Source organism: Helianthus annuus, chromosome 12, assembly GCF_002127325.2.
Source record: "Helianthus annuus cultivar XRQ/B chromosome 12, HanXRQr2.0-SUNRISE, whole genome shotgun sequence".
Lineage (NCBI taxonomy): Eukaryota > Viridiplantae > Streptophyta > Magnoliopsida > Asterales > Asteraceae > Helianthus > Helianthus annuus.
Genome location: NC_035444.2, coordinates 45,715,182 through 45,787,270, shown reverse-complemented (window position 1 = coordinate 45,787,270; position 72,089 = coordinate 45,715,182).

The window sequence follows — 72,089 nt, the reverse complement described above, 5'->3', positions numbered from 1 at the left end:
CTTCTTAGTCAAAAGTTGAGCTGCCACCTACACCAATTTCGATTACACACACAAAACATCATCTCACATTTATTATTCAAGCTAATGCTTACTGACAACTTATGAAAATAATTATATTGCTTGATTTCACCTCACATGGCCGCCATTCTAATTTCAAAATTAACAACTCAATCACTATTAGATCTCATATGGCCATGTGCCTTCAATTATATTGGACCGAATAATCCCACTGATATATTGAATTCCTAGCATATCACATAATTAATCTAACTCAAGTTCCTTATTTTCTTTAATCACAACAAGCATAGCAAATAACACGCACACAAATTAAACAATAATGAATACTAACTAGGAAGCTTGTTCGAATGCGACGATGTTGCCTCGAATGGGGGGGTCTCTACTGAAATCGTACGATCAAAGGGGAAAGGTTGTAGGGTTTGTTTTAGTTTTTAAGCTAATCTAATTATAAGGACGTATATTACGTATATTAGTTAGCTAAGGAAATATGATAGCTAAGTTTAGGGCGGTGGATACCTTAACCGGTCTGGGCCAGGCCCACAAACAACAAGTATTGCTAGGCTTAGCTTCAGACGCAATTCAAGGAGAGGGTGTAGGGTTAGTTGGACTATAATACCAATTACTAAATCAAGTGGGTTGGTTGCATGATAATATCATTTATTAGAACACTAGAGAAGGATAGCGAGAAATAAAGATTGTAAAATACAGCGTTACGAACCTTGAAAGTTTGGGTTATCACATCATCCCCAACTTGAAAGAAATTTCATCCCGAAATTTGCCAAGCAAGCACAAAGAAGTGAAGTGATAAATCAAGGTTGTTGCGAATTTTGCTCAGGTGTCACATCATCCCCAACTTGAAGAGGAATTTCGTCCCGAAATTCGCCAGCTGCACTAGACTCAGGTTCACTAGGCTTAGACTTGTTCTTTGGGAATAAATGTGGATACTTGAGCTTCATCTGATCCTCGCGCTCCCACGTGAACTCCGGTCCACGCCTTGAGTTCCAACGAACTTTCACGATTGGAATGCGACTATGCTTACGCACCTTGACCTCCTGGTCCAGGATCTCTATAGGCTCTTCGACAAACTGCAACTTTTCGTCAATCTTTAGCTCTTGAAACGGCACAAGCAGTGTTTCATCAGACAAACACTTCTTCAACTGTGAGACGTGGAAGACATCGTGGACATTACCCAACTCAGCAGGTAACTCGAGCTTGTAAGAAACTTTACCGATCCGCTCCAGAATTCTAAAAGGCCCAACGTAACGCGGATTAAGCTTGCCACGCTTCCCAAAACGGACCACACCCTTCCAGGGTAAGACCTTCAACATGACACGATCATTAACTTCGAACTCCAACGGTTTTCTACGCTTGTCTGCAGAGCTTTTCTGTCGATCACGCGCTGCTGCCATACGATTCCTGATTTGAACAATCATTTCGGAAGTTTCAAGTATCAGCTCAGGACCTGTGATCTGGCTATCACCCACCTCGGCCCAACAGAGAGGAGAACGACATTTCCACCCGTATAATGCCTCGAACGGAGCTGCCTGAATACTAGCGTGGTAATTGTTGTTGTAGGATAACTCTATCAACGGAAGGTGTTTCTCCCAACTCTTGCCAAAGTCAATAACACATGCCCGCAACATGTCTTCAAGTGTCTGAATGGTGCGCTCGCTCTAACCATCCGTCTGTGGGTGATAAGCAGTACTCATATCGAGTTTGGAACCGAACGATTTATGCATTGACGGCCACAATTCAGAAGTGAAACGCGGATCTCGATCTGAAATGATAGAAGTTGGTACCCCGTGCCTTGAAACTACTTCCTTAAGATAAACTGCTGCAAGCTGCGAGAACTTATTTGCTTCCTTGATTGCCAGAAAATGCGCTGACTTCGTGAGACGGTCAACAATCACCCATATAGTATCGTTTCCAGCCTGAGTCCTTGGTAACCCTGTAACGAAATCCATGGCGATCTGCTCCCACTTCCACGTGGGTATCTTTGGTTGCTGAAGTAGACCCGCGGGCTTCTGATGCTCTGTTTTGACTTTAGCACAAGTTAAACATTTGCTAACGTAAGTTGCTATGTGAGCTTTCATGCTAGGCCACCAATACATAGTCTTCAGGTCGTGGTACATCTTATCCGAACCAGGATGTACTGAGTAGCGAGACTTATGTGCTTCCTCCATTACAAGTTCTCGTAAATTGCCATAGAATGGGACCCAGATGCGTCCGGTTACGTAGTAGGCGCCGTCTCCCTTTTGTTCTAACCGTTGCCTTGAGCCGCGTAGAGCTTCAGCCCTGACGTTTTCTGGTTTCATCGCTTCTACCTGAGCATCTCGTATCTAGGAAGGAAGACTAGATTGAATGGTGAGTTGTAATGCTCGCACACGCTTAGGTGCAGTATCCTTTCAACTGAGGGCGTCAGCCACAACATTTGCTTTGCCCGAATGGTACTTGATGGCACACTCATAATCGTTCAAAAGCTCTATCCAACGCCGTTGCCGCATATTCAATTCTTTCTAGTCGAAGATATGCTGAAGGCTTCTGTGATCGGTGTAGATGGTGCATTTGGTACCGTACAGATAATGCCTCCAGATCTTCAACGCGAAAACCACAACTCCTAACTCCATGTCATGAGTCGTATAATTTTTCTCGTGCACCTTCAACTGTCGAGAAGCATATGGTATCACTTTGTTGTGCTGCATCAACACGCAACCGAGACCCTGAATAAAAGCATCACAATAAACCACAAAATCCTCGGTACCCTTTGGTAGAGATAAAATCGGCGCACTGCATAATTTCTGTTTAAAAAGCTGGAAAGCGTCTATCACACCCCCAAATTCCACCTGCGGAGTATCATCCGCTTGAGGGCGTGACTGACCAGGATCCAGCCACCAATTATACTGAATAATTAAAGTAATAACCATAGTAATACTTACTAACCTTACGATTAGCAAATATCATGTTCAGAGCTTAAAGTTTTAGGTTCAAATAGTAATAAGTAGCGGAAGCATAAGTAAAGCAGTTTTAAACAAGGTTCATAGTTCATGTTTATTTAACACCCAACACAGGGGTAGACGAACACTACACATCCCCAAGCAGCAAGCTCCTCAGTCACTGGTTACCTGCAAAGCATGCAGTAAGGTGTCAACAGAAATGTTGAGCGAGTTCACTAGTTGTCCAGTTTTAATTACCAAAAACTTGTTTCACCAGTTAATTTATCTGTTTATACATGCCATGGGGAGCTACCCCAAAAGTTAGCGACTAAACTGTTTTTCCAATACCGAACACTAGGTAACCGTTGCGTTTCCGCAGGATGCCCCGATGTCAATGTTCTATCATCATTGACGGATGCCTGAGTACATTAGTTCACGACCGATCCCAAACACGGGCACGGTGTGAGGCTGGTAAAACCTAAATAGCGCTATCAACTAATAACCCGTTCGCCTGGCCCCGGCGACTAATCGGTATTATGTAGTAGGGACTTGAGTGATAGAGTTTCGTTTAGTGCTGTTTGTTGCAATCCGTATAAACAGTAATTAACTAAAGGTTCCCAATAACAAGGGAAGAAAAGTAAGTTGTATCCCCCATAAGGGGATAGTGTTGTTTTTAGTTCCGTTTCCCAAACCACCGGGAACGCATGCTTTAAGTTGTGAACTCACCTTGGGTTGCTCGGTAGATTAATTACCCGGTCAATCACGTTGGTCACCACGTCCTAGCATGGTTACCAAATATAGGTCAAGTTGGGGTACAAGTATACACGTAATAAATACATAGCATGCATACAAACATACATTGGGTTATTGGGCCGGCCCTAATATTTGCATAGTTAGCAACACATAGTCCAGTCAAACAGGTAGCCCAATTAAACACATTGTGGCCCAATAACCAAAACAGGCAGCCCAGTCGAGACAAGGCGGTCTCGACTCGAGAACAATAACCATAATAAGCTGCCTAGTCGAGACAAAGCGGTCTCGACTCACGTTTTTCATATACAAATACAAACACATATATACTACATATATATATATATATATATATGTATATAACGTACATACATACAACACATAATAACAGAAAATCCACAGTTTTTCATTTAATAATATACATACACGCAAATGTTAAATCAAGAAGGTTGCTCGGGAAACCCGAAGTGTCACATTATCCCCAAGTTTTAAGAACTTTCGTCCCGAAAGTTAAGGCAGTCACTGTCAAGCTAGTATAAGTGAGAACGTTTCAACGGGGTGTCACATCATCCCCCCGTTAGTTTGGAATTTCGTCCCGAAATTCGGTTGTAGCTTCAGTGCCGGGGTTTTCGTTTGGGAACAACTGGGGATACTTGTGCTTCATCTGGTCTTCCCGCTCCCAGGTAAACTCTGGGCCACGTCGCGAGTTCCAACGGACTCGCACGAGAGGTATCTGGCTACGTTTGAGGATTTTGATCTCTCGATCCGTGATCTCAATCGGTTCCTCAGTAAAGTGTAGCTGTTCATCAATAGTCAGTTCCTTGAAAGGAATTACAAGCGTTTCATCTGACAGACACTTCTTCAGATTTGATATGTGAAATACGTTGTGTACCGCACTCAGTTCTTCAGGCAGGTTCAATCTATAAGCAACCTTACCGATTCTCTCGGTAATTTCGAATGGTCCGATATATCGCGGATTAAGCTTGCCCCTTTTACCAAAGCGTACCACACCCTTCCAGGGCGAGACTTTAAGTAGAACCCGGTCACCGACCTGGAATTCTAGTGGTTTCCTGCGCTTATCAGCGTAGTCTTTCTGACGGTCACGAGCTGCCGCCATGCGTTGTCTGATCTGGGCAATCTGTTCCGTTGTATCTACCACCATCTCCGGGCCCGTGATTTGACTATCACCGACTTCCGCCCAGCAAAGAGGTGACCGGCATTTACGACCGTACAATGCCTCGAAAGGTGTTGCCTGAATGCTAGTGTGGTAGCTGTTATTATACGAGAACTCTACTAGCGATAGGTGCTTTTCCCAATTCTTGCCAAAGTCGATCACACATGCTCTAAGCATGTCTTCCAGGGTTTGGATGGTCCGTTCCGACTGTCCATCCGTTTGTGGGTGATAAGCGGTGCTCATGTCCAAACGCGAGCCAAAGGATTTGTGCATAGCTTGCCACAACTCTGAAGTAAAACGAGCGTCTCGGTCGGAAATAATGGAGGTTGGCACTCCGTGCCTTGAAACCACTTCCTTTAGGTACACGTCTGCCAAGGTGGAAAACTTATCTGTTTCCTTAATAGCCAAAAAGTGTGCGGACTTGGTCAATCGATCTACTATTACCCAAATAGTATCATTTCCGCGTTGAGACCTAGGTAGCCCTGTTACAAAATCCATGGAAATTTGTTCCCATTTCCATTTCGGGATTTCTGGTTGTTGGAGTAGGCCTGCTGGTTTCTGATACTCTGTCTTAACCCTTGCGCAAGTTAAACACTTACTGACATATGTTGCTATGTGGGCCTTCATGCCAGGCCACCAGTATGTAGTCCTCAAGTCGTGGTACATCTTATCCGAGCCAGGATGTACTGAGTAACGGGACTTATGGGCTTCGTCCATCACGAGTTCACGCAAATCTCCATAGAGTGGAACCCAAATGCGTCCTGTTACATAGTAAGAGCCGTCTTCTTTTTGTTCTAGTCGCTGTCTCGATCCTCGCAGGGATTCAGCCCTGATGTTTTCCGGTTTCAGTTCTTCAACTTGAGCATTTCGAATCTGAGTAGGGAGGTTAGACTGGATAGTAAGTTGCAATGCTCGCACGCGCTTTGGGGTGGTGTCCTTTCGGCTGAGGGCGTCTGCCACGACATTGGCCTTGCCCGGATGGTACTTGATGGCGCATTCGTAATCATTCAAGAGTTCGACCCATCGACGTTGTCGCATGTTTAATTCCTTTTGCCTAAAGATATGCTCGAGACTCTTGTGATCGGTGTAAATAGTGCACTTGGTACCGTACAGGTAATGTCTCCATATCTTAAGAGCAAAGATCACTGCTCCCAGTTCCAAGTCGTGCGTAGTGTAGTTTCTTTCGTGCGTCTTAAGTTGTCGAGAAGCGTAAGCAATGACTTTCTCGCGTTGCATCAACACGCAACCAAGCCCATGAATAGACGCATCGCAGTAAACCACGAAGTCGTCAGTACCTTCAGGTAACGAGAGTATAGGAGCACTACAAAGGTTATCCTTTAGTCTTTGAAAAGCCGATTCCTGGGCTTCCTTCCAGTTGTAAGCAATACCCTTCTGAGTGAGAGTCGTGAGGGGTTGAGCAATCTTTGAGAATCCCTTGATGAATCTGCGATAGTATCCTGCTAATCCCAAGAATTGGCGAACTTCGGTTGGAGTCTTGGGCGTAGGCCAATTCTTTATCGAGTCGATCTTAGCGGGATCGACGTGAATCCCGTCCTTATTGACCACGTGTCCAAGGAAATGGACCTCTCGAAGCCAGAAGTCACACTTCGGGAATTTGGCGTACAATTGCTCATTGCGTAAGAGTTCGAGGAAAAGGCGTAGGTGTCGTTGATGCTCTTCTTGACTTTTCGAGTAGATCAGGATGTCGTCGATAAACACAATCATGAATTTGTTGAGGTAAGGCTTGCACACTCGGTTCATGAGATCCATAAAAAACGCAGGTGCGTTAGTCATTCCAAAAGGCATGACGAGGAACTCGTAATGACCATAACGAGTCCTGAACGCAGTCTTGGAGATGTCTTCATTACGGACTCTCAATTGATGATAGCCTGATCGCAGGTCAATCTTAGAATAGTAGCTCGATCCTTGCAACTGATCGAACAGGTCGTCGATGCGCGGGAGAGGGTAACGATTCTTGATGGTAACTTTGTTCAGCTCACGATAGTCGATGCACATTCGGAATGTGCCATCCTTCTTCTTAACAAAGAGTACTGGTGCTCCCCAGGGTGATGAACTAGGACGGATAAACCCTTTATCCAATAGTTCTTGTAATTACGTAGAGAGTTCCTTCAGTTCTGCAGGGGCTAGTCGATAAGGCGCACGAGCTATAGGCGCTGCTCCGGGAGCTAGCTCGATTTGGAATTCGACCTGACGGTGGGGAGGGAGTCCAGGTAGTTCCTCAAGAAATACCTCGAGGTAGTCACGTACTACTGGAAAATCTCCAATCCTCTTTTCCTTTTCGTGGGTGTCGGTGACAAGTGCTAAGATAGCGGTGTGCCCTTTTTGTAAACATTTCTGGGCTTTTAGAAGCGAGATAATGCCTGTGACTTCTCCGCCTTTGTTACCTTGAATGATGAGGGGTTTGCCAGAGCGGCGAGGAATACGAACCGCTTTCTCTTGACAGAGGATCTCAGCGCGATGTTTGGATAACCAATCCATGCCGATGACGACGTCGAAGCTTCCAAGTTTGACAGGGAAAAGGTCGATACTAAACGTTTGACCAGACAATTCTAGCTTGCAGTCGTGGATCACGTGCGAGGCCTCGATGTTCCTACCATTGGCTATCTCGACGATGTGCTTAGAACTTAATAATGCAGGTGGGTGCTTAAGCTTCTTACTAATACGTAGGGATACATAACTAGCATCGGCTCCAGAATCAAATAACACAGAAACATAACGATCATCAAGTAGGAACTTACCCGCCACGATGTTGGGGTCATTCCTTGCTTCTCCAGCTCCAATCACAAAAGCTCTTCCTCTTGCACCATTCCCCGCATTGTTGTTTTGTTCATGGTTCCCAGCTCCCTGGTTGTTGTTGCGATTCTGATTCAGTTCAGGGCAATCCTTTCGCATGTGCCCTATTGCTCCACATTTAAAACATCCGCGGTTATTTCCCTACGGCGGTTGCTGTTGGGGTTGTTGCTGATTCTGCCTTGCCGGGAACTGACTTCTACAATCCTTGGCTTCATGCCCCATTTTGTTGCATCGCTGGCACTGACCTTTGTTACATGCCCCATTGTGGTGCCTGTTACACTTGTTGCACTTAGGGTAGCTTCCCCGGTAGCCACCCTGTTGCTGAGGGCCTTTGTTGTTTTCAGTTTTCCTTTGCTGGGCTGGGGCCTGAGTAGAGTTAGCATCCTTGCCCTGATTTCCATCCCACTTTTGTTTGCCATCACTAGAAGTTCCTTCCGCAACACTGATCCTTTTGGGCAACTTGCCCTCTTCCACAGCCTGGTTGGTGAGTTTGTGGGCAAGACGAACCACGGGCTGTATGGTAGTGAGGTTGGCTGAGGTCACATGGCTCCGGATTTCTGGGACTAAGCCTTTGATGTACAATTCGATCCTTCGATACATGGGTCGAGACATGTTTGGGCAAAGTGCAGCATAGTCGTTGGACAGCTTGGTGTAGGTCTCAATCTCTGACCCAACCATCTTGAGACCATAGTACTCGTCCTCGAGTTTGTGGATGGCATCCCTATGACAATACAGTAGCATTAGCAGTCTCCAAACCAAGCATTTGAATTTGCGCCTTCCACCACGAAAGCACGCTTCCCTCAAGGGTACCAGTAGCAAACTTTACCCAATTAGCTGGGGGACATTCACAGACAGCAAAGACAGCTTCCACCTTCTCGATCCAGTGCAGAAGCCCTATGGCACCCTCAGTGCCATTGAAAGGAAGAGGCTTGCAATCCATGGAAGTCTTGAAAGTACAAACACGTGGTTGCACAGGCGCATGCTGACCTGTTGTGAGGAGTGAAGCGAAATGGGTTTAGAGGTGAAAAGACGATGCAGCGGTAGGATCTAAACATCCTAAAACGACGAGCTTACCTCCAGGGTGAGCTGCGAAAGCTGCAGCCACCGTGTTAATCAGGTTAGTGAACTGAGCCTGAGTCATGTTGACGTTTCCTCGTCCGCGTCCACTCATTGTCTTCATAGCCAGAAAACATAGTATGAGTGTGATGTCGTAATATAGCGAGAATGAGATAGAAGAGGGGAGGCGTATCTATCTAATTAGGCAAACTAGTACGTATAGTAGAGCAGAAAGCATAAGACAAACAAGCAAGTAAACATGGGTCCGAGCTATGAGGTCAGATAAGTCGAGTCTTGCACTTGGAGTGTAGTGTCGTCACGAGTCACGGGTTATAGTCTGGTTTTTCTCAAAAAGATTTTTCCCCTTTTTAAAACCAAGTTCACTATAACCAATGGCTCTGATACCAATCTGTCACACCCCCAAATTCCACCTGCGGAGTATCATCCGCTTGAGGGCGTGACTGACCAGGATCCAGCCACCAATTATACTGAATAATTAAAGTAATAACCATAGTAATACTTACTAACCTTACGATTAGCAAATATCATGTTCAGAGCTTAAAGTTTTAGGTTCAAATAGTAATAAGTAGCGGAAGCATAAGTAAAGCAGTTTTAAACAAGGTTCATAGTTCATGTTTATTTAACACCCAACACAGGGGTAGACGAACACTACACATCCCCAAGCAGCAAGCTCCTCAGTCACTGGTTACCTGCAAAGCATGCAGTAAGGTGTCAACAGAAACGTTGAGCGAGTTCACTAGTTGTCCAGTTTTAATTACCAAAAACTTGTTTCACCAGTTAATTTATCCGTTTATACATGCCATGGGGAGCTACCCCAAAAGTTAGCGACTAAACTGTTTTTCCAATACCGAACACTAGGTAACCGTTGCGTTTCCGCAGGATGCCCCGATGTCAATGTTCTATCATCATTGACGGATGCCTGAGTACATTAGTTCACGACCGATCCCAAACACGGGCACGGTGTGAGGCTGGTAAAACCTAAATAGCGCTATCAACTAATAACCCGTTCGCCTGGCCCCGGCGACTAATCGGTATTATGTAGTAGGGACTTGAGTGATAGAGTTTCGTTTAGTGCTGTTTGTTGCAATCCGTATAAACAGTAATTAACTAAAGGTTCCCAATAACAAGGGAAGAAAAGTAAGTTGTATCCCCCATAAGGGGATAGTGTTGTTTTTAGTTCCGTTTCCCAAACCACCGGGAACGCATGCTTTAAGTTGTGAACTCACCTTGGGTTGCTCGGTAGATTAATTACCCGGTCAATCACGTTGGTCACCACGTCCTAGCATGGTTACCAAATATAGGTCAAGTTGGGGTACAAGTATACACGTAATAAATACATAGCATGCATACAAACATACATTGGGTTATTGGGCCGGCCCTAATATTTGCATAGTTAGCAACACATAGTCCAGTCAAACAGGTAGCCCAATTAAACACATTGTGGCCCAATAACCAAAACAGGCAGCCCAGTTGAGACAAGGCGGTCTCGACTCGAGAACAATAACCATAATAAGCTGCCCAGTCGAGACAAAGCGGTCTCGACTTACGTTTTTCATATACAAATACAAACACATATATACTACATATATATATATATATATATATATATATATATATATATATATATATATATATATATATATATATATATATATATATATATATATATATATATATATATATATATATATATATATATATATATATATATATATATATATATATATATATATATATATGTGTGTGTATATAACGTACATACATACAACACATAATAACAGAAAATCCACAGTTTTTCATTTAATAATATACGTACACGCAAATGTTAAATCAAGAAGGTTGCTCGGGAAACCCGAAGTGTCACAGCGTCCTCCTGTTTCGTTCCCCAAGAATAAACAACGTTCTTCCGTGTCAAGGAGGTGAGAGGTTGAGCGATTTTTGAGAAATCCTAAATAAACCGACGATAGTCCCCTGCAAGACCAAGAAATTGTCGCACCTCCGAAGGATTCTTTGGTGCCGCCCAATTCCTAATAGCATCAATCTTAGCAGGATCCACATGTATCCCCTTTTCGTTAACAATATGCCCAAGAAAGTGTACTTCTCGAATCCAGAAATCACACTTAGAAAACTTCGCGTAAAACTGCTCCTTCCTCAGGAGTTCCAAAATAAGACGTAGATGTCGCTCATGGTCCTCGTCGCTTTTCGAGTAGATCAAGATGTCGACGATGAAAACAATAACAAAGTCGTCGAGATACGGTTTGCACACGCGGTTCATAAGATCCATGAAGACCACGGGTGCGTTAGTCATTCCGAACGGCATAACCAAAAACTCGTAGTGCCCATACTGCGTTCGAAAAACTGTCTTTGGTACATCCTCCTCCATGACTCGTACCTGATGATAGCCCGATCTTAAGTCGATCTTAGAATAAAAACTTGACCCTTGCAACTGGTCAAACAAATCGCAATGCGCGGTAAAGGGTAGCGATTCTTGATTGTCACCTTGTTAAGCTCACGATAATCTATGCACATCCGAAAGGACCCATCCTTCTTCTTCATGAACAGTACTGGGGCTCCCCAAGGCGAAGAGCTAGGTCGGATAAAACCCCTATCCAACAGCTCTTGGAGTTGATTCGACAACTCCTGTAACTCTCATGGCGCAAGACGATAAGGAGCACGAGCAATCGGAGCTGCTCCTGGCGCGAGGTCGATCTGAAATTACACCTAACGATGTGGAGGTAAACCAGAGAGTTCTTTAGGAAATACATCGGGAAATTCACGAACCACTGGAAAATCCTCGATCCTTCTCTCATCAGACTGCGAGTCAGAAACAAGAGCTAAAAGAGCAGGGTAGCCCTTGCGTAAACACTTCTGAGCCTTCATTGTTGAGATAATACCAACCATGGCACCACTATGATGACCCTGAACCGATAAGGATTCTCCGCTAGGGAGAGGAATATGGACGATTTTCTCCTTGCAAAGAATTTCCGCCTGATGCTTGGACAACCAATCCATGCCAATTACCACATCAAAACTTCCAAGAGTAATAGGGAGTAGGTCAATGTCGAACACTTGACCCATGAGATCGAGTTTAGACCCAAAAAGAACATGCGAAGCTTCTATCGTCTTACCATCAGCTGATTCTACTACTTGATTAACCTCTAAAGGTTTGGGAGTTAACCCTAGTCGCTGACTAAACTCTAGGGACACATAACTCCAATCGGAAACGGAATCAAATAACACAGAAGCAATAAGATTGTTCACAGAAAACGTACCAGTCACGACCTTGCCATCATTCCTGGCTTCCCCAGCTCCAATAGTGAACACCCTCCCGTGTGCACCATTTCCCCCATTGCCCCCATTGTTGTTGTTCCTGTTGTTATTGTTCACAACATTGTTGTTATTGGCATTCTGATTTAGCTGAGGACAATCCCGCTTGAAGTGGCCCTCGTCCCCGCACTGGAAACACCCTTTCTTAACACCCTGATTCTGCTGAGGTTGTTGCCTTTGCTGTCGCTAGTGTTGCTGGTTCTGATGTTGCTGTTGTTTTGGTTGTGGGGCTCTACAGTCTTTGGCCTCATGGCCCACTTTCTCGCATCTACGACAAGTTCGGACGCACTGTCCATAGTGATGATAGCCACACTTGTTGCACAGTGGCTTCTTTCCAACATAAGAACCCTGATTCTGATTGCTGCCCTGGCCTTGATTAACTGAAGAAGACTGACTGAAACTGCGGTTGTGGTTGTTATCGGACCTTTTCTGAGATTGACCTGCACTGGTTGCTTTGTCAGTATCGTTCCACTTGCGTTTGTAATCACTGGCAGTTGTGGTAGCTGTAGCAGTCGAGGTAGTAGCAGAAACACGTGGCAGCAGGTTGCCACGTTCGACCTCTTGGTCAGTAATCTTATGGGCCAAACGGACGATACGGGGTAGATTGTCTAAGTTCGCAGCAGTAACGTACCCCTTAACAGCTGGTGCTAAGCCCTTAAGATATAACTCAATTCGACGATGTGGGGGTCGAGACAAGTTAGGGCATAAAGTTGATAAATCATTGGACCTCCTCGTGTATGCTTCAATCTCAGATCCCTACATTTCCAGATTGTAGTACTCATTCTCTAGTTTCTGTACCTCATCTCGACGGCAATACTCCTCCCTCATCAACTCCTTAAAGTCATCCCAAGTGGTAGCATTTGCTATTTCGATACCCAACATCTGAACCTGGGTATTCCACCATGTCAGGGCACCATCCTCGAGTGTGCCCGTAGCATACTTCACTATGTCCCCAGCAGGACAGTTACACATCGCAAATACCGATTCTGCCTTCTCAAACCAGCGTAGGAGTCCTACAGCCCCTTCAGTCCCATTGAAGGTATGTGGCTTACAATCCATGAACATCTTGAACGTACAAACAGGTGGAGCAGGTGGATTATTTTGATTTGCAGGTTGACCTAAAACGAAAGAACGTACAACGCACAGGTAAGATTCTAGTATACGACACAAGGATAGAAAGTAATTGGCACAAATCATACCAGCCTAGTAAGCTGCTATGGCTTCAGCTACACGAGTGTTGATCAAGTTGGTTAATTCGGCCTGCGTCATAGCAATGTGGCTACGTCCACTACCTCGGCCTCCTCCACGCCCACTCATGGTTCTCTATAAGAGAAGGGAACAATCTTAAGGGTCGAAATGGGGTAGAGGTCAAGTATCACGTGGAAATCTACTAACTATCAACTTTTCACATAATAGGGCAGAATCCTTCCCACGCTCGTTAAGCCTCGCTATGACATACATGCCCCCCACATAATTATTAGGTCTGCACCCATATTAATAAGGCAATTTTCATGCTCATCTCAGTGCCTCTTAACTTGCGCTAAAAATTTCCCCCGCATTCGAATAGCCAAGAAGGGGGTACTACAGGATTATAATTCACAAAAACCGAAGAGTAGTGTTACACTATCAAATCACCATAGTATCATGTAAGTTGTGAGTGTGTGACTGCTAAACAAGTAATGCAGAAAGTAACAGAAGACGAACCTTGCAATCTGGAGCTGAGTGTCATGGTCGATTGTCGTAGTTGTTCGGTTATATTCTGGTTTTATAAAAATGTTTTAAAACCAAGTTCACTATAACCAGTGGCTCTGATACCAAACTGTCACAACCCCCAAATTACCCCTTAGGGAGTGTCCCTGATAGGCATGTGACGTACCAGCAGTGAGCCACTAATTACATGGAACCCATACATGTTGCTAAAATAAAGTTCTTGATTATTAATAAAACACAATCCAAGTTCAAAAGAAAACCCAACTATTCAGCGGAAGCAAAATTAAACGAAGTTAAATAGTTTAAAAACCAATATATAGTATCACGAAATCAATAGCGTTAATCCCCCAGTCGACCCATGACCTCTCCAGCTACTCTAGACAGCAAGTTCCAATGCAAACAGCTAACGACCTACAAGCATGCAAACAAGTGTGTCAGACGACGCTGGTGAGTTCAAAGTTTTGTTACTGAGTTTAGTTACCAGATACATGTATAAAACAGTTTATCAATTCGATTTGACGTTGTTATTAACTCGATTACCGAAATGGCTACAAGATGTGTTTGCCCAACCCCAATATCTCTATCAAAACATTGGTCATGCTTTAAGGAAATTAGTTCACGCCCGTCCTCCAAGGTACGGTGTGAGGGTGCCAAACCAAATAGCGCTATCAACTAATAACCTCGTTGCCTCCTCGGCAACTGTCGGTAGATGTAAGGGTTCTTATATGATAGAAACTGAGAATAATAACAAACATCCCAAAACCTGGCGTTCCTCCCTGGAACGCTACCCGATATCCCTCCCCGGGATGCATGCTTGGAAAAGAGCAGTGAACTCACCTGAGATTGCTCGGTATGTTATATTACATGTTCACACTTAGTTAATCAAAGCCTATGGTGTTCAGGTACACGTAATCAGTTTACATTCGCATAACTTGCGTATAAATTGTAATCATATTGTGTTCAAGCAACAATCAGCAAGTATCACATAAGCAGTTATTTAGTTCACACATGTATTCAAATCCTATGCATATAAAAAACAGTTAAGTATTACACAACAGTTAAGGTTACTTCGCCAATTCGTTTATCAAAAGCTAACACCCTAATTAACTACCACATCGGATCCAACCATAATTTAATCACACAATCAAGGTTCTATATCATCATAATAACCATCTATCTTATAAACACATGACCGATTACATGCATAAAATATTGTACTGACATCATTGAATCATTACTCCATGTTAACCCCCATCCCCATGCTCATTAAGATACCCATCACGTGAATAACCATTAATCGGCCCAATAGCATTCTTTTTTTTCTTTCTTTTTTTCATAATATTGACAGAAGCATCTAATTGTTGTGGGCTATATCATTGACTCACAACTTATTTTACCTTAACTTACATCACATCGGCCACACATCAACCCATTAAACACCAATCCACATATACATGCAGTCGTACGGTTCCATTCACATAATCATTTAGCCATTTAATTAAATTATAATTATTAGTCCATGCACAAGATTACATCATACTTCTTAGTCAAAAGTTGAGCCGCCACCTACACCAATTTCGATTACACACACAAAACATTATCTCACATTTATTATTCAAGCTAATGCTTACTGAAAACTTATGAAAATAATTATATTGCTTGATTTCACCTCACATGGCCGCCATTCTAATTTCAAAGTTAACAACTCAATCACTATTAGATCTCATATGGCCATGTGCCTTCAATTATATTGGACCGAATAATCCCACTGATATATTGAATTCCTAGCATATCACATAATTAATCAAACTCAAGTTCCTTATTTTCTTTAATCACAACAAGCATAGCAAATAACACGCACACAAATTAAACAATAATGAATACTAACCAGGAAGCTTGTTCGAATGCGACGATGTTGCTTGGAATAGGGGGTCTCTACTGAAATCGTACGATCAAAGGGGAAAAGTTGTAGGGTTTGTTTTAGTTTTTAAGCTAACCTAATTATAAGGACGTATATTACGTATATTAGTTAGCTAAGGAAATATAATAGCTAAGTTTAGGGCGGTGGATACCTTAACCGATCTGGGCCAGGCCCACAAACAACAAGTATTGCTAGGCTTAGCTTCAGTCGCAATTCAAGGAGAGGGTGTAGGGTTAGTTGGACTATAATACCAATTACAAAATCAAGTGGGTCGGTTGCATGATAATATCATTTATTAGAACACTAGAGAAGGATAGCGAGAAATAAATATCGTAAAATAGAGCGTTAAGGACCTTGAAAGTTCGGGTTATCACATTTCGAGCACAAGTTCCGGGCCTGTGACTTAGTTGTTACCCACTTCAGCCCAACAGAGGGGAGATCAACATTTCCGTCCGTATAAAGCCTCGAACGAAGCTGCCTGGATGCTAGTATGGTAGCTGTTGTTATAGGAAAACTCTACCAAAGGCAAGTGTCTTTCCCAGCTTTTACCAAAATAGATAACATATGCCCGCAACATGTCTTCTAAGGTCTGGATGGTTCGCTCACTTTGACCTTCCGTTTGAGGGTGATATGCAGTGCTCATGTCAAGACGTGAGCCAAACAATTTGTTTATCGCTTGCCACAAATTGGATATGAAACGCGGATCACGATCAACGAAAATGGAGATGCGAAAACTTGTCAGCTTCCTTGATTGCGAGGAAGTGTGTTGATTTCGTGAGACGGTCGACGTTCACCCAGATGGTATCATTACCATTTTGCGTTCTAGGTAGACCGGTGACAAAATCCATGGCGATTTGTTCCCATTTCCACATGGGGTTTTCTGGTTGTTGGAGCAAACCAGAGGGTTTTTGATATTCCACCTTGACTTCCGCGCAAGTCAAACACTTACTTACATAAGTCGCGATGTGGGCCTTCATCTTTGGCCACCAGTATAAGACTCGTAGATCCTGATACATCTTATCAGAACCCGGATGAACAGACTATTGAGACTTATGTGCTTCATCCATCACAAGATCTCTAAGGTTACCATACAGAGGGATCCATATTCGTTCCATGCAATAGAGAATACCGCTAGATCTCTTTACAAGTCGTTTCTCCTTGCCCCGCAAATACTCAGCTTTAAGGTTTTCTTCTTTCATCGCTTCAGTTTGAGCAGAACGGATCTGGTCAGGGAGGTTCGAGTAAATAGTGAGTTGTAAAGCTCGCACACGTTTAGGTTTTGCCTCCTTTCGACTATGGGCATCAGCCATGACGTTGGCTTTGCCTAAATGATATTTGATGGCACAATCATAGTCGTTTAAGAGTTCCACCCAGCGACGTTGTTGTCACACCCCCAAAATCCCACACGCGGAGTACCACCGCTTGGAGGCGTGACATGACCAGGATCAAGCCATCAATCATATCAAACATAGTATTTAATAATCAAAAGTAGTTAATACAATTCATAAAGATATGACTGATGTTTCAAAACCAAACATTGTTTAAGTAGCGGAAGCATAGTAATAAAATTCTCAAATGTAATTATGAGTTCAATTAACGTTCGCGATCCAATTCCCACAACGACCTGCTCCTTCCTTGTGCAAGCTCCAATATGTACCTAAGGTCCTGCAAGGCATGCAGCAAATAATCAACAAACGAGTTGAGCGAGTTCACAGTTAATAGTTTAGTTTGGGTAATAGTGCGTTTGTTCAATTAAGTTTCATATCGTATCAGATCCATCGCGGCCTCACAGGCATGTGTGCGAAGATTAGGTTCGTTAGTTCGCGACCGTAGTCTTTACCGACCAGGGTGTGTGCGAAGGCAATTGATCAGTTCGCGACCATAGTCTTTACCGACCAGGGTGTGTGCGAAGGCAGTTGAGTAGTTCGTTCGCGACCATAGTCTTTACCAACCAGGGTGTGTGCGAAGGCAGTTCGACAAGTATCATTTAAGCATGCACAAATAATCATCCAACCCATTCCCACCCTGGGAACCCATGCCTTGGCTGTGTGAACTCACCTTGGTTTGCTCGGTATGCTAGGTTATGCACTCACAAGTAATTAATCAAGTCCTATTGTATGCACGTATAACAAATCAGTTCATGTTCACAATGATACGCATGCAATTTAATGTTCACATAACAGTCAGTTTGCATATCGGCACAACACGTATTATTTCACATTAAATCATCAGCTAGTGCGCACGAATACAAATGTTAACATTCATCACTAAGCATGGCATGCCAAATAAATCAAGCATACATTCCAACATTCAAAGTATGTTCATAATTATATATCTTTCGATCCACCCTTATCTTTCGGTACATTAGTGATCTTTCGATACACAGTTATCACAGTTATCCTTCGGACCGAATGTTATGTTTCGAACCAATGTCATCTTTCGACCAACTGTCATCTTTCGGTCAACCTAATTGTGTTTCGGTCAATGCTATCCTTCGGTCAATGCTATCCTTCGGTCAATGCTCCTATGGTTCGAAGGACAAATATCTTTCGGTCACTACTATGTTTCGATTAACTACCATCTTTCGGTAAATATCAGTTACGTTTTCTCAAAGTTTCCAAGTTTTCCAAACTGATTATCAATCAATCAACACTATTCTAAGAAATATGATAATACAATAATCGATCAACCATGTATACTTTAAGTGTTTTTCTCAAGAACCCTAACTCCAAATCAAGTCTAACAATCAAACATAACAACTCGGTATTTATACAAGTCAGATACATCACAGCCGAAACATCCTTGATCAACCATACCATCTAAATTTCTGATTCATAATCATCCTGATAATCATGCAATTCTAATATTCAAACAAGGCATGAAAGCCGAACAATAACCACAATCACATACCCGAATGGCTAGAACATTAACACATGATCAATACTAAACACCATCGATTATCACATACTAAATCATGCTATCAAAAATCTTAGATTATCATATCACACACAACATCATGTCATCAAACGATGATAGTGAAACACTAACCGGATTAGGGGATTGAAACTAGTGGGGTTTCGGGTGCACAAGAACTTTCAGCCGACTTCAAGACTTCGAGAGAGAGAGAGAAGGGTATTAGGGTTTTTGAAACTAACTGCCGGTTTACATGCATCACGTATATAAACGTATCACAGGAATGGGCCAAGCCCATTAGAAAGACTGGGCCGAAAGATGTCGAAGGATAGAGTCCTTGGTCGAAGGATATGTTTCGAGATCCTTCGAACCGAAAGTTGATCCTTCGAATCGAAGGATATGTTTCGAGATCCTTCGAACTGTAAGTCATGTTTCGTGATCTAGACTAAATGTTTTAAATAATAATTCTAATATTATTTTCTACCACAGCAAGTAATCACATATAGGCAAAACGACAATACGTTACATTAAAACACAACGCGTACAATTTCAAGTCCACAACTTCAAACAACTAAACAGTCAAAGTCAACGCGCATTTAATGCGAAAGTGAAAGTCAGAAACTCGAGTTGTCACATTATCCCCAACTTAAAAGAAATTTCGTCCCGAAATTTGGTACGCACTCACTGAGGAAGCTAGGTAAGTTACATCGTTCACTGGTTTTCCTGGGGTGTCACATCATCCCCCCGTTGATTTGGAATTTCGTCCCGAAATTCAGTAGTAGTAGCTTCAGCCTCAGAAGTGGATGCATTGGTTTCGAATAGCTGGGGGTACTTTTCTTTCATCTGATCTTCGCGTTCCCAGGTATACTCTGGACCACGCTGGGAGTTCCAACGAACTCGAACAAGAGGGATTCTCTTGTGTTTGAGGACCTTAACATCCCGGTCCGTGATTTCAACTGGTTCCTCGACGAACTGCAACCGCTCGTCGATAGTGAGTTCCTTAAAAGGAACTATAAGGGTCTCATCTGATAGGCATTTCTTCAGATTCGACACGTGAAATACATTGTGAACTGCACCGAGTTCAGCTGGTAGGTTTAATCTGTAGGCTACTTTGCCAATCTTTTCTAAGATTTCGAATGGTCCGACGTACCGCGGATTCAGTTTGCCTCTTTTACCAAATCGAACCACACCCTTCCAGGGTGAAACTTTCAATAAAACCCGGTCCCCGACCTCAAATTCCAATGGTTTTCTACGCTTATCCGCGTAGGCTTTCTGACGGTCGCGTGCTGCCGCCATGCGTTGTCGTATCTGCGCAATCTTTTCTGTGGCGTCCACTACAATCTCTGGACCCGTAATTTGACTATCCCCCACCTCTGCCCAACAGAGAGGTGACCGGCATTTACGCCCGTACAATGCCTCGAATGGAGCGGCTTGAATGCTGGTATGATAGCTGTTATTGTATGAAAACTCCACTAAAGGGAGGTGCCTTTCCCAGCCGTTGCCGAAATCGATAACGCACGCTCGAAGCATGTCTTATAGAGTTTGGATAGTTCGCTCAGACTGCCCATCCGTCTGAGGATGATATGCTGTGCTCATGTCTAAACGCGAGCCGAAGGATTTGTGCATCGCTTGCCAAAGCTCTGACGTGAATCGTGCATCGCGATCCGAAATAATAGAAGTGGGCACTCCGTGCCTCGAAACAACTTCTTTCAAGTAGATGTCTGCTAGGGTAGAAAACTTATCCGTTTCTTTGATAGCCAAGAAGTGAGCAGACTTTGTGAGTCGATCAACGATCACCCAAATAGTGTCATTCCCACGCTGGGATCTAGGTAAGCCCGTAACAAAATCCATGGAAATTTCTTCCCATTTCCACTGTGGTATCCTGGGCTGTTGAAGTAGGCCTGCTGGTTTCTGATATTCAACCTTGACTCTCGCACAGGTTAAGCATTTTCCAACGTACGTAGCGATGTGAGCCTTCATACTAGGCCACCAGTAAGTAGTACTGATGTCGTGGTACATTTTATCTGACCCTGGATGTACCGAATAGCGAGACTTGTGAGCTTCATCCATTACAAGTTCGCGTAAACCGCCATAAAGTGGGACCCAAATACGCCCCGTTACATAGTAGGCGCCGTCTTCCTTTTGTTCCATGCGTTGCCTTGAGCCGCGTAAGGCTTCAGCTTTGACGTTTTCGGGTTTCAGTGCTTCTAACTGAGCAGCTCGTATCTGTGCAGGAAGGCTAGACTGAATCGTAAGCTGTAGCGCTCGCACACGCCGAGGTAAAGTGTCCTTTCGACTGAGGGCATCAGCCACAACATTGGCTTTGCCTGGATGGTACTTGATGGCGCATTCGTAGTCGTTTAGAAGTTCAACCCATCTCCGTTGACGCATATTCAAATCCTTTTGCTTAAGAATATGCTCGAGACTCCTGTGATCGGTGTAAATCGTGCACCTGGTACCGTACAGGTAGTGTCGCCATATCTTAAGCGCGAAAACAACAGCTCCCAGCTCTAAATCGTGCGTCGTGTAGTTCCGTTCATGAACCTTGAGTTGTCGAGAAGCGTAGGCTATCACTTTATCACGTTGCATCAACACACATCCCAGACCCTGGATGGATGCATCACAATATACTACGAAGTCATCTGTGCCCTCTGGCAATGAAAGAATAGGTGCGCTGCAGAGCCTATCCTTTAGATACTGAAAAGCGGTCTCTTGCGTATTACCCCATCTGTAAACGACACCTTTCTGTGTTAGCATAGTAAGTGGTTGCGCGATCTTTGAGAAGTCTTTAATAAATCGCCTGTAGTAACCCGCCAAACCCAAGAATTGGCGTATTTCTGTCGGTGTACGTGGTGCTGGCTAGTTTCTGATCGAATCAACCTTGGATGGATCGACATGAATCCCATCCTTGTTCACCACATGGCCTAAGAAGTGGACTTCATGAAGCCAGAAGTCGCATTTTGAAAACTTTGCGTACAGTTGCTCCTTTCGAAGAAGTTCCAAGATAAGACGTAAGTGCTGCTCGTGTTCCTCCTGACTCTTGGAGTAAATCAGAATGTCGTCGATGAAAACAATCACGAACTTGTCGAGATAGGGTTTGCACACCCTATTCATAAGATCCATGAAGACTGCAGGCGCGTTCGTAAGCCCGAATGGCATGACCAGAAACTCGTAATGACCGTAGCGAGTTCTGAAAGCGGTTTTGGAGACGTCCTCATCCCGGACTCTCAGCTGATGATACCCTGACCTTAAATCAATCTTGGAATAGTAACACGACCCTTGCAACTGGTCGAATAGGTCATCTATGCGCGGAAGAGGATAACGGTTCTTCACTGTGACCTTGTTCAGTTCGCGATAATCGATGCACATTCTAAAAGTGCCATCCTTCTTTTTCACAAATAACACTGGAGCTCCCCAAGGCGAAGAGCTTGGACGAATAAAGCCCTTTTCCAAGAGCTCTTGTAGCTGCTTCGACAGTTCTTCCAGTTCGGTTGGAGCTAAACGATACGGTGCGCGGGCTATTGGTGCTGCTCCAGGAGCTAATTCAATCTGAAACTCGACTTGACGATGAGGAGGTAAACCAGGTAAATCTTCAGGAAACACTTGAGGAAAATCACGCACAACTGGTATATCCTCCAGCTTCTTTTCCTTTGCTGATGCGTCAGTGACAAGTGCCAGAATGGCAGTATGTCCCTTTCGTAAACATTTCTGCGCCTTTAAGAAAGAGATGATGCCAACCACAGCACCACTCTTGTCACCTTGAATTTCGAAAGGTTCCTGACTAGAGCGAGGAATACGAATAACCTTTTCCTTGCATAAAATCTCTGCGCGATGTTGGGATAACCAATCCATACCGATGACGACGTCGAAACTACCCAAAACTATGGGTATAAGGTCAATCGAGAAAGTCTGACCAGCTAGAACGATGTTACAGCCCTTGATTACGTGTGCCGCTTCTACACTTTTACCGTTGGCTAGTTCTACGACGTGTTTGGTGTCTAGGGGTGTTGGTGTACGTTTTAATAATTTACTCATTTTCAATGACATATAGCTTGTATCAGCACCCGAATCAAATAAGACAGTAACATAAATATCGTCGAGAAGAAACTTACCCATAACCACATTGGGATCATTCACTGCGTCACCCCGACCTAGCACAAAAGCACGTCCACGAGCTTCATTGCCGTTGTTGTTGTTTCCCCCGTTGTTCTGGTTATTGTTGTTATTTCCGTTGCCCTGGTTGTTGTTGTTGTTGTTGCGATTCTGGTTCAACTGAGGGCAATCGCGTTTGTAATGACCTTCAGCCCCACACTGAAAACATCCCCGATTTCCACGCTGTGGCTGCTGCTGCTGATTCTGTGGAGCTGGCGGTGGAAGTTGCTGGTTCTGGTTTACTGGTCGCGCGCTTCTACAATCTTTGGCCTCATGGCCCATCTTGTGGCATCTTTGACAGCGATCTTTCCGACACCTTCCACTGTGGTGTTTGTTGCACCTGTTGCACCACGGATGATTTCCCTGATAACCACGTTGTCCCTGACTTCCCGATGATTGCTGACTTGGACTCTGGTAATCGTTGGTGCGACGTTGCTGAGTTTGGGACTGAACAGACACCGATCCCCTGCTGGAATCCCCATCCCATTTTCTCTTGTTGTCGCTGGGTGTAGCAGAAGTAGCAGCTGGAGTGACTGTAGCAGTAGCGCCGACACGCTTTGGCAGTTTATTCTGATCCACTGCCTGATCGGTGATGCGATGAGCGAGACGCTGTATTTCCTGGATATTGTTGAGGTTAGCCGAGGTAACGTGGCTCTGTATTTCTGGCGCCAAACCTTTGAGATACAACTCAATACGCTTGTATGGAGGGTCCACCATAGTTGGACATAACACAGCCAACTCATTCGATCTCTTGGTGTAAGCTTCGATTTCCGAACCAACCATTTTCAAGTTATACAACTCGTCCTCCAACTTGTGAATGTCTTCTCTAGTGCAGTATTCCCTCTTGATCAGTTCTTTGAAATCATTCCAGGGTGTGGCGTTAGCAGCTGCCAACCCTAAGATCTGCACTTGTGCGTTCCACCAAGTGAGCGCAATCCCTTCAAGTGTGCCAGTGGCGAACTTCACCCTGCGAGCCTCAGGGCATTCACACATTTCGAAAACCGACTCGAGCTTTTCAAACCAGTGGAGGAGTCCAACTGCTCCCTCCGTGCCACTGAACGAGCTAGGACGACAATCCATGAAATTCTTGAAGGTGCACCCAGGTTGTTGCTGAGCGGGTTGACCTATTGTGTACGAATAGGGCAAAGTTAAGTACGAGAATTAATGTAGGATCTAAAGATCCTAGTGTCTATACTGCAGGGTATACTACCTGCTTGGGCGGCTGCAACTGCCGCAGCAACGAGAGCCTCTAGCTGGGCTTGAGTCATGGTAATTCGTGCGGCCATTGATCTTCACATCAAAGGCAACATAAGTGAGAAAGGTTCGCGAATAGTGCGATGACAGAAGAGTGTAAGCACATAAGTATTCTCATGCAATGACAAGTTGTGAGCAAGGTAATGTAAGCATACTACGAGCAAAGTTCTATGCAAATTCTAGCATGTAGGCAATAAACATAAACCTTATTACCTAGGAAGTTGAGTCTTGCACGTGGAGCGAAGCGTCGTTGTGGATCGTTGAGAGCACTGTTCTGGTTATAGTCTGGTTTTAATAAAAACGTTTTTTCCATATTAAAACCAAGTTCTCTATAACCAATGGCTCTGATACCAATCTGTCACACCCCCAAAATCCCACACGCGGAGTACCACCGCTTGGAGGCGTGACATGACCAGGATCAAGCCATCAATCATATCAAACATAGTATTTAATAATCAAAAGTAGTTAATACAATTCATAAAGATATGACTGATGTTTCAAAACCAAACATTGTTTAAGTAGCGGAAGCATAGTAATAAAATTCTCAAATGTAATTATGAGTTCAATTAACGTTCGCGATCCAATTCCCACAACGACCTGCTCCTTCCTTGTGCAAGCTCCAATATGTACCTAAGGTCCTGCAAGGCATGCAGCAAATAATCAACAAACGAGTTGAGCGAGTTCACAGTTAATAGTTTAGTTTGGGTAATAGTGCGTTTGTTCAATTAAGTTTCATATCGTATCAGATCCATCGCGGCCTCACAGGCATGTGTGCGAAGATTAGGTTCGTTAGTTCGCGACCGTAGTCTTTACCGACCAGGGTGTGTGCGAAGGCAATTGATCAGTTCGCGACCATAGTCTTTACCGACCAGGGTGTGTGCTAAGGCAGTTGAGTAGTTCGTTCGCGACCATAGTCTTTACCAACCAGGGTGTGTGCGAAGGCAGTTCGACAAGTATCATTTAAGCATGCACAAATAATCATCCAACCCATTCCCACCCTGGGAACCCATGCCTTGGCTGTGTGAACTCACCTTGGTTTGCTCGGTATGCTAGGTTATGCACTCACAAGTAATTAATCAAGTCCTATTGTATGCACGTATAACAAATCAGTTCATGTTCACAATGATACGCATGCAATTTAATGTTCACATAACAGTCAGTTTGCATATCGGCACAACACGTATTATTTCACATTAAATCATCAGCTAGTGCGCACGAATACAAATGTTAACATTCATCACTAAGCATGGCATGCCAAATAAATCAAGCATACATTCCAACATTCAAAGTATGTTCATAATTATATATCTTTCGATCCACCCTTATCTTTCGGTACATTAGTGATCTTTCGATACACAGTTATCACAGTTATCCTTCGGACCGAATGTTATGTTTCGAACCAATGTCATCTTTCGACCAACTGTCATCTTTCGGTCAACCTAATTGTGTTTCGGTCAATGCTATCCTTCGGTCAATGCTATCCTTCGGTCAATGCTCCTATGGTTCGAAGGACAAATATCTTTCGGTCACTACTATGTTTCGATTAACTACCATCTTTCGGTAAATATCAGTTACGTTTTCTCAAAGTTTCCAAGTTTTCCAAACTGATTATCAATCAATCAACACTATTCTAAGAAATATGATAATACAATAATCGATCAACCATGTATACTTTAAGTGTTTTTCTCAAGAACCCTAACTCCAAATCAAGTCTAACAATCAAACATAACAACTCGGTATTTATACAAGTCAGATACATCACAGCCGAAACATCCTTGATCAACCATACCATCTAAATTTCTGATTCATAATCATCCTGATAATCATGCAATTCTAATACACAAACAAGGCATGAAAGCCGAACAATAACCACAATCACATACCCGAATGGCTAGAACATTAACACATGATCAATACTAAACACCATCGATTATCACATACTAAATCATGCTATCAAAAATCTTAGATTATCATATCACACACAACATCATGTCATCAAACGATGATAGTGAAACACTAACCGGATTAGGGGATTGAAACTAGTGGGGTTTCGGGTGCACAAGAACTTTCAGCCGACTTCAAGACTTCGAGAGAGAGAGAGAAGGGTATTAGGGTTTTTGAAACTAACTGCCAGTTTACATGCATCACGTATATAAACGTATCACAGGAATGGGCCAAGCCCATTAGAAAGACTGGGCCGAAAGATGTCGAAGGATAGAGTCCTTGGTCGAAGGATATGTTTCGAGATCCTTCGAACCGAAAGTTGATCCTTCGAATCGAAGGATATGTTTCGAGATCCTTCGAACTGTAAGTCATGTTTCGTGATCTAGACTAAATATTTTAAATAATAATTCTAATATTATTTTCTACCACAGCAAGTAATCACATATAGGAAAAACGACAATACGTTACATTAAAACACAACGCGTACAATTTCAAGTCCACAACTTCAAACAACTAAACAGTCAAAGTCAACGCGCATTTAATGCGAAAGTGAAAGTCAGAAACTCGAGTTGTCACAGTTGTCGCATGTTCAACTCCTTTTGGTTAAAAATATGCTGGAGGCTCCTGTGATCGGTATAAATAGTGCATTTGGTACCGTACAACTAACGCCTCCAGATTTTAAGCGCGAATATAACGGCTCCCAACTCTAAGTCGTCAGTTGTGTAATTCTTCGAGTGGAACCTTCAACTGACGAGAGGCGTAAGCTATAACTTTCTCGCGTTGCATCAACACACAACCGAGACCCTGAATAGAAGCATCACAGTACACCACAAAATCTTCGGTCCCCTCAGGTAAAGACAAAATTTTAGGATCGTGTGATGACCCGAATGAGTCGTTCAGAGAAGTTTTTATCTGTTTCAGATGCGGAAAATAAGAAACAGACTTCGACACAGCTTGAAAATCACATTAAACACGTTTCTGATTGATATAACAACAACTACAATCACTGGATAAACCAGAAGCACCTCGGTATCCAAGTTCACAATCGATGCAAATGATTCCGCTCGAATGGTATATATAGCCTATGGGGTTCCGCTTGAAACAGCTTCAAGCGGAATCAGATTTGTTGTGATTTCGCTTGAAAATGACAAATGTCATTTCAAGCGGAATCAACCACTTCAAGCGAAATAAGAGCAAATACATTTAAATTCTATTTTCTCGTACAACGTGCCTTAATCTAACATATCTAGTACAAGACTCGATACAAGACGAAGACGACAGATGTATGCACCAACAGACTCCCCCTCAGGTGTTGACGAGTCTTAAGTGTCGAGTCTTCTCAATTTCAGTCTTTATCAGCCTTTGGGCTTTCAGAATCTCTTCTCTTCTAGGATCTTGATCTGGCTCTTTAGCTTTCTAATTCTCTTGATCAGATCTCTTGATTCCTTAAGTTCACCAGCATCATCTGCTTTAGGATCATAATATGACTCATATATCTTTCCACAGAAACCTCAGGTATCAAAAACCTGGTACTTTCTCAAATCCTCTTTGATGTTGTTCCAAGATCGTGACCTGGCTCTCATCCAACTCAGGTTATCTGCACATTCTCTACCTCAAAGTAAATTTCACAAATTTAAACATTCGACAAAATTTAGATATTCAGACTCCCCATCAATGATAATCCTGATGAACCACTTGTAGATTTGTTTTAAAACATATTTGTGTGAAAGACACAGACTCCACCTCAATACTACTCATCATGTCTAGCACTTCGAATTTTGAAAATCAGCTCTCCAACATCAATTGTCGAAAATCTTTTTGGATTTTTCAAAAACTTTATGCTAAAACACACTGAAAATCTTTTTGGATTTTTGACAATAATGGAATGCAGTAAATGTGACAACTCGAGTTTTCGACCTTCGTTGGCTTTGACCGCTTAATTGTTTGTTGACTCTTAATTGTTTGACTTGTTGACTCGTATCAATACACGTGGTGTTATATTGAAACGTATTATGATTATTGGATATGTTGTGTGCTATATGGTAAAACGTGTTATGTTGGTGCATGAATGAGATTTACTGCTGTTATAAAATATAGCATAGCTTATTACAAAACACCTAGACTGTCCCACCATCAAACAACTCGACGGAACAGAGTTGTGATTCGCCAAACACTCTTCAACGAAACAAGAGGGTGATCCGTCAACCATAGCTCGACGAAACAGGATATGTTTCGCCGAGCCCAGATTCGCCGAAGCCAATTACGGGCCCAAAACGTGAAATTGTGTATATAACCGTGTAATGACTCCTGTTTCACACTCTTGGCAAAACCGAAACCCTAGAGCCCTCCCTTTGTGTGACGGCAACCTTGTGTTCTCTCAGGCTCCCTCTAACGATCAAACCATCCTTACAAATATCCCGGTTAGTGTGATTATTTACGTGATTGTTTTGTATGCATTGTGTTGATGGTGTCGACTATAAATTCTAACAAACAAGTCATATTGATGAGAATACGTGATGGGTAGAACTGGATTTAATGATGTTTATGTCGGGTTAATGATTGTTAATCTTGTTGATTTAATACGGATCGAATAGGTGTTATGGTTATGAATCTATCTACGTTTAACTAACCTGCGAATCATGTATCGATTAGATGATGATTGTATGATGAATGACTTCTGTATGATTGCGGTCTGATGATTGACGGCAATTAGGGTTTCTTGTAATATTGCGTAACTGTTGGAATTGTAACTGATCTGATTGACGTAACTGACATCTTCACGAAATAGAACCTTTGGCGAAACAGAAAGGGTGTTTCGCCAAGGGGTAGTTGACGAAACAGAGAGGGTGTTTCGCCAAGGGAAGTCGACGAGACAGGATCTTGTTTCGCCAAAGGGTGGTTGACGAAACAGGGTATGTTTCGTCAATCTGTGTTTCGCCGACTTGAATAATTTGCACAGTAATCCGACTTAACTCTGTTAGAAGTTAACTGAGATATTTAACTGCTGTTAAGTGATACACATGACTTATATGAGCTTGAATGTGTACAATGTGCTACTTGGTGATTATCGATGCATTGTCCTTTGTGATTACACATACGTGCCAACTTCATGAATATCAACTGATCAAATACATGTGAATAATTAGGACTTGACTGATTAAGTGTGAGCGAGTAGTTAATCTTACCGAGCAAACCAAGGTGAGTTCACTGCATTTCTCAAGCATGCGTCCCGGTGGTTTGGGACAACTAGTAAACGTTTGGAAAGGGAATCTTGGGTAAACAATGAAATTGGGTCTTGGTTATTGTACATGCGATCGATCATTACCGATGCTCGGTTAGGGGCATTGGGGGCTGGACACACTTCAGGTTATTGAGGGACACACTTCCCGGATACATATGGGCACACTCCCTAGGGTATCTCAACAAGTTATAAACCACATCAAATCACAACGTTGAATTGACCTAACATATACCCGGTAACAAAACACGTTAACTAAACTTTGAACTCACCAGCGTCGTCTGACACACTTGTCTGCATGTTTGCAGGTCGTTAGAATACGAGACATGGACTTGCTATCTGGGAGTGCTGGAGTGGTCATGAATCGAGGCTCTTGGATTAACTTATATTTGATACATTGGTTTTGAGAATTCTTATGAACAATTGTTAAACGTTTTATTACATGCTTCCGCCATATAACTCTTTGGGAATTAATATTACGTTTGACATTTTCTATTGGTAATTAATGACATGTTTATTTAAATATTTATCACTGGTTCAATGTGATTGGTGGCTCAGACTCTGATGTGTAACACACTTCGCGGAGTTCCCGCAGGTGGTATTTTTGGGAGTGTTACAGTTTGGTATCAGAGCCACTGGTTATAGTGAACTAGGTTTTAAAACTTTTTATAAAACCAGACTATAACTGAATGCCTTCGAAGAATCGATCATGACACTCAGCTTGAGATCGCAAGGTTCGTCTTCTGTTTAATTTATGCATTACATCCTTAGTAGTCACACACACATAACTTGTATGACACGATACACTTGATACTAGGGTGACTTGATAGTGTGACACTACTCTTCGACTCACGTGAATAGTAAACCTATGATACCATTCGTTGTGTTGTGTGAACGGGGGAAACTTCGAGCGCAAGCTAGGAGGCACTGAGATAAGCATGCAAATTGCCTTATTATTATCGGTGCACACTTAATAATAACGTGGGGTGCATGCAAGTCCCAGTGAGGCTTATCGAGCGTGAGAAGGGTTCTGCCTTATTATGTGTGAACCTGGTAGTACGTAGATATCAACATGATACTTGATTTCCATCTTGTTTCGATTTCCTGAATTGGTTCATCTCTATATATAGAATCATGAGTGGACGAGGAAACGGACGTGGCAACATCAACATGACTCAGGCTGAGTTGACTGACTTAATCAATACCCGTGTGGCTGAGGCCTTAGCAGCCTATCAAGCTGGTACGGAATGTACCAAGTATTTTCCTCTTATATCGCGTACACGTCTTTTCACTCCTATAATGTGTTTCCTTTCATCGTTTAGGTCAGCAAGTGCAACCTCAACCCAACCAGCCTGCGTGTACGTTCAAAATGTTTATGGACTGTAAGCCACAGACCTTCACCGGGACTGAAGGGGCTGTGGGACTTCTGAGATGGTTCGAGAAAGCAGAGTCCGTGTTTGCTATCTGTAACTGTCCCACCGGGGACAGGGTGAAATATGCTGCGGGTACCTTGGCGGATGGTGCCCTAACGTGGTGGAATGCCCAAGTGCAGTTGTTGGGCATCGAGGCAGCGAATGCCACAACTTGGGATGACTTTAAAGAACTGATCAGATAGGAGTATTGTCCTCGGGATGAGGTCCAGAAGTTGGAAAACGAGTACTATGACCTGAAGATGGTTGGATCTGAGGTCGAAGCATATGTGAAGCGATCGTATGAATTGGCCGACATGTGCCCGAACTTGTCCCGGCCTATGTCTCGAAGGATTGAGTTATTCATCAAGGGGTTGCCTCCGCGTGTGAAGAGTTTGGTCACTGCAGCCCATCTCAGTGATTTGACACAGATTGTTCGATTGACCCACAAGATTGTGGATCAAGAGGTAGAGAGTGGCTCGTTACCGCCGCGTGTTTCAACAACTACTGCTGCTGCACCCACTGCCACTGCGTCCGCTAACGATAACAAAAGGAAGTGGAGTGACTATGATAAAGCATCGAGTGCGGGCCAGACTCAGAAAAGGCCATACAACAATAGCAATCGCAGCATCAGCCAGTCGTCTTCTGTCAATCAAGGCCAGGGAAGTGGCCAAAGTCAGGGCTCGTATGCAAGGAGGAAGCCACGATGTAACAAATGTGGCTATCATCATTTCGGGCAGTGTGGACGGACATGTAACAGGTGTGGTAAGGCGGGCCACGAGGCCAAGGATTGTAGGGCCCCACAGCCCAAACATCAGCAGCAACAGAACCAGCAGAACCAGAGACAACAGGGACAACCACCCCAGCAGAATCAGGGCTTCAGAAAGGGGTGCTATCAGTGTGGGGATGAGGGTCACCTTAAACGGGATTGCCCTCAGCTAAACCAGAATGCTAACGACAACAACCGCCCGAATAACAACAATGCTGGGAACAACAACAACCATGGCAACAATGGGGGAAATGGTGCTCGGGGCAGAGTGTTTCAGCTTGGGGCAGGGGATGCTAGGAATGACGGCAATGTTGTCACCGGTACGTTTCCTGTAAACAATCATATTGCTTCTGTGTTATTTGACTCTGGTGCCGATTGGAGTTACGTGTCCCTAGAGTTTAGTCAACGATTGGGGATAACCCCAACGCCTTTAGAAGTTAAGCAAGTAGTAGAACTAGCAGACGGTAAAACAATAGAAGCCTCGAACGTCCTTTTCGGATGTAAACTAGATCTCGTGGGTCACGTGTTTGATATTGATCTCCTTCCCGTTACGCTCGGTAGTTTCGATATAGTGAAAGGCATGGATTGGCTGTCTAAGCACCAAGCGGAAATTTTGTGTAAGGAGAAGATTGTGCGCATTACTATCCCTGATGGGGAGTCATTATTGGTTCAAGGGCATTGTAGTGGGACGATGGTTGGTATTATCTCGGCTATGCATGCGCAGAAGTATCTACAAAAGGGGTATCCTGCAATGTTAGCTTTAGTTACTAACGCTCAGTCTGAGGAAAGAAGGATCGAGGATCTGCCAGTGGTGCGGAATTTCGCAGATGTGTTCCCAGAGGAGTTACCGGGGTTACCTCCTCACCGTCAAGTAGAATTTCAGGTTGATCTGGCGCCAGGAGCGGCCCCAATTGCTCGAGCTCCATACCGGTTGGCCCCTGGGGAGCTGCAGGAATTGTCTAATCAGCTACATGAATTATTGGATAGGGGTTTCATTCGACCTAGTTCTTCGCCCTAGGGAGCCCCAGTTCTGTTTGTAAAGAAGAAAGACGGGTCATTTCGCATGTGCATCGATTATCGAGAGCTCAACAAGGTAACCATTAAGAACCGTTATCCATTGCCATGCATCGACGACTTGTTTGACCAGCTGCAAGGGTCAAGTTTCTACTCGAAGATCGACTTAAGATCGGGATATCACCAGGTAAGGGTTAGAGAAGAAGATGTTCCCAAGACGGCTTTTCGAACACGCTACGGACACTACGAGTTTTTGGTTATGCCGTTTGGATTGACAAATGCACCAGCGGTCTTCATGGATCTCATGAACCGCGTATGTAAGCCATACCTCGACGAGTTTGTTATAGTGTTCATTGATGACATCTTGGTTTATTCAAAGAACAAGGAGGATCACGAGCGTCACCTACGCCTTATATTGGAACTTTTGAGGAAGGAACAATTGTATGCAAAGTTTTCCAAGTGCGATTTTTGGATTCGAGAAGTACATTTCCTTGGTCACGTCGTTAATGAAAAAGGGATACATGTAGATCCTGCAAAATTGGACGCAGTTAAGAATTGGGCGGCACCAAAGACTCCTTCGGAGGTGCGCCAATTTCTTGGTCTCGCTGGATACTATCAAAGGTTTATTAGAGATTTCTCGAAAATCGCGCAACCTCTCACCTCACTGACACAGAAGAACACAGTATATTCTTGGGGAACGAAGCAGGAAGAGGCTTTCCAGTTGTTAAAGTAGAAACTTTGCAGTGCACCGATCTTGTCCTTGCCAGAGGGTACCGAAGATTTCGTGGTCTACTGTGATGCATCGATTCAAGGTCTCGGCTGTGTATTAATGCAACGCGAGAAGGTGATAGCCTATGCCTCACGACAGTTGAAGATTCACGAGAAAAACTACACGACACACGACTTGGAGTTAGGAGAGGTGGTATTTGCGTTGAAGATCTGGAGGCACTATCTGTACGGTACCAAATGCACCAACTACACCGACCATAGGAGTCTTCAGCATATCTTCGACCAGAGAGAGTTAAATATGCGGCAACGACGATGGGTTGAATTATTGAACGATTATGAATGTGCCATCAAGTACCATCCGGGCAAAGCGAACGTCGTAGCTGACGCCCTCTGCAGAAAGAATAATGCACCTAGGCGCGTGCGAGCGTTGCAACTCACGATTCAATCCAATCTTCCTTCCCAGATACGAAACGCCCAGTTAGAAGCGTTGAAATCAGAGAACGTTCAAGCTGAAGCTTTACGCGGCTCAAGGCAACGACTAGAACAAAAGGGTGACGGTGCTTACTACGTAACCGGACGCATCTGGGTTCCACTCTATGGTGACTTACGAGAACTTGTAATGGATGAGGCACATAAATCACGTTACTCCGTACATCCTGGATCAGATAAGATGTACCACGACTTGAAAACTACATACTGGTGGCCTAGCATGAAAGTTCATATAGCAACTTATGTCAGCAAATGTTTGACTTGTGCGAAAGTCAAAGCGGAACATCAAAAGCCCTCGGGTCTACTGCAGCAACCGGAGATACCCACATGCAAGTGGGAACAGATCGCCATGGATTTCGTGACAGGACTACCAAGAACTCAGGTTGGTAACGATACCATTTGGGTGATTGTTGATCGCCTCACGAAGTCAGCACATTTCCTGGCAATCAAGGAAACAGACAAGTTTTCGCATCTAGCAGCGGTTTATCTTAAAGAAGTCGTCTCTAGACATGGGGTACCAACTTCTATCATTTCGGACCAAGATCCACGTTTCACTTCTGATCTTTGGCAAGCCATGCATAAGTTGTTCGGTTCACGACTCGACATGAGTACCGCTTATCACCCGCAGACGGATGGTCAAAGCGAGCGCACCATCCAGACACTTGAAGATATGCTTTGGGCATGCGTGCTTGACTTTGGGAAAGGATGGGAGAAGCACTTACCGTTGATAGAATTCTCCTACAACAACAGCTACCATACAAGCATTAAGGCATCTCCGTTCGAAGCACTATACGGACGAAAATGCCGTTCACCTCTTTGTTGGCTTGAGGTGGGTGACAGTCAGATCACAGGCCCGGAGCTTGTGCTTGAAACATCGGAAAATATTGTCCGGATACGGGACCGTATGACCGCAGCTCGCGATCGTCAGAAAAGGTACGCTGACAAGCGTAGTAAACCTCTGGAATTTGAAGTTAATGATCGCGTTATGTTAAAGGTCTCACCCTGGAAGGGTGTGGTGCATTTTGGGAAACGCGGCAAACTAAACACTCGTTATGTAGGACCATTCAAAATTCTGGAATGAATTGGAAAGGTGGCCTACAGGTTGGAATTACCTGCTGAGTTGGGTAATGTCCATGATGTATTTCACGTGTCGCAGTTAAAGAAGTGTTTGGTTGACGAAACACTAGTTGTACCATTTCAAGAGCTGAAAATAGACGACAAGTTGCAGTTTGTCGAAGAACCAATTGAGATTATGGATCAGGAAGTTAAAGTGCGTAAGCATAGTCGTATACACATTGTGAGAGTTCGTTGGAACTCAAGACGTGGTCCGGAGTTCACGTGGGAACGCGAGGACCAGATGGAACGTAAGTATCCACATTTGTTCCCCAAAGACAAGACCAAGCCTAGCAATCCTAGATCTCATGTAACTAGTGAATTTCGGGACGAAATTCCCATTCAAGTTGGGGATGATGTGACACCCGCGGAAAATGCACAGTCACCCTGATTAGCATCGCATCGTGTTCCGGGGGAAAATGCACAGTCATCCTGATTAGCATCACATCGTGTTCCGGATGGCCTATCAAATTTCGGGACGAAATTTCTTTCAAGTTGGGGATGATGTGACAACTCGAGTTTTCGACCTTCGTTGGCTTTGACCGCTTAATTGTTTGTTGACTCTTAATTGTTTGACTTGTTGACTCGTATCAATACACGTGGTGTTATATTGAAACGTATTATGATTGTTGGATATGTTGTGTGCTATATGGTAAAAGGTGTTATGTTGGTGCATGAATGAGATTTACTGCTGTTGTAAAATATAGCATAGCTTATTACAAAACACCTAGACTGTCCCACCATCAAACAACTCGACGGAACAGAGTTGTGATTCGCCAAACACTCTTCAACGAAACAAGAGGGTGATCCGTCAACCATAGCTCGACGAAACAGGATATGTTTCGCCGAGCCCAGATTCGCCGAAGCCCATTACGGGCCCAAAACGTGAAATTGTGTATATAACCGTGTAACGACTCCTGTTTCACACTCTTGGCAAAACCGAAACCCTAGAGCCCTCCCTTTGTGTGACGGCAACCTTGTGTTCTCTCAGGCTCCCTCTAACGATCAAACCATCCTTACAAATATCCCCGTTAGTGTGATTATTTACGTGATTGTTTTGTATGCATTGTGTTGATGGTGTCGATTATAAATTCTAACAAACAAGTCATATTGATGAGAATACGTGATGGGTAGAACTGAATTTAATGATTTTTATGTCGGGTTAATGATTGTTAATCTTGTTGATTTAATACGGATCGAATAGGTGTTATGGTTATGAATCTATCTACGTTTAACTAACCTGCGAATCATGTATCGATTAGATGATGATTGTATGATGAATGACTTCTGTATGATTGTGGTCTGATGATTGACGGAAATTAGGGTTTCCTGTAATATTGCGTAACTGTTGGAATTGTAACTGATCTGATTGACGTAACTGACATCTTCACGAAATAGAACCTTTGGCGAAACAGAAGGGTGTTTCGCCAAGGGAAGTCGACGAGACAGGATCTTGTTTCGCCAAAGGGTGGTTGACGAAACAGGGTATGTTTCGTCAATCTGTGTTTCGCCGACTTGAATAATTTGCACAATAATCTGACTTAACTCTGTTAGAAGTTAACTGAGATATTTAACTGCTGTTAAGTGATACACATGACTTATATGAGCTTGAATGTGTACAATGTGCTACTTGGTGATTATCGATGCATTGTCCTTTGTGATTACACATACGTGCCAACTTCATGAATATCAACTGATCAAATACATGTGAATAATTAGGACTTGACTGATTAAGTGTGAGCGAGTAGTTAATCTTACCGAGCAAACCAAGGTGAGTTCACTGCATTTCTCAAGCATGCGTCCCGGTGGTTTGGGACAACTAGTAAACGTTTGGAAAAGGAATCTTGGGTAAACAATGAAATTGGGTATTGGTTATTGTACATGGGATCGATCATTACTGATGCTCGGTTAGGGGCATTGGGGGCTGGACACACTTCAGGTTATTGAGGGACACACTTCCCGGATACATATGGGCACACTCCCTAGGGTATCTCAACAAGTTATAAACCACATCAAATCACAACGTTGAATTGACCTAACATATACCCGGTAACAAAACACGTTAACTAAACTTTGAACTCACCAGCGTCGTCTGACACACTTGTCTGCATGCTTGCAGGTCATTAGAATACGAGACAAGGACTTGCTATCTGGGAGTGCTGGAGTGGTCATGAATCGAGGCTCTTGGATTAACTTATATTTGATACATTGGTTTTGAGAATTCTTATGAACAATTGTTAAACGATTTATTACATGCTTCCGCCATATAACTCTTTGGGAATTAATATTACGTTTGACATTTTCTATTGGTAATTAATGACATGTCTATTTAAATATTTATCACTGGTTCAATGTGATTGGTGGCTCAGACTCTGATGTGTAACACACTTCGCGGAGTTCCCGCAGGTGGTATTTTTGGGGGTGTTACAGTAAAGAAATATTTACAGACACTATTTTTATGATTTTATGTAAGAGGATCATATCAGTTTATGAGACAAATCACCAACACCGTTAAGCTTCATTTCATTTTAAGTTATAAAAAATTCACCTAGATTGTCAGTATATAGGTCCACTTAAATTTTCACACAAATTTCAATTGTTTTGAGATACGAGATTAATGTCTTAAACACTTAATCTTATTCGCGTGTCCACCACTTGAATATACTCCCGTATCCATATCCCAATATTCAGTCTTACAGGTGAGTATACCTAGATGATATCTGTGAGGGGTTAGGTGCGAAACTGTGAGAGCTCAGGTCAGAACTTCCGTTCAGCAGAGAGATGAGGGCTCGACTTTTGGTGTGTCCCCTTTAGAGGATCTTTTCTTCAACAGCAATGATTAGCATTTTTCAATGCTTCATCATTTATTATGCTGTGGGCGGGCTTATAATCCAAGCATTTGCAGAAGGTATTATACGGGGACTAGGTCAGAATTTCCATTCAGTAGAAGTCCCAGGATAATACCCCAGATATCACTGAGTATAAAGACCTAGTATCTTAGAAAGAGAGACCTTTCAAACAAGATTTCGGGGGTTACCCATATATCCAAGAAATGTTCCCCACAAAATAAGCAAGTTTGATTTTTTAGATTTATATATCGTCACAATCTACTAAATGTGCAAAAACCTACTGGCACATCCACAGTGAGATTTTTTATCACATATTTACTTTACATATCTTTAGCGTGTTGTGATAGTCAACTGGTGTACTATCATTTCCTCTTTTCAAAACAAAACTCGTTTTCATTTTATCATGTTTTTGGCTTTTTCAAATTTTCTAATGTTTTTGGATTTTCTGAAATTTTTACTCCCCCTAAAATGCAAACACATTTAAAGAAATTTGAAAACAAACTATACAGAAAGATGACAACTAATATCGAATCGCTTCAATTCGCCATCCACTTGGCATAAACAATCAAAACTTCGCTTTTCAACGAACTATTTTCTCATTATGATTTCAAAAGACTTAAGTTTGTTTTAATCAAAATGATTTTTCCGGAAAATAAGTTTAGTTGATTTTACCACTTGTAGGGACGGATTCATCACATTGTTCAAATTTAACCACTTGTAGTAAATCAAGTACAACTTAATGTCCTTGATTTACCATTTGCAAGTATGCACAATCAGACCTTTGTACCAGATGTAGAAATTAAATCTCCTATACCAAGTGTAGGAATAAAACATCTACACTAATTCATTTCACCAACAAAGATGCTGATTCCTGCTTCACACTTACCAACCTGGAAGCTCCGGCAAGTCCTCATCCTGTAAAATTTGAACACTTTTAAAATCTTTAACAAATTCAATTATCAAGAAAGATGCTGATTCCTGATCTGCGATTACAAACTTGGGATCTCCGGCAAGTCACATTTTTCAAGGGAAAAGAATTTCCACCCAAGTCTTACCAACCTTGGGTGTTTTTACCTCTTGTTCAGTAGGGTTATAAGTTGCTTTCTTTGTCGCATAAAAATCTTTAACCCCTTTTGCCTTTCCCTTGACCATTTTCCCAAAAATTTTCTTAACATTCACATTGAATGCTTTCTCAACATCAAAATCCTTCTGATCAGAATAGAATTGATTTGAGATTTCCATCTTACCAACCTTTTGTTTAAAATTCTCATTCTTCAATGGTAGAATTTTAACATCATCCACTGAAGACACTGATTTTACTTCTTTTACCTCAACCTGTAGCTCCTCTGATTTTATGGAATCAGATTGATCGCCGACTTTCTCATCAAACTTCTTAACAACACACATTTGGTTGTCTTTTGCTCTCTTTTTGTAAAATTTTTTTTTGAACATTCACCAACTTCATAAGTTGAATTTTCAAAAATTTTGAATTTTTTAGTTGGTTGTTCATTTTTCTCAACTTTTTCTTTAAGTTTTTCAGAGACTCCCTGTTTTGTCTTAATATTCGTTGGACAATTCCATTCAATGTGACCAGCTTCATTGCATTTAAAACAGGTTCGAGTATCCTTTCTGTGAAAAACTCCAGTTCCTTTTCTCTCAACAAGAAACTCCTGGTTTGATTGTCTCCAGAAAAGTTTCTTCTGTTCTTCTTCAGCACTTCCTCCTGAAACAAATTCTGTTTTTGTTTTAGAATTTTTCTCATTTTTATAATTTTCAGGTGGAATGAAATCAAGACCTTTCTTTTTGAAATTACCATTAAGGTTTGGTTTCTTTTGAAAACCAGAACCAGAAATGTAACCTTTTTTCTTGTTTAATCGTTGTTATACTCTTGAAGTGTATTTTTTTGGTTTTTCAATAAGATTTAAATCTTATATTTCAGAAATTTTAATTTCTGTCGTTTTAAAAACCTTTTTGATCATGTCAAATCGAACACTTCTTATTTGGTTTTCTGGGATAATAACCTTCCCAGATCGGAGGCGGACACTTATCATAGCTAACACTTGGTTTCTTACCAGTATCCTTCTTCTTTGGCTTCTCATCCTGAAATGCTTCGAAACCTACAACAGTTGGATAAATTCGATTAATAAGATAATCAGAACTAGAGTAACTCTGTAATAATCGTCTGATTCTCTCATTTTCAATTTTCTTAGTCTCCAATGTCACACCCCGACCACGTAAAACAACAAAACATGGCGGAATCGTCGGGGAGTGTTGTAACAGAATCATTGTTTCATAACACATGGAAAATTGAAATTTTGTTTTATTAATTAAATGAGTTACAATGTCTCAACAAACAAAGAAAAAATAACAAAATTAACTAGTCTTGCATCTTTTATCGTCACTAAGGCCCAAGTCCGCCTATGTGTATTTTGATCAATCCTATGCATCATCTCCTGAAACACATGTGAAAATAGGTACGTCAGCATAAAAATGCCGGCGAGTACATAGGTTTTATTGATTTAGGACTCATGACTTATAAGTTTGGAAAAAGTTGTTTAACAAAACTCAGTCATGATCCTTGTAAAAATGTTTTGTTTTATAAATCATTTGAAAAACGATGATAGATATGTATATGTAAAAGAATAATGTATGGTTAAATGAATAACCAAGTAAAATGAGTTTGTATATAACAAACAGTTTTGTAAAACAATGTCTTATGAAAAATAGTCATTTGTATAAAATGTATAAGTCCAAATTGAATGATTTATGTAACGCTACGATATGTAATATAATACAAGCACTTATATATAGGAAGTACCAGCGGCGTATCCACCATGCTTGTATAACATTACACACGTCTCGTTACTTAAATCACTTACCCAAACAAACCACCAATGTAAATTGCCCATGTCTAAACCAATTGTGAAAGGTCATTGTGAAAACCATGTCAAAAATGTCTATGTCAAATGTCAATTATGTAATGTGTAAACAAAATGTCATGTATGGCAAGTGATATATGTATCAACTAAACCATAGGCAAAAATGCACAAAACAATGTATTGAAGTAACACGGGGTTTAAATCAATGTTATGTTTTGTGGAAATTGCATGCTATAATGAATACGGACATTTATGCGGTATTGTGAAAATGCATACATCCAAGCCTTGTGACTGTGGTGATAAACCTTTAAACAAATTAAATGTCACACCCCGACCACGTTAAAACAACAAGACGTGGCGGAAACGTCGGGGAGTGTTGTAACAGAATCATTGTTACAAAACACACGGAAATTTGAAGTTTCGTTTTATTAAACATTAAACATTTACATCGTCTTGAAATCTAACAAACAAATTAAACATAGTCTATCATTCTTTATTAAGTCACTAAGGCCTCGTCTCGTCCTATGTGAGTATGCATCCTATCAGTCAACATCATTCAACAATACCTGAAACATATGTGAAAACAAAGTCAGCAAAGAAATGTTGGCGAGTATATAGGTTTTTATGAGAGTGTCGGATTCATGGCTAGTTTATATGTTGTAGTACCTCGTTAGACTCCAAGAGTCGAAATACATACCTCGTTTTGAAAAGTGTATTACAACATAGATAACCAACTCAAATCAAATTGGTTATAGTTTGTTATAAAATCTCATAGCCATGATTCTTAACTCCAAAACATTTAGTTAAATCAATTTTGTAAAAATCTCGTAATAACTCGTTAACAAAACTCGTATGGTTTATATCATTTCAAAAACCTCGTTGTGTGACATCGTTTTAAAATCGTTTACCCAAGTGAACTAAATAACGCCACAGTATGTAATATGTTGAAAACACTTATATATAGGAAGTACCAGCGGCGTATCCACCATGCTTTCAACATATTACACCTGTCTCGTTATCTAAACACTAACCAAAAACCAATCGTTTACCCAAATCGTTTAACTCGTTAAGATCGTGTCAAAATCGTTAACTCGTTTAAAATCGTTTAAATCATCCTCGTTTTAATTTGTGAAAACTACTTTTGGTCGCCTCGCTAATAATATCCAAACCTTCGTGACTCGCCTATCGCCAATCTCGCATTAACTAACCACCAAAGGGTAAGTTAACAATCATCTCGCATTAACTAACCACCAAAGGGTAAGTTAACAATCAACAGATTCGGTCATTACCCACCTAACCCACACATAACCATGGGTGCAGTCTGATAACGGGATTTGTCAGATCCTATGGTACCATAACCTAATACTGGTCTGTTTGGCCAAAATTAATGGATATTATTCGTTATGTAATTACAACCAGCAAGCTTGTTCATATTATCAAATCGTTATTAGTTTTAATATAAACCATCTTAATCGTTTTTGAAAAAAAAAAACATCGTTTAAACGTTGAAATCATTTAACACATATGGATCACCCCAAAACAATCGAAAACAGTAAAATAGGGGAACTATGTACTCGCCTGAGAATGCTTAGCGGTCTTTTGAACAACAACCAAGCAAAGCTAGAAGGAGCACGGAATCAATCGGCAAAATAACTATATAAATAAACCGGACCTAAGTCGGAGGATCGGATAGGATGAGGTATTGTAAACCAAATGAGTTATTGGAACTCATATGACATGATTTAACAATGCCTACATACTAAATTGAAACCTAATCTAAGTGCTTTCGACCCGTTACGACCCATTAAGGTAGCTTACACTACTTTAACGCGTCGTGCGCGCAAACGCGCGTTCGAGAAATCTAACTAGTCCTATGACAAGTACCATATGCCCATACTTGTTTAATTATGTTACATAATTAGTTATGTGTCAAAAGTTTAGGTTACATATGCTTAATTACCAATTATGTACGAAAATGGTATTTTGGTAATTACCAAGGGCACAAAAACTACTTATCATGCGACTAATCAAACCTAAGTGACCATAAGGTATAACCTCGAAAGGTTATTCCCTATTCTACTATGGTCACAACATATGTTTGGTCGGATCCTAATGATCGACCAAACGGGTCGTGTTCGAAAGTCTAAGCGGGTGTTTAGTCCGCTTGACTTACGACTCTACACAAGCACTAAACTAAAAAGTGACGAGCTAAAGATGTCAAAACATGTTTAGTTAAGTTAGAAAACAGGTTTGGTATCAAAACAAACGGTTTTGATACCTAAAAGTAGCTTGGTTACAAAATACGCGAGAAAACGCATTCTGGCAGAAGCTACGACTTGTCACTGAGCCTAGATAACATGGTAATTAGTAGGTATAGTCACTAGGGACTATAACCATCATGATTACGCTCACGTTATGAAGTTCAAACGAACTTCACGTTGACCATAAACTGGTCAAAGCAGAAAGTCAAACGCAGTTTGACTTCAACGGTAAAAACGAATGAAAATAACGAAAGAATACTTACAAAAGGTCCCCGCAAGCTTTGATTTCCCAAGTATTCTCAGGTATGAAGTGGCTAGCACTTCAACTTAGAGAAATCTCAGAAAATCAAGTGTGGGTTTTGCAAGTGAATGAAGGGGGGTATTTATAGGATTTCTAGAACCGTTAGGATCGTTTCTTGAAACCCGAGCTGGAAAACAAATTCTGGTCACTGGCACCTGCTTACGGACCGTATGGAGTAGGCCTTACGGTCCGTAAGGACCCCTGCAGGTCAGCAAGTTTGAATTTTGGCAGAACAGGCCCCTACACCTCCAAACTTGATTTTTAAGCATTTTTGGCATGTTTAAACCCCGTTAACCCCATTTTAAGGCTCTAAAATGAAGTTAAAGTATAGGGAACTCAAAACATGCTCAAAAATATCTCGGATGTCGGTTCGTTTGGTCGTACGGTTGCGTTGTTCGGTTAATTACGACGGGAGTCGTAACGAACGCAAAAACGATCCAAATTGCGTGACGAATGGATTTTTATTATGCCAAACATTAAAACATAATATTTTAATGCTTACATAAATTTTTGGATGTCCGGATATATACAGAACGTACGATATGCGCGAAAATGCAAACTTGTGCACTTTTTGACGCTTTTAGTCTCTATTGATCAATAAAGTTTATTTTAGCATACCGAACCCTTCAAAGCCTATTTCTAAGCTATGTAAAGGTTATTTAGGGTATGTTTAACTTATGATCAAGTTCCGGAATGTTCGTTACAGTTCAAATTGACATACTTTCGTAGGTTGTCGAATTTAGTCCCTGTAAGCGAATAGACTTGATTTTGGCATACCAAACCATCCAAAACTTATTTCTAAGTTATGTAAAGGTTATTTAAGGTATGTTAAGCCTATGTCACTATTCCGGATTGTTTCTTGCGCTAAACTGATAACGTTTTCGCATCAGTTCGCGTATAACTTTCCAGAAAGCGATTTAGAGCTTGAAATCGAACGAGAATTGATATGTGCAAATGATACACATATTTATACAATATTTCATTGATTTGGTATTTGTTCGATGGCCGTGGAGGCACAGATGTTACATTAAAGGTCTATCGGTTTTTATGTTTAAATCAAATTCGGTCAATCCTTCCATCCAAACATACCCAGGATGTTAGGAACGGGAGTTGTCAATTCCTATGGTACCATTACCTACTAACGAGCGGCGTGATCAAAGTTAATGAATGTATATTATCCCACTTAAACAAACCAAATGTCATACCCAAAATGTAAGCATGTGATGAAATGAAAATGTACTAAGTATGATGAACATACATAGCATGAAAATGTCATGTAAGACGATGTACTAAGTATGCACACAATGGACATACATAGCAAAAACATAATGAAATCATGTACTAATAGTCTACTAATGAATATAGCAAGTATATGATATGAAAACATGAAAGTAACAAGTAGGCACATGTGTTTCACCCCCAAAATGTTTGAAAAATAGTAAAAGAGGGGACTATGTACTCACTTGAGGGTGCTTAGAAGTCTTGAACAACAACCAAGCAAAGCTAGAGGGATCACGGAAATCAAACGGCACCCTATATAGATAACTACATAAATAACCGGACCTAAATCGGGAGATTGGATAGTATGAGGTTTCGTAAACCAAATGAGTATGGGAACTCATATGATATGGGTCAACAAAGCCTACATACTAAAATGAAACCTAACCTAAGTGCTTACGACCCATTACGACCCGTTTAGGTAGCTTACGCTACTTTAACGCGTCGTTCGCGTAAAACGCGTTCGGAACGCCTAACTAGTCCTATGACAAGTAATGTATGCCTTAACATGTCTAATATTATTTTCTAATCAGTTTAGATGTCAAAACTTAGGTTACATATGCTTAAAATGAATTTATGCGTAAAAAGGGCATTTTGGTAATTTTCCTAAGGCATAAGAATTACTTATCATACAACTACTTAAACGACGTGACCATAAGGTATAACCTTAAAAGGTCATATACAACTATGGTCACCTAAAGTGTTTGGTCGGATCCTAATTATCGACCAAATGGGTCGGGTTCGAAAGTATAAGCGATTGATTAGATCGCTTACCTTTACGACCCTAAACAAGCACAAATCTAAAAGCGACGAGCTAAACATGCTAGAACATGTTCAGTAAAGTTAGAAAACAGGCATGGTATTCAAACAAACAGTTTTAGTACCCTAGAGTAGTTTGGTTACAAAATACGCGAGGAAACGCATTTTGGCCGAAACTACGACTCGTCACTGAGCCTAGATAACGTGGAAATCAGTAGGTATAGTCACTAGGGACCATAACCATCGTGATTACGCTAACGTTATGAAGTTCAAACGAACTTCACGTTGACCATAAACTGATCAATGCAAAAAGTCAAACGCAGTTTAACTTTAACGCTAAAACGAGCGATAAACGCGAAAGAATACTTACAAAAGGTCCCCGCAAAATTCGAACCCGATTCACTCTCAGGTAGGAAGCATATACTTCCACTTAGAGAGTGTAGAATCAGATTCAAATGTGAGGAAGAATGAAATGGGTGAGGGGTATTTATAGATTTCATGGAACCGTTAAGATCGTTCGTCGTAAAACGTGATTTAATCTCAACCGTACACATGTGCCCATGGTTTTGTAAAACCATGGGAGCCCCTAATATGAGCCCATAGAATTGTAATAATCATTAAATATCAGCCCATGGTATTGCAAAACCATGGGTTTAAAACCATCAAATCTCAAAAGTGGTCCAAGTTCAATGTATCTGCCAGAAATTTCAAAAATGGTCCCTGCACTTGTAAAACTTGATTGTTTTGCACTTTTTAAGCCCTGTTAACCCCATTTCAAGGCTCTAAAATAAAGTTAAAGTATAGGAAAATTAAAATATGCTCAAAAAGATCTTGGATGTCGGTTTGTTTGGTCGTACGGTTGCGTTGTTCGGTTAATTATGACGATCACTAAAATAAAATATTTTAATGATTACATAATTTTTTGGATGTCTGGATATATTCAGGACGAACGATATGCGCGAAAATGCAAACTTATGCACTTTTGACGCTTTTAGTCTCTATTGATCAAATAAGTTTATTTTAGCGTACCGAACCCCTCAAAGCCTATTTCTAAGCTATGTAAAGGATATTTAGGGTATGTGTAACTTATGATCAAGTTCCGGAATGTTCGTTACAGTACGAATCGACATACTTTCGCAATTCGTCGAATTTTGTCCTTGTAAGCGAATAAACTTGATTTCGGCACACCAAACCTTCCAAAACGTATTTCTAAGTTATGTAAAGGTTATTTAAGGTATGTTAAGACTATGTCACTATCCCAGAGTGTTTGTTGCATTAAACTGGTTATATTTACACAACAGTGCACGTATAACCTTCCAGAAAGCGATTTAGAGCCCGAAATCAAACAAGAGATGATATGTGCAAATGATACACATATTTATACAAATTCCAAGTATGAAATACAATATTTCATTGGTTTGGTATTTTTGTTTGATGGTTGAAGTGACACAGATGTCACAGTCTCCCCTACTTCAGGAAATTTCGTCCCGAAATTTATTTAGAGGAAACTTATGAGAGCTTGAAACATGAAGTTGAAAAGATCAAACAACTCTGGTTAGAGTCTTGAACTTCTAGTAACTTTAAATAACATCATGCTTGCAATGTGAGAGGGTCACTTATATACAAGTATATAAAGCGTTATTGGTGCATCCACCGTACCTCTATTACATTGTTCAGATTTCGTTATGGTTGTCACTATCGGTTCTTACACATAATAAGTCTTACCGTGGTTTCCATGCACTGAACTTCGTAATTATGTATGCATCCATAATTACGTAATTCCTTGCATAGTCACGTAGTGCATCTTATAATGTGTAGGGAAAAATAACGAACGAATAAACCTGTGATGAGTGTGACTAGGCCATACTGGGGTCCTTTTTAATTGAGTCAATAAATGATCTCTAGACCGCCAAGGAGTCTTTTCAGCTTATATCATCACATGCCATTCTTAACCAGATTCTGAATCAGTCCTTTGACTAGACCACTCAAAGGGTCTCTTTTTGAATCATGGAATGGTACTATATAATCCAAGGGTCTTGACTATCATGTATAAGCCCATAAGGATTTAAGATAGTACCTTTTTGAATATCCTACTACGAATCCCTCATATGAAGATATGAAAGGTTCTACGAGGATTTGGATAACGAATATCCAGAGTATACAAAAACACAAAATGCATAAAAGACAAAAAACAAAATGCATAAACACATAATCACATAATTGTTTAACTTGATTTTGGATTTGTTATCATTTTGTTAATTTGTTCTGCTAACTGAGGATATGAATTTAAAGCACACCAGGAATCCAATTCGTGGATTTCGATTGGCGCTTTAAATATTTCCAAGAATCTAACTATAAGATAGATAGATTTTTAAAAATTCGGTTTCGATTATAAGGAACCGAAATGTTCGAATTAAGATACACAAGGAATCCAATTAAGGACTCTGATTTGAATGATAATCAACCACAAGGGTCTAATTGTAAAGATAAAAAGATCCCATATGGATTTTAGAAGTTGAATATGTTTTGAAACTTTGCACTGGATGTGCTTTAAGTCAAAACATGAAGTAAAAATGCTTTTGAAGTTGAGATGCTGGATATGTCAAGGCGACATATGAAGCAGAATTTGAAGGTTAAGTCAATGTATGAAGAAAATATTTTTGAAAACTATGCATGGGGTTCTAAAAAAATGTGTTCAATGTTTTTGAAACCTTATATATAATATTTTTGAAATCATAAAGTAGGTGTATTAGGTAGGTAAATATAAAAAAAATGTTTTAAAATCATGCGAGATGAATTTTGAAATTATGTATAAGGTTTTTTTTTTTTTTTGAAAACATAAATGATGCTTTTGAAATCATGCACTTGATAAAAGTATATTGTGTTAGACTATATGAAACATTTTGAAATCATGATGCTTGTTTTTGAAAACATAGACAATGTTTTTGAAATCATGGAGGTTGTTTTTGAAAACATAGACAATGCATTTGAAAAATTGTTTTTGAAAACATAGACAATGCTTGTTGATATATGCTTGTTGACAATGCTTTTGAAATCTTGATTCACTAAACATGCTGTCTTTGAAGAATCTTCTATCACTTTTCTACCATGAGCCACTTGTGGTTCTTGTTGTTGTTGTTGACAAACTTGTTGATATATGGCTTTCCGGTAGTAGTCCTCTTTTCCAAATGGATTCTTTGCTTCGTTTGCTTCCCTATTCTTGCATTCCCTCTTGAAATGACCTTTCTACCTGCATCGAAAACAAGTAACTTTAGATATATCAAAACCTAAAGTAGAAACATGCGCATCAAGAAAATCATTTCTTCCAGTAATCAATTTGAATTTTTCTGCTCTTCTTAGGACACTAGCTAGACATCATTTGATTTCCATAAGCTCCATCTCTTCAACGTCCATCTGATCGTAATCCTCCTTTGTTAGTATAGGATTCCCGATTCTTCCTGCAACCAACCCTTCATTGGATTGTAACACAGTTGCAAGTAAAGACATGTGATCTTTTGCAATTTCTTCAGAAAAACTTTGACCCTCTGGAAGATTCAATGCAATGTTGCACTGTATCACACAACCATTTCCAGTTTTTGAGCTTCGAGAGTGAAAACTTGATGTTGAACTCTTTGGATTCACATTTGGATATGAAGAGAATCCACTGCTTTTGTTTGAACTTTGTTCAACATTCTCAGATGAATTTCCAGCACTAAACGCAGTTTGAATTTTCGGACTTCTTTCAATCTCTTGAACACTGCCTTTGTAATACATTTTCGCGTCTTTTTGACCACTCAGATTATTCATCCTCGCAATCTTTTGTTGTTCAAGATCTTGGCCCTCAATCTTCTCGATGAACTGAGAGATTGTCAAACCATCATATTCTCCGGTGTTTTTCAAGATCATCAAATATGTACCCCACTCTTTCTGAGGTAAAGCGTCAGCTAACTTGTCAACCCATTTGTAGGATCGGATTCTGACCCAAACGAGTCAATCAGAGGCGTTTTCGTCAATTACAGGTGCGGAAAACAAGTAATTAACGTAGGAATAGCTTGCAATTCACTTTAAACACTTTCTATATTGATTTGACAATGATTACAATCAGTTCTCGATCCGGCAGCACTTCGGTACGAGATTCGGCAAACAGTTACAACTGAAATCGCTCCTAAGGTATATATAGGGTTCTGGAACCGCTTATTGGACATGCCCAATAAGCGGTCCAAGTAATTGACAAATGAGCGGTCCAGGCTGTAGCCACTCGAGTGGTTCAACACAGTTGCCGCTCGAGCGGTCCAAACAAGTTGTCACACGAGCGATCCATGTCTTGGTCATTCGAGCGATCCAGCTCTTGACGTTCGAGCGGACCATACATGTCCGTTCGAGCGGACCAAAGCCAAATGAGCGATCCAACCAACCTAATTCTATACTTTCTCACAATTTCTCGTATCTCGTGCCCAGATCTAACAATCTAAGTCTATGACTCGATACAAGACGTAATCAGCAGATGTAGTGCACCAACAGACTCCCCCTCAGATGTTGATGGAGTACTCTATCGAGTCACAACAATGCTGTGTCTTCACATCTTCAGTCTTGATCAGTCTTCGGGCTTCTCTCTTTCTATCTTTAGACTCCCCCTCTAGATTTGCTAGTATTCCTTTGATCTTCAGCAACATCTTCAGGATTGACGCCTGGCTTTCCGACTAACAGCTTCTTATCTTATCCTGCACATGCTCTACCTCAAAGTAAATTTCTTTCACATATATATTTCAAACATATAACCCTGCACCAATTCAGATTCTCATTCAAACTAAACACAGATTTTGATGAACCACTTGAAAGTTTAGATTATGAAAACATTTAAAAATTCACACAAACACTCCCCCTCAAGTATTGCTCATCATGTTTAGCACTCGGAATTTTGAAAATCAGCTATTCAACATCAGTTGTCGAAAATCTTTTTGACTTTTTCAAAATTTTATGCTAAAACACACTGAAAATCTTTTTGGATTTTTTTAATAAAAGAAAATGCAGAAACGAAATATTTACAGACATTATTTTTGTGAGCTCGTGCAAGAGGATCATATCAGTTTTAAGACAAATCACTAACACCGTTAAGCTTTGAACATTCTCAGTTCTAAACAATTTACCTAGATTGTCAGTATGTTTGTCCACTTAAATTTTCACACAAACTTCAATTGATTCGAGATACGATATTAGTGTTTTATAGACTTGAACTTAACTGTGTATCACTCCACTTGAATATACTCCCGTATCCAGATCTCAATGATTCAGATTTACAGGCAACTATACTACAACTGATATCTGTATATAATTTAGGTGAAATGCGAGGGCTGAGGGATCTCAGGTCGATACTTCCGTATACGCAGAGAGATATCAGCTTCGACTTAAAGGTGTGTCCCCTTTAGGAGATCTTTTAGTTACAACAACTGATTATCAATTTTATTGTCTAATCAGCTGAGGGCTTTATGCTATGTTCCAAGCATATGCAGCAAGTATTATCCGGGGACTAGGTCAGAACTTCTATTCAGCAGAAGTCCCGGGATAATACCCCAGATATCACAGAGTATAAAAAACCTAGTATATCAGAAAAAGAAACCTTTCAAACGAGATTTCAGGGGTTACCTATATATCCAAGAATAGTTACCCACAAATCAAGCAAGTTTGTTTTAGGTTTATATCTCATTTCAATTTACTAAGTGTATGAAAATCTATTGACACATCCACAGTAAGATTGTTTATCACTTTTAAACATTTCATATCTCTAGCGTGTTGTGATAGTCCACTGATGTACTATCATTTCCTCTTTTATGCAACAAAAACTCATTTTTCAGTTTTATCATGTTTTTGTCTTTTTCAATTTTTCTTATGTTTTTGGATTTTCTAAAAACTCTTACTCCCCCTAAAATTCAAATACATCTAATGAAAATTGAAAAACAAACTGTACAGAACATGACAACTGATATCAAATCACCTCAATTCGCCATTCACACGTACATAAACAATCAGAACTCCCCCTATCAACAAACTATTTTCCCATTTAGATTTCAAAACACTTAAGTTTATTTTAATCAAAATGGTTTTTCCGGAAAATAATTTTGATTGATTTTACCAATTGTAGGTTACCAATTGTAAGACTATCCAACAAATGTTCAGGGGTGTGGTTTATCGTCTTGTCTACCAACCAAATGTAGGAAAATACAAGTACAACTTAATGTCCTTGATTTACCATTTGCAGTTCAGAAATATCTGTACCAAATGTAAGAAACACACAAACAAACCTCTTTACCGTTTGAATGACGTTACCGAATAAAACTTTAAGAAAGATGCCGATTAATGCTCCACGCTTACCAACCTGGGAGCTCCAGAAAGTCCTGAGACTTATTGTTCGAAATATGTACCATCCCAGTCACAAACTAGGGATGGTTCAACCTTTTCTTTCTTTGTTTTCTTCTCGTAAAATTCTTTAACTCCTTTGACTTTTCGATCAATCATCTTGCCAAAGATGTGTTTTACCTTGGGGTTAAAGATCTTCTCAGCATCAAATTCCTGTTCATCATGATAAAATTGATTAGAAATCTCAACTTTACCAATCTTCTTCTTATAATTCTCAGCCCAAAGTAATGGAAATTCCTCATCATTAACAATCGGAACTGAGTTATCAACTTTTTCATCAGCTTCACATTTTGATACAATTTGTGGCTCAACTGACTTTGTGGAATCAGTTTCATCGCCTGAAGATAGCTCCTCTGATTTCAATCCATCAGAATCATCGCTAGAGCTTTCATCACTCTTCTTCACAACCCATTTTTGTTTATCAGATTTTACATTCTTTTTGTAAAACTTGTTCGAACTTTCACCAATTTCAAAAATAGAATCTTTAAACAATTTAGTTCTATCCAGTGGTGATTCGAACGCAAACACTTTCTCTTTGATTTTACGAAAAACTCCCTGTTTTGATTGTATCGCCTTCGAACAATCTTTCGCAATGTGTCCAACAGTGTTACATCGGTAACAGGTTCTTGTATCCCGCTTCTGTTCGTCTTGCTTCTTCGCAAGAAACTCACTATTTGATTCTTTCCAGAAACTTGTCTTTTCTTCTTCACCAATTGATGTACCTGAAACAAATGACATTTTGGATTTAAAATCACGAACTTGTTTTTCATTTTTCTGTTTTTCTGTAGGAGTAAAACCTAATCCTTTCTTTTTGAAATTACCGTTATGGTTTGATCTCCTTTGGAAATCTGAACCAGAACTGTAATTCTTTTTCTTGTTTAACCTTTGTTGTACTCTTGAGGTGTAATGTTTAGGTTTATCAATAAGACATAAGCCTTTTATTTCAGAAATATTGATTTCTGAGAGTATGAAAACCTTTTTAATCAGTTCAGTTTTAACACCTCTTATTGGAAATTCATCATCAGAATATAATTTGTCAGAATCATTCAAAGTGTAAGCCACTTTAAACAATCCATCATCCAAATTAGATTTTGACAACAAAAACTTTCTATCATAAACTAATTTTCCCTGTTTTTCTGTTTGCATCGGAGTTTTTGACTCAGATTTGGACTCTGACGCGGACTCCGACTTTGACTCTTCACTATCATCACTATCTAACACATGATCCATGACTTTCTTCATCAATTGAGATTGTTGATCAGTGTCTGATGATGTAAACACAACATCAATACTTTCTGGAAGATTGACTGACGACTCTGACTCCCACTGTAGATTCGTGGCCTTTTTGACTCTTTCATCGTTAGGATGTCTAGGTAAATATCCATTTTCCAGTGGAGGTGGACATCTGTTATAACTGACACTTTTCTTCTTACCAGATGAAGTCATTTTAGTGTCTTTCTTCCTGTCACTCTTCTTTTTGTCAGCAGTCTTTTCTTCAACACTAATTTCAGCTGCTTTTTCTTCAGTTGACTCATCTTCTTCCCAGACCTTCATGCTTTCAACTGTAGGATAAATCCTGTCAATCACATAGGAAGTACATGAGTAACTTTTTAATAAACGATTAACTCTCTCCGTTTCGATTCGTTGCAGCTCAAGCTTTTGTTCTAACGCAGCACACTTTTCAATATAGTTATTTACAACTTTTTGTTTTGTCACAAATGTTGGTGCACTTTGTGTCTGTACTTTGTCTGTATTTTGTAATGTATAAAACGATGTCTTTTGTCTGTTGTGTTTACGTCTTTGTTATGTTGTTTATGTGTTGGAATGTGTGTTTGACCAAGTCAACCATCCTCCTGGTTTGACTTGGCCAAACATCAACACTTAGTGTTTGAAAGATAATCTGCTTCGAAGGATGTCATCGAAGGATAGATTGTATCCTTCGATGACCTCGAAAGATAGATTGTATCCTTCGATGACCTCGAAAGATGATGTTTCGATGGATCTTTATGGACCTCGAAGGATATACCATCCTTCGAGGTATGTCTAGATCCTTCGAGATCTTTCGATGGCATTTCTGGTCGATAGATGATCTTTCGACCAGAATGCATGATCCTTCGTGCATGGTTGTCTGTTATGGGTATATATATCCCATGAGGGTTTCATTTCACAGAAGTTCTGTGTAAGTGTGTTGAGAGCTTTTGTGTGTGAACCCAAGTCTTGTAAGAGAGTATTTTCAGTTTGGTCAAGGTCTGTAACCGTGTCCACTGAAATACAAGAGAAAACTTTGATACTTTGCTTGTCTACTCTTTCTCTTTTTGCCTTACTTTCATCTAAACTCCGGTTTGCTTGCTAGCTTGGATTCCGCACTCGCTAGTGGGTTAAACATAACAAGGAATAGGTTAAACCTCAACCTCCGAGGGACCTACAAGTGGTATCAGAGCCGTGGCTCTTTTCCTTGTTAAAACCGGGTTTTTGTGCAAGACTTTGGTTTGTGTTTGGACAAAAGTTTCTTAGTTTAGCACCCGTTTTTAGTGTGTTTTCTGCATATTTAACCATAAAAACGTGCTCTAAACTAACCGGGTGTGTTACGGGAAGGTTTGGGTAACTTAAAAATCGTATTTGAAAAGGTTTGTGTTTTCCGGCCAATATTCCGGTCAAAATTCCGGTTGCTTGGTGTGGATAAGAAGCTTCCTTTTTGGGTATTATTTTCAAAGTCAAATCTGATTGGTGAAAAGTTGTTGTCAGATCATCCCTCTTTGCCGAAAGTTGGTCACCAACCACATCACCTTTTCACCAACCTGTCGTCCTTTCTGTCAGTGTGTCAGACCATCGAAAGATACCTTTCGAGCTCGAAAGATCATCCTTCGATCAAGGAGATTCGAAAGATAACCATCCTTCGAACATCCTTCGAAGTCAGTGAGTTATCCTTCGAGTCAAGGAATCTTTTCGAAAGATACATCCTTCGAGTTACTGTTCATTTCGAAAGATAAGGATCCTTCGTGTAGGTGAATCTTTCAAGGTTATCTTTCGAGGTTATTGTTCGAATCTCAACAGTGATCCTTCGAACACTGTTGATCCTTCGAACAAGTGTCATCCTTCGTGCATCTTCGAGTCTTATATTGTTTAGACTTAACAGTTTGTGAATTTCAGGTCTTTCGATCCTACATCCTTCGGCTGTTTGTAATCCTTCGAAATTTTTAATATAGTTTGTGAAAATCAATTTTTCTAAAGTTAATTTTCACCTAATATATTAAATATAAAATGGGAACAAACGGTCAATGGGATCCATCCGCGTGGACTACAACATCCTTGGCTTCGCAATCATCTAATACGCAATCATCTGCTTCTCAATCTGATACAGATTTCAAGAATGCTTGGATGCAGGCTATTACCCCACCTTCAGCTGCCATGATATCTGCACATCAGTGGGCTTTAGTTACAAATCAAAGCAGCAGTATTCAAGCGATGATGCAAAATGATAATGAAACGGGTACAAATACAAAGCCGCCAAAGCTTAATCACATAAATGATTGGGGTTGGTGGAAAGAAAGATTGAGAACGTATGTTCAAGGACAAGGTCAAGACTTATGGATGTGTTTCTTCACTCCATTTGAGAATGAGTTAGAAGTCGCAGGATCTAATCCTCAGACTTACAGCAGCCTGTCAGATGAAGATAAAAAGAAGTTTGAATTGGAGAAGAAAGCATTTATGATTCTCACGCAAGCGCTTCACAGAGACATATACCATCAATTTGTCTACTGCACAACTACAAAAAATTTGTGGGATATGCTTACGATGAGATGTGAAGGAAATGCTCAGTCAAGGAAGATCAAGCAGGAACTGCTTAAGAAAGAGTTTGAAGGTTTTACTTGCATGGAGAATGAGGGTCTAACAGAGTTGTCTACAAGATTTCACCATCTGTTGAGTGAAATGTTTGCTTTCAAAGTTTCCGCCACTCCACAAGAAATGGTAAAGAGATTTGCTGATAGTTTACCAGCAAAGTGGAGCAGTTATCTCGAGATTCTCAAAGAAAACGGTGTTCTAGATACACTCTCCATTTATGAGCTAATTCAGAAGTTAGAAAACAAAGATGTTGAAGAAAGGCTCAAGGCGAAAAGAACAATCACTCCTCAGAATCCAGAAGTGTATTTTGGGATTGCAGGTGGTATTCCGGGAGATAAGCCAGCTCCTCAGCATGCTAAACTTCAAACAGCTTTTCTTTCTAACACCGGACCGTCAACAGCAAATCAATTTGATCCCTCAGCATATACTATGCTCTCAAGACCAGATTCTTCTTCTTCTCAACAACAACAGTATGTGCAACAGACAGCTCAACAATTCACTCCACCACCTTTCCTGGATCCAAACAGAGCTCAACAGCAACAACCACAACAACAAGGGTTTTATGGAAGTTCTTCAAGCTTTCAAGCTACTTCCAACCCTAACACTGTCAGATTGGACACTTCCAATTTCTCAAAAGTCAGTGTTGAGATAGCCAAGGAACATATGGAGATGTTGAATACCTTGGTCAGCGCTTATTGTGGGTTGGTTGCAGGTCAAATTGGAAATATCAACCTAACCAACGAAGATTATCAACAGGTTGATAAAGAAGAGTTCGAGATGATGGATATAAAGTGGGCTCTTGCGAGTGCTATTCGTAGAGCTAAAGAATTTATGGAGAGAACAGGAAGAACCAACTTGGAAAGCAACAACAACACCAAGTATGGTTTTGATAAAAATGCTGTCACCTGCTTCAACTGTGGTGAAAAAGGTCATTTCAAGCGGGAATGTCAGAAACCAGCCAAGCAAGGCAATCAGAATCCTTTTAGGAATCAACGACAGCCTCAGCAACAACAGAACAATTCTGACAGACAGATAGTTCCCGTGGGAGGAAATACTTCTGGATCTGCAAACTCTAATCCCCACAGAGGATTAGTTGTTCAAGCTGATGAGATTTGCAACTGGAATCTTCAGCTTGGTGAAGGAGGTAATGGTGGCACAGCTTGTTATGCTAAGGTAGTTGAAAAGGTTGAAGAACCCGTGCATGCTGGTGAATCTTCTGAAGATGAAGATAGCTCGGGTTACAGTGGAAGTTTGGATGGGGAATCACTTGGCGATAGTGATTTATCTAGTGATGCTTTGGATCTGGAGGTTGATGAGTTATTGGCTGATGCTGAAGCCTTATGCAAGAGAAGATCTATTCTTTGTCAGAAAGCTGCTGGGACTTCTGAGAAGCTTTCTCAATTTTTCTCTGAAGACGGATCTTTCTCTTTTCATACAGCCTTTATGGCTCATGTTGAAGGACAAACCTCTCAGGTATGTGATTCTAGGCCTGACTCTATTTCTGCTACTATTGAATGTATTAAATGTCTTGAATATGCAGAAAAGGAAAGTCTTTTTGAAATCACACACAAACACAATCAAGAGTTGATTGTTGATCTTTCAAAGGCAACTGAGGCTAACTTGTTTTTGACAAGAAATGAAAAGGAGTTTAAAGCTACAATTGCGTCACTTAAACATGATGTTTCTGAACTTCAAAAAGCTGTTTTAAGAAAACAATATGCTAATAACAACTTAATTGACACAATTGAGCAACAGATGGTTGAGTTAGCCACAGCAAAGTGTGAATGTGAAACAATCAAGCAGAAATTGGAAAGCTATTCCAATTCCCGCTATGTTTTGGATCACATTATTGATGTGCAAAAGAAAAAGAAGGATGAGAAATTTACTGGGGTAGGATTCAAATCATGTCCTCCTCCAATGAATCATAACTACTCCAAGTTGCCCGATCACGAGGAGATGCCTCGTTTTGAACCTACAGTGCCACTCAATCTCGATGATTTTGCAGTAGGCCTCGGGTTCAAAACAGGTACATCATCCTCGGGGCAATCTGAGTCTGAGAAAGTGAAAACTTCATCGTTTGTTAAGGAACAGAGTCCTCCGATTATCGAGGATGCTGATTCTTCAGACGATGAAACTGAAGAAAATGAGAAACCACAGTCTAACTTGGTTACACCAGAAATTCCAATTGAGAATCACATCTTGTGTGATCCCCCGGTGAAACCAAGTAAGATTGAAACACCAAAGGCAATGAAGCCAAATGTACCTAGCATTGAAAAGAATAACTTGTTGTATACGCTCAAGGGAGACAGTAAAATCTATGCTGACAAAGATTTTCCAATCAAAAACGTAAATCAAGAGTTAATTGAGAAAATTTTTGAAGGAAGAACTGATAAGTTTTTGGGAAACAAGGGTAACAAAGTGACGGTCACTCAATGTGAACCAATTCCGTGTGAGGTAATTAGAAAACAATACGGAAACCAAAAACTGTCAGTTGAGCGAAAACAACAAGGGAATTCTGGAAAAGGTAAAGGGCAGGTACAGGATAAGAAAGCTCAAAATGCTCAAGCACCAAAGGTTCAGCAGCCTAAAACTGAACAACCAAAGGTTCAACAACCTAAGGTTGAACAGCCTAAGGCTACTCAACCTAAGGCTGCACAACCTAAAATTCAACAATCTAGGGTTGAGCAACCTAAGGTTCCAAGGGTGCAAAACAAGAGAGCTCCTGTCAAGAAAGGAGAACAGAAAGTGAACTTTGTTGAATCAAAGGGTACGGACAAACTGGAAACATTTCAAAATAAATCTAACATTGATTTTATAAAACAAGTTAGAATTTTAAAGCGAAATGATGAGAACAATTATACCCAACACACAAATGGATGTGACTTAGGTCCAAGTACATCTAAACCACAAAGTTCAGTCTCTGGTTCTCAGTCGGGTCATCAACACGTTTCTCCGAGGTTTGTAGAGCGGAGAATGTGTTTTGAATGTGGAACAATTGGGCACATTGTAAGATACTGCCCATATTTGAAAAAGTTGAAGGGAAAAACAAGTGCTCCCCAAGAAACCAATTACCAAAAACAATCGGTTTCCCCGAAACAAGACCCACGTGTCTTGAAGGAAAGGGAAAAGAAGGAAAAACAAAAGAATAAAAAGGTAATTGAGAAGGCCTTAAAGTCTGAGGTCAAGGATGAACAACCTGTACAAGCTAAACCTACAAATGTAAAACCAGTAAACACAAAAACGTTTAATTCAAATACTGGTAAAGGACAACAAGCTTGGAAACAAAAACAGGTACTGAATTCAGGGGGAGCACCAGAGGTTTTATTTCCTAATCATCAAGTGATAGAGATCACTTTCCTTGATGATCAAGGACGACCCAAGTCAACAAAGGCTTGGGTCCCCCTCTCAATCTGATGTGTTAATTGCATGTGCAGGCGGCTCCAGGAGGAACTATTAATAGTCTTTGGATTGTTGATAGTGGGGCTTCCAGGCACATGACTGGAGACTATCGTCTTCTGTTCAATGTTCGAAGTATCAGAGGCGGATATGTTGCATTTGCGGGCGACAAGGGAGGTTATATCACCGGCGAGGGAATGATCTCTAATGGGATTGTGAGTTTCGACAAGATCAATTATGTGAAGCAATTGGATCACAATCTCTTGAGTGTCTCTCAAATCTGTGACAAGAAGTTCACCGTGCATTTTGATGATGCCGGTTGCTATGTGCTGAAGCCGGGTTTCAAGATTCCCCCAGAATGGATTCTCTTATCAGCTCCAAGGGTGAATGATTTGTATGTCCTTGATATGAGCCAAGCAATTACTCAGTCCAAGCAAGTCACTTGTTTCATTTCAAAAGCCACTGAAAAGGAGACCATCTCTTGGCACAGACGAATGGGTCACATTCACCCAGAAAAATGAATCACCTAGTCAAAAACAATCTGGTGAGAGGTGTTAATGTGAAGAATTTTCAACTTCAAGATGTCTGCGTGCCGTGTCAAAAGGGAAAACAGACCAAGAAATCTCACCCACTGAAGAAGGTCAACACTGTCAACATGCCACTTGAGCGTCTGCATATGGACCTTTTCGGCCCAGTCAAACACAAGAGTGTGCATGGAGAAGTTTTCTGCTTGGTAGTTACTGATGACTACTCAAGATATTCATGGGTTGACTTCATGGTCCACAAGAGTGAAACTCCGGAGATTCTGAAGAAATTGATCACCTTGTTAGAAAATCTGTATAATCTAAAGGTGAGACGAATTCGAAGCGACAACGGTACCGAGTTCAAGAACAGGGTTATGGATGAGTTTTGCGCTGCAAAAGGAATCCTTCATGAATATAGCTCTCGGTATACGCCTCAACAAAACGGTGTCGCTGAAAGAAAGAACAGAACCTTAATAGAGACTGCGAGAACCATGTTGGTCGAGTCTCAGCTTCCAGTTCGATTCTGGACTGAAGCTGTTGCCTCGGCTTGCTACACGTTGAACAGGGTTCTTACAGTGAAAAGACATGAAAAAACGTGCTTCGAACTCCTTCACAAGAAGACTCCAGACTTGGAATATCTAGAACCTTTTGGTGCACCATGTACCATGATTGAACCTGATGGGAAATTTGGTGCCAAAGCTATCGAAGGTTACTTCCTTGGGTATGCTACTCCTAATCTGCGAGTATGGAACCTAACTACCAAAAGGATTGAAGAATGGGGTGAAGTAAGAGTCCAAAGATATTCTAACCCTCCGAAGCCTTCTGGTGATCCATGGATGTTCGACTATGATGGTCTTTTCGACTCTTTTAATCTGCCGACATTTGATGATGATAATGCAATTGCTCAAATGTTGTCTGAAAGCGAGAATGCGACTGGCTCTCAGTTAGCTCGTCCAATCATTGTTGACTCACAAGCGTCTTCTTCTGTCAACAATCTCGCTTCAAATGAGGTGTTTAATGATGCTGTCGATTACAATTTGTCATCGGAAGATGAGGAGTATGTTGATGCAAATGATGGTGAAGCACTGCGTCCGATTCAAGGTACTTCAGAAGCAACGGATCCAGTGTCTGCACCAATTATCCAAGAAGAAAATGCATCATCTTCTACAACTCACCAGCTTCAGAATGATATCGGGAATTTAAATATCACTAACTTGAGGTCAAATGTTGAAGTTCCTCAAGTTACTGAAACCCGAATTCATAACATTCATCCTCAGCAGAATATAATAGGTGATGTTCTCAGTGGTGTAAGGACAAGAAATCAAATCAGAAACAACGAAAATGCTGGCTTGTATGCTGAGATACGAGAATCGGGACAACAGAATCAGTGGTCCTTTGCCTGCTACGTTAGCCAAGAAGAACCTAAATCTTGGAAAGAGGCATTGAAGGATGATTCCTGGGTGGAAGCAATGCAAGAAGAACTTCAGCAGTTTGAGAAATTGGGCGTATGGAAATTGGTTGATAGGCCCGATAACTACAAGAAGATCAGAACTCGCTGGGTATTCAAATGCAAAAAGGACGACTGTGGGATTGTTGTCCGAAACAAAGCAAGGTTAGTTGTCCAAGGCTTTAGTCAGGTTGAAGGAATTGACTACAATGAAGTGTATGCTCCTGTTGCACGTCTGGAGGCTATTAGAATCTTTCTAGCCTACGCATCTTTCAAGAAATTTAAGGTGTACCAGATGGATGTTAAAAGTGCTTTTCTACACGGAGTAGTCGAGGAGGAAGTATATGTCGAGCAACCACCGGGGTTTAAAGATCCATTACATCCTGACAGGGTTTTACTTCTAAACAAGGCGTTATATGGTCTTCATCAAGCACCTCGGGCTTGGTATGAAACGTTGTCTACCTATCTACTCAGCAATGGTTTTCGACGAGGTTTGATCGACTGTACCCTCTTCATCAAAGAAAATGGTGAAGATCTTCTGTTGGTACAAGTATATGTCGACGACATTATCTTTGGTTCTACCGATGATAAGTTGTGTAAAGAATTTGAAAAGGTGATGCAGGATCGATTCGAGATGAGTGCGATGGGTGAAATGACGTTCTTCTTGGGTTTGCAAGTTAATCAATCCGAATCTGGAATTTTTATTCATCAAACCAAGTACGTCGGGGACATCTTGAGCCGGTTCCAGATGTCCGATTCGAAGCCTATTTCTACTCCTCTTCCTCAGAATCATGGAATTACTCCGGATGACGAAGGAGATGCTGTGGATTCTTCTCTCTATCGTGCTATGATTGGATCGTTAATGTATCTCACCGCATCAAGACCCGACATTATGTATCCAACTTGTCTTCTCGCTAGGTATCAAGCGAATCCGAAGGTCTCTTACTATGCTGCTGTCAAGAGGATCTTTCGTTATCTGAAGACTTACCCTGACACCGGGTTATGGTATCCTAAGGATGATAACTTTGATCTCACAGCTTTCAGTGATTCTGATTTTGGTGGCTGCAAAAAGGATGGAAAATCAACTACAGCAGGATGTCAGTTTTTAGGCAATCGCCTAGTCACTTGGCAATGCAAGAAGCAGACATGTGTGGCCACATCTACATGTGAAGCGGAATACATTGCTGCATCTAGTTGCTGCTCCCAGGTTCTATGGATCCAACAACAGATGCGGGACTACGGTTTTGAATTTCTAACTACTCCTATTTATGTTGATAATGAGGCTGCTTTACAGATCACTCGAAATCCTGTACAGCATTCGAAAACGAAACACATCGATATCAAATATCACTTCATACGTGATTGTTTTGAAAAGAGACTTATCGATGTGGTTCACATTCATACTGACCACCAACGTGCCGACCTTTTTACCAAAGCATTCGATAAATCAAGATTTGATTACTTACTTTTGGTAAACGGCATTAAGGTGAAGCAAGAGTAACCGACATCAGGAAATCGTTTTTGTAAATATTTTTCTAAAAATCAAAAATCCAAAAATATTTTTATTTTTTTTATTTTTGAATTTTAGGGGGAGAAAATTTCAAGAAAAATACAAAAACATTGAAAAACCACAAAAATACAAAAATATGTCTTTAATTTATTTACTTTCTGCATTTAAGGGGGAGTAAAATCCAGAAAAACACAAAAACAATAGAAAAACAAAAATGAGTTTCTTGGTAATATAAGGGAAAGTGATATTACATCAGAGGTCAGTTGAAACATGTTTCTGAAAATCTAAGAAACAGAAATGATATGTAGCTTTACTTATGATGTACCGGTAGACTCACAATCATTTCAAAGTATGCAGGAGATATAAACATAACAGACTGAAAACCGGGTGGGAACCATTCATTGGCATATGGTCTTGGTACCGAAATTTCGTTTGATAGATTGCCGAGGTTCTGAAATATTCGGGGTTTATGCTTTTTATCATCCGGGTATCATGGTTGTTTCTATAAAAGACAAAGTCTAAGTTCTTCCATGATACCATACATACGTGTACATATCTCATACTGCATTCGACCTCAATAAGTGATAAACAATCACATGTCCATCAAATAAGTGATAAAATATCACATTTATCCGGGAGTCAAGTTCGTCTCTCTGCTGTACGGAAGTACTGACCTGTTCACGGACTTGCTCCTGTGCCCTCATGCATTGAAAATCAAGTTCCTCATCAATAAGTGATTCTATCACATAGGGCTTGTTTTCAAACTCAAATAAGTGACTTGTTCACATTGTAAATATATATACATTAAAAACGGATGATAAACGGTATACTCCCCAGTATGATGAATCGCGTGATACGGGAATGTGTCGTGAAGTGGATGAACACCGGTCGGTAAGTATAAATCATATCTTAAACGTATCTCATTGTATTATGATTACACTTGATTGTTGAGTTTAAGTGGATAACAATATCGGTAATTGTGGTAAAATATTTATCAACTTCTGTAAAATTTTAAAAGGAAATGTGTTTTGACAAAAGACCGCCAGCCACACGTTATGTTAAACCTGTCAAATGGGGTAAAAATAGACGATGTAAAAACGTTCACCCACACACGCACGTTGCGTCGTGTTAACTCGCAAAATTTAGAACGAAACGTAAAAACGTTAAGCCAAAGACACAGCTGTGATGTGTTAAGTCACAAAATTTAGAACCAAACATAGAGCGAAAAATTTGCGAAAAATGGAAACTATAAATGACCAAAGTTGAAAGTAAAAAAAGTTATGAGGATAGATTGCAAAAGATAAAAAGTTTTGGGTTAAAAGTAAAAAAAAAAACAAATAGTTTTTGGGTTAAAAGTAATTCATGAAATACTTTTGGGTGAAAACTAAAAAAAACATTTTTTTTTGAAACCCCCCAAAGCCAACGTTACGACAACAATATGCATAACAATTTTTTCTTTGAAAACCCCCAAAGCACACCCCGCGTTGCGGCGGGGCGTAAAACGGTGTTAAATAGGTCTAATGTCACACAACCGTCATCGACAACCAACACTGACTTGACCTATATTATGCGTATTGTGACGAACCTGTCAAACATGGAAAAATAGAGGTAAAAACGTTGAACCACACATGCATGTTGCGTCGTATTAACTCAAAAAATTTAGAACTATACGTAAAACGAAAATTTGCGAAAGATGAAAAGTATAAGTGACAAAAGTTCTGAAGTTAAATTGCAAATATATTGTTGTGCTTGTATATATTTATTTACTGCTTTATTTTTAAACAGTTTTTGTTCGTTTGGTGCATATCAGCACGACATTAGCGGTGATGTCGTTTGATAACATTCAAAGGATTTTAAAATTGTTGTCTTTTTATTTTTATCAAACTTCAAAATCCAAAAAGATTTTTAATTTAATTTTTTTTTTGATTGAATGATGTTGGTGCTCGATCCGATACCTGACAAGCCGAAATACTTCATAAAATTAACCTTGCTGAACTTCATAACGGACAACTTTCAAAATGGTCATTTTTGAAAAACCTCAAAATTTGAAAGGTGCAAATTGGAAATTCCCTAAAAATCCAAAGTGTTGGTGGGAAATCTGATCCTTCGAGGAAGCAATGGCCCTCGAAAGATCAGATGGTCAAAGAAAGTCAATGAAAGTCAACAGTATTTGTCGAAAGATGCTTGGTCAACGAAGGATTTGACCAAATGATCCTTCGAGTTGACCAGACCCCTTGAAAGATGGTATTAGATCGAAGGATATCTTTCGCAGGATTCCAAAATATCTGGTATCCTTCGATCCAGATCTTTCAAATATCTGGATCCTTCGAACCAGATATGGATCCTTCGAACCAAAAAGTTATCCTTCGAGACAACTGTTCATCTTTCGATTGGGTTTGAGTCTTTCGAGACGGTTAGACTTTCGAGGTATGAGTATAAAAGGTGTCTTCTTCTTCATTCCCACTTATCAGTTTCAAATTTCATCTCAAAATCCTCTCGAACCTCTGCCGAAATTTTTCTCAAACTTATTGATCATCAGGATTTTTATAGAATACGATACTTGGTAGGATGATTATGTTGTAATCTGTTAACAAATCATCAAAACAAAATCATCATAAGCATGTCATTGATCATATTCTTATACATTAATGTTCTTTTTAAAATCTGAATGTTCTTGTTGTGAATCAGTGGTAGTTCTTGATGATCTTGTGTTGTTTCTTATCTGTTATGCATATAAAATGTTGTATCTGAATGTTGATCTCTGAATGATTGGTTTTGGGTGAAACAGGGGAAGGGTAAGGGTTTTGGGTTTTGTTAAACAAATCTTGAATGCCTTTTGATCTAAATCAGTGGGTTGTGGATTAGTGTTTGGTTTGGGTGTAAATGTTAATGTTGAATAAGATTTTGATGTTGATGATGATTTGGTATATCACATATTTAAAATCTATTTAAAATTTCACCGGAAAAACACTTAAAAACCACCGGAAATCCCACCGGAAAACTTGCCGTTGAACAGTAGCCGGAACGACGGAAGATGATGAGTCATCACCTCGATAGATGTGCTAAACAGCATCCTTCGAGGTGAAGTTCGAAAGATAGTAGATATCCCGAAAGATCATCTTTCGATGGATCAGCCTTCGAAAGATCAAGATATCTTTCAAAATCTCTTGATTGTTCGAAAGATGATCCTTCGATAAGGTTGACATCTTTCAAGATAAATAACATCTTTCGAGATTGATCATCACCCTTCGAACTGTTTTCCATCTTTCGTGCTTTGTTTCAATCCTTCGATGGATATATGGATCCTTCGAAGAGTTCAACACTTGGAATATTTTCAAGAAATTGAAAATTTTCTAAGTATGGAAATCCAATGTTGACTGTTTGACCCGTGCTTATTACGTGTCAATGTGATGTGCAGAAATGGCACCAAAGGCAGCGAAAAAGGAACGGGCCAAACCAACCAAGAAGGTGAAATCAGAGCTGGAAGCCATGTCTGAATCTAGACATAATATGGTGGCGTATTTACAACCGGAAGGAAGCATCAGTCCGGAATTTTCTGGCATCATGGAATATCTTCACAGGGCACGCATTAATTACGCTATCACAACTCAGCATGTTGCATATCAGTCTCACATTAAGGCTTTCTGGAATACAGCTGGGGTTGAAACGGTGGATGATAAGGAAGTAATCAGGGCAGTAGTCGCTGAAAGGCCAGTGGTTATTACTGAAAACTCTATCAGAGAACGTCTACGGCTTGGAGATAAATCTGAAGACCCAACGTCTATAGAGCTACAGTGTCAGCGTGGGTTACTGTTAAGGATTAAGTACAGCGAGAACGTTCTTACCAATCAAATCAACAAGAAGTTCCTGCCGCTTCGATATAAGTTCCTTCTGCACATTCTCATTCATTGCCTAAGCAACAAGCGCTCTGGGTATGATTTGTCTCCTATTGATTTGACGGGATTGTTTACGGCGCTGATTCTGAACAAGCCGTTCAACATTTCTCGGTATATCTTCAATAATCTGAAGGAGAACACTCGGAGGCCACTTCCGTCAGATTCACAGCGAGCTAACACCAAGTTTTGGTTATACCCTCGGTTTCTGCAAATGATGATAGATGATCAGATTCCTGATCTTGCTAAAGCAGAGGCAGATGTGCTTCCTGTGAATCCGATGAACGAACGCACACTGCTAATCTTCAAGTCTATGGGAGTTTACAAGGGATCGGATCCGGATAGGAAACTGATTGGTCATCTTAATGCTCCTGACTATGAGGCTCCACAGAATCACAGATGGCGTTGTGAAGGAAGTGTTTCTGATAATGAAGAACCAGCGTTAATTGCTATGGCTGATGAGCAACTCACAGCTAAACATGGAATCAAGGCAACTAGAAGGTCTGCTGGCAGTTCTGGTGCAGCAGCTAGTACTGAGGTTGATATAAATGTGGCTGCTGAAGAGGTTCAGGATATGTCTGTTGATCCTGATGTTCATATTGTTTCTGGTGGTGATGGTGGTGCTGGTAATGTTGCTGGTCAGTCTAGTGTTGCTGCGACTGACAAGGGAAAGGGCAAGATAGATGAGGCGAGAAAGCTTATTGATGAAAGAAGTTCATCTTCCGAAGAGGAAGGAGGTTCAGGTGATGGTGATTCTTCGTCTGAGGATGATAATCCTCCTCCCCCTGGGATGATGAAAGTGTTTGATAGATGCGGGAACCCTCGGTTGATACATATTAAGAAGACGGGTGATACTGGAGACTCCGATAAGGATGATGAAGATTATACGCTTACTTCTCCAGGTTTTCGTAAGAAGAGGAAGGCAAAACGACAGGGTGTTCGTTCATCGAAGAAAACTGCTGATGACACCTCTGTTCCTGTTTCTGTTCAGCCTTCATCTGCTCCTGAGCAACAGGTTCCTTCTTCTGGTGATCAATTTACTGAAAAAGAGACGCTGGAGCTAATGGCGTCTCCTCAGAGGTCTTCTGGGACACGCACGGCGACTGTTGATCAACAGCCGTCTGCAACTCCCACCTCAGGTACACATGCTCGACCCCCTCTCACTATTACTGGCCCTACAGGTGCCTCGGGTCAGGCTGGTCAGTCTGGTTCGTCAAGACCTGAGCCTTTAAGGCCATCTCTGACAGAAACCTTGTCTGGATTTTCTGAAGCTGACAAGGTACAATTCCTGATTGAACAAATCAGTGAATTGGGTGATATAGTTGGTAGACACACAAGAACTATTGAAGAATATCGTGTCCTGCGAAAACAAGATGCAGTGGCACACAACCAGCTATGTAAAATTGTTGAAGCTCAGAATGTTAAGATCAAGGAATAGGCTGAGGAAATCGAAAGGTTAAAAGAGGCAAATAGGGCACGAGATAGGGAGGTGGAAATTATGAAAAGACATAGTACCAATTTGGAGACTCAGGCGAAAGCGTTGAGGGAGATGGTAAGTAATCGTGATGATAGACTGATGCAGGCTTTCAAGCCGATGCACAACAACTTCAATAGGGTTTATTCGAGGGTTGGTACATTGTGGAACGAAAGGTGCAAAACCTTAGGAATAGTTCCCGAAAGGCGTGAGGATGATCAGGATGATGATGCTGCTAATCCAGATCAAACAACTGCCTCAGGCTCCGGTGCAACTGCATCCGGTGCTGCAGGCGGATCTGGTACTCCTCAAGATACTCCGTCTGCTCCTCCTACAGCTACTACCGGCCCAACTGAACAGACTGAAACACTGGAAATGTCTGTAGACCCTGCACAGATCAGCCTGGAACCGGAAACATTTACAACAGATCCTCCTGAATCTTCAAGTGTTCAAAAGTTTCATCCTGTCACGGGTGAACTACTGGAAGAGGGAGAGTTTATTTCTGAGATGACTGATGAACAGATTTCGATCTTGACCGATTTGGATGAAGTTGCTGTGTGTATGATAGATGCTACTCCGCTGGTACAGGATCAAACTGATTTCTCCACAATTGAAGAAATCTTCATCAGTTCTGATCCTGAACGTCCTGTATATGTTGGAGAGGATAATGCGGAGGTGAATGCCCTTGACGATAACTTGGTTGCTGAAAAGACTGCTGAGTTCGACAATCTTTCTTCTGGTTCGCCATCAGCTCAGGAAAGCCGTGAGAAAACAGTTAATGAATGGCGAGCGGATTTCCTTGCTAGGAATCCTCCTCCGCTCGCTCCGTTGGAACAGGCTAACTATATGATGCTGGAGAAAAATCAGGCTCGGGGTCGGATTATTAGCTGGATGTTTGTCAAAGATCTACACTGCATGGTTGTGAAAAGAGAAACGGGTCTTCAATATTTCAGAACTCTCCTTAGTATTCTCACACTTCCATATTATGATGTGGCAGTGTTGGCTCAGTTAGATGTAATCAATCGAGCTAAAGAACAGATGGTGGATCTATTCGCGAAGAAAATCAGGTTAGAGAGAAGATTGGGTTGGAAGGATCCTCTGTACAAGCCTCAGTTTCCAAGGTACGAGCAGATTAGGTTCACACTTGATCCAGAGACTAACACCGCTGGTTATCATTTGGTATACGATCCTCCTAAGGTGATGAAGAAGATTCCGTTACTGAAAATGAAGACCGACTTTCTTGGAAATTTCCGCTGCTGGGTTTATGATGCGGATACTGGTGAGGCTGTGATCTTATTCAGAGATAATTCGGAGAACTTCAGGATAATCGATCCGATGTGGATTACGAATATGTCCAGATCGGATATCATTGTTTTGAAGGATCATGAAATCAACTACTTAGTTCAGGATCGAGATCAAGCTATGAAGTTTCAAAGGATGGCCCGATACTGCTTCAATCTGCTGGTCAATGCAGGAAGTGCATGGTCATCACATCATCTCACCGTGGAAAGGACGTCAGAGACTTAAGACACGAAGACCGAGACAAAGCTACAGCCAAGGGGGAGTTTGTTGGTGCACTTTGTGTCTGTACTTTGTCTGTATTTTGTAATGTATAAAACGATGTCTTTTGTCTGTTGTGTTTACGTCTTTGTTATGTTGTTTATGTGTTGGAATGTGTGTTTGACCAAGTCAACCATCCTCCTGGTTTGACTTGGCCAAACATCAACACTTAGTGTTTGAAAGATAATCTGCTTCGAAGGATGTCATCGAAGGATAGATTGTATCCTTCGATGACCTCGAAAGATGATGTTTCGATGGATCTTTATGGACCTCGAAGGATATACCATCCTTCGAGGTATGTCTAGATCCTTCGAGATCTTTCGATGGCATTTCTGGTCGATAGATGATCTTTCGACCAGAATGCATGATCCTTCGTGCATGGTTGTCTGTTATGGGTATATATATCCCATGAGGGTTTCATTTCACAGAAGTTATGTGTAAGTGTGTTGAGAGCTTTTGTGTGTGAACCCAAGTCTTGTAAGAGAGTATTTTCAGTTTGGTCAAGGTCTGTAACCGTGTCCACTGAAATACAAGAGAAAACTTTGATACTTTGCTTGTCTACTCTTTCTCTTGTTGCCTTACTTTCATCTAAACTCCGGTTTGCTTGCTAGCTTGGATTCCGCACTCGCTAGTGGGTTAAACATAACAAGGAATAGGTTAAACCTCAACCTCCGAGGGACCTACAAGTGGTATCAATTGTAGGTCCCGGTTTCGGGATCGAATCCGTGATTTTCATGATTATGTTCATAGATGGAAGAAGATAGAGATGATAAACAAACAACTTTGCATTAATCCGGTAGTAAAACATTACAAGTCGGCCCGATTACATGATAACCGAACTAATACCAAAGAAGTATACATCCAGGGAGAAATCAAGTGGTGATTTCTCCCGGTGAGGTCTCAAACCTCCTATCACTCTCTTGCACACACTTGTGCTCTCACTCTTCTGTTGCAAATGACAAGGTGTTGGTATTTATACCAAACACAGGTTGCACGGTCGAAGGATTAAACTGACTGGTCGATAGATCATATGTCGACCATCCAGCTTTCGAAAGATACACACATACCTCGAAGGATGCCATATCCTTCGAGGTCCATCTTCAACCTTCGATGGATATCTTTCGAGCTCATCGAAGGATACACAATCCTTCGATGCCTTATCCTTCGACACCAACATTGAGCAACCATAATTTGTCTTGCAACCACACACGGTCAAACGAATAACCCTCTCGTTTGACCACTTCAAACGAGCGGGTCTATACACGTTCGATAGACCGTTTCACTAACTATTACAAATTCAGCGTAAAATAATAACTAATCTATTCGACAAGCATCGGACACAAAATCTGCATCAACAAATTCCCCCTTGTCCGTTGCTGTCGAATGCTGAACATGCAACTGCAATCGATCTTCAGTCAAGTATTCATCTTCTCTGTGTAAACAAATTCCCCCTTGACCGATGATCCAGGTAAGTAGTATCTTGATGCTCATTGTATAAAATTTCCCCCTCAAAGTACGCGTATCCGAGTTGAGTGTTGTGCAATTTCCTCAAAAGGCTCAATTGACCGATCTTCCGCTGATCTTCCAATACTCCAACCGGCATTTGATCAGGGTTCCATTCTATAACAACTGCATCAAGTCTTGATCTTCAAGCATACCTATGATTGCGTTCAGAAATTTACCGAAGAAATTCAACATTTGAAAATTTTTATCCCCCCATTTCTTTGGTAAAATCTCTAAACCTTAACAGATTCTTTCCACTTCAAAGAAACTGTCATCAAATGTTCACCAATTCCCTCCACTGAGCAGAACTGTCATCAATCTTCATTGAATGTTCTCGGTTCCGAAAATTCACGAACATGACTTTCTTCTTTGCATAATCTAGTTGAATAAGAACGTCCCCTGGTACCCCGTAGGATCTGACTTGTATCCCCCCAAAGACCAAAGACTTTGTGAACTCGTTAGGACCGGTATAGACGTTCCAGGTTCATACGTTCGTCTTCAAATGCGAGAATATGACAATAAACAAAATCCTTTCGAACATTTCCGAATAACCGGTAACAATCATAAATACTGATGCGCGGAAGCGAACATATCGTGTTGTTTTTGGCCCATAATAGTCGCGTTACCATTTTTGCCATTGCATCGGTAACCGTGACTACCCCACAATTTTCAAACATCAAGTTTTCATCATCTCTTGTTTTCATCATGCTGCATCACCCCGCACGCTCCCAGATTCATACGAATTTTGACGTTGACATTTAGAAGCGCGGTTCAAATCATCTTCGCGAACACCCGACTCCACTCCGTCACTCAAAAACACAAAATTACATCAACTTTAAATATGGCAGCCTTTGTAGCCCTTTAGAGCATCCCACTCAAAAGTCAAAGGCCCTAGCTTCCATAGCCCAAGAGGTACACCATTTTCCAAATGCCCAAATACCCATCAGCCCATGTGTGAAACCTTTCTTGAACAATTTGGCCCACATTAAAGAATATAATTCTGATGACATCGACCAAACCCTACACACAAACAAAAACTAGCCGCTAATTTGTCTCTTCTCAAAAGTCAACAACCCTAACATCAACTTTTTCAAGATCATCACCAGCCGACCACATCTTCATTTTGTCTCCTCTCTTTCAACTGAATCCTTCGAACAACTGATCATTGAACAACTGATCATTCGATTAACAAATTTCTTCATCTTTCGTAATCTGGTCAATCCATCGAACCAGATATCATTCGAAAACTGGTATCAAATGACCTTTCGAAGTCATTTCTGTCTGATCTTTCGAAGATGTTTAGGAATGCAGGTGATCCTTCGAGGTTTGTGGAGATGACCTTTCGAATTCCTTTTTGATCTTTCAAGAGAATTTGGATCTGATCCTTCGAATTGTTGCCTGATCTTTCAAAAACAAAAGATAACCTTTCGAAAATTTGTTGATCTTTCGA